Source organism: Pipistrellus hanaki (genome assembly GCF_964339955.1).
Source record: "Pipistrellus hanaki genome assembly, chromosome: 6".
Lineage (NCBI taxonomy): Eukaryota > Metazoa > Chordata > Mammalia > Chiroptera > Vespertilionidae > Pipistrellus > Pipistrellus hanaki.
Window position 1 is genome coordinate 4,121,435 of NC_140508.1, and position 71,317 is coordinate 4,192,751.

The 71,317-nt window shown below is 50.7% G+C and overlaps 1 protein-coding gene across 1 annotated transcript; it reads left to right on the forward strand.

Annotated features, from left to right (window-relative positions):
* Window positions 1-12,471: 12,471 nt before the first annotated feature.
* On the forward strand, window positions 12,472-47,763 carry CDH26 (cadherin 26; the record flags this gene model as incomplete). Its single annotated transcript, XM_084888978.1, has 16 exons — window positions 12,472-12,537; window positions 20,094-20,150; window positions 21,344-21,448; window positions 23,048-23,209; window positions 29,024-29,171; window positions 31,817-31,983; window positions 32,165-32,293; window positions 33,753-33,938; window positions 34,850-35,121; window positions 36,642-36,784; window positions 37,402-37,641; window positions 38,672-38,896; window positions 39,646-39,776; window positions 42,566-42,643; window positions 44,150-44,224; window positions 47,355-47,763. 16 exons carry the CDS (start codon window positions 12,472-12,474, stop codon window positions 47,577-47,579), a joined length of 2,409 nt encoding a protein of 802 aa, XP_084745104.1. The 3' UTR covers window positions 47,580-47,763.
* Window positions 47,764-71,317: the final 23,554 nt, after the last annotated feature.

Sequence of the window (71,317 nt, forward strand, 5' to 3'; positions counted from 1 at the left end):
GGTGCTCACTAGGCTGGCCAGGTATGGGACCCGTCAGTCAGCGCCACCTCCTCTGGTTGCTTTAGCATCACAAACTCATGTGCACAAAGCATTGCTCAGTGAAGTTACACACAACGCAAACCACCAGCCTCTAAAACTCCCGAGAGAGCCCCTGCTAAGAAATAACTGTGAGCACACGTGGATTTAAAAAGTGGGACAATAATGACTATAACTCTTCCCATTTGGGTGATATTCCAGAGAAACGGAGGCTGCATGTGTACCTTCAGCCTCTGCAGCTCAGTCTCATGCTGGGCCGCTGAGACTGCAAGTCCGCTCCGGCTCTGTCTCGGCTCCGCTAGGGGACGCAGTTCAGGACACCCTGGCCACGTCCATCTGCCAGGTGGGCGTAGTGACTTGCAGGTAAAGGCACCTGAAAAGCAGTAAATGCAAGAACCCCCTACCTTTCTCTCTTTCTGAGAAGCAGATGAGAACTCTATGTGGAAAGCTTCCCCTGTTCCAGAAAGAAAGCAGCCTCCGTATCAGCAGGGCTGAGGAGCTGGGACAGGAGGCTTCCACACAGATTTTATTTTAAAGAATTCTTATCTTTCTCTCACCTCACCACATGCCTTGTTTTTCCACAGCTGCCTCTGATCCAACGTCATAAAAGCAACAAGTCTCCCCGTTTCTCCAGGTGGAGCCGGGCCACTCCCAGCTCCTCAGGGCCCAGGTGTCTCCCAGGTGCACAGAGCACACACATGATTAGCTCCTGTTTGCTCTTCCCTGCTCACCTGCTTTTATGACAGGGTGCGGCTCTCAGCCAGCAACCAGAGGCAGAGGGAAAGCCACCTCCCCCCACAAGAAGGGGTGTCCATCCCTGCAGAATCTAAGTGCAATCTCACAGAGTCCTGGGCCAAAGGTCCAGAAACCTCTTCTCTGGCCCTTCAGTGCCTGCAAGTTTGGGCCCACTGCTCTGACAGCGTGTCACCCTCATCCGCCCCCACAGCCTTGCTTATCTGTGCTATTTTCTCCTGCCCGAGGCAGCCGCCGGCCCGGGCTCCGAACAGGGCGCTCTGACAAACTGCTGCAGTGAGTGCTATTGAGTGCAGTGCTCATGTCCACCATCTTCCTCAACATTCACACTTTTATTTTTAAAGACCAGATGTCCACTGGCCCGGGGGGTGGTGTCAGGGGCCCAGGTGGTGGTGCCAGAGGCCTGGATGGTGGTGTTAGGGGTGTTCCTCTCTGAGTCCTTCCGGGGGTTATCCATGGGGATTCCTATAGCTCCAGGCATCGCTGTGCCCTGGAAGCTTCAGAGGGTGCATCCAGGCCAGTTCAGGAAAAGGAAGTCTGTTCCCTATGCCGCAGCCATTGGGGCTGAACCAGACTGCCCGCTCCACCACGCGGGCTCTGCCTGCAGCCAGCCTGCGGCACCGACGCCACCTGCTCTCCCTCTGGCCTCACAGGCTCACACACAGGGATAAGTGGTCGCCCTGCTGACCGAGGGGCTCTAGCCACAGGAGGCGATGTTCTACTGCCACAGGATGGCTTAGATGTGGGAGCAGACACCGAAACAGCCTCAAATCTCTCTCTTTCTTTGTATCTTCCCTCTCCTTCCCTAAATGAGCGCAAAACCATTCAGATACATGAAAGACTGAGGAATGAGGTTGGTAATTGTATTATCAATATTATTAGCCTTATACCACACCTGCACAAAGTGACAGCACGCCAATCTGTCATATTTGGCAGCACACCCCCCCCCCCAATTGCTCACTTATAACAATTACTTGAATTAATAGGGGCAAGAGACTAAAGTCTTGCCCCAGCTGGTGTGGCTCAGTTGGTTGGGTGTCGCCCTTGCACTGAAGGGTTGCCAGTTCCATTCTCAGTCAGCGCTTGCCTGGGATGTGGCTTGATCCCTGGTGGGAGCACACAGAAGGCAGCCGAGCGATGTTACTGTTATGCTTTCACATCAGTGTTTTGATGTTTCTCTCTCTCTCTCTCTCTCTCTCTCTCTCTCTCTCTCTCTCTCTCCTTTCTCTAAAAATCAATAAAAAAATTTTTTTAAAAAAGATTAAAATCTCTTATAGAACAATTTCTGGCCAACTCTTGGTGGCTGACTCAAAATACTAAGCCATAGGAACCAACTATCTGATCAAACCATGGGCCACTGAAGCATCAGATGAGACAGAATGTCTGAGTCACTGAAAACAGGCCTGGAGATAAGAGGAGTCATTTTCTTGTCATCTGAGTCAATGGTCTTCAGTTCTGACATGTCAGAGAGCAGGCACCTCGGTCAGCAGTGACTTGCATTTTTGCTGCTGGTCCACTTTTCTCATTTCCCCAACATCCTATCTAATAAAAGAGAAACATGCAAATTGATTGTACCTCTGCTACACACAAAGCCAAGACCACCAGCCAATCAGAAGCGAGTATGCCAATTAACCCAACTAAGATGGCGGCGGCCACAGAGCTGGAGTGAGCAGGAGGCTCGGATTGCTCCTGGTGATGAAGGAAGCCAAGCTTCCTGCCCGCCCTGGCCAGCCCTGGCTTCTCTCAAGGCTACAAAGTTTCAATTATATAAGATAAATAAATCTCAGATACTTGCTTCCAGCCAGCCCTGGCCTCTGCTCAAAGAGGCGCTGAAAAAACAAAGAAAAAAAGCAGGGGCTGGGAGCTTGGGTCACCGGGGGGGGCTGTGGCTGGCGTGCAAACCACCACAGGCCCCTCACCCAAGCTGCCCCATTCCCCAAGGTAACCCCCAACCTGATCTGGGAATCCGTCAGGGCAAACCAGCCAGCTCCCACCCATGCACCAGGCCTCTATCTATATTAATAAATGGGTAATATACTACAGTAATTAGACTGGGAGACCTTCCAGATGTTCTTCTGGACAAAGCTGTGTGGTGGGGCTGAGGTAGAGGCAGTTAGAGGCCAAGGGAGGAGGGCAGTTGTGGGTGATCAGGCTGGTGGGGGGCAGGGCCATTGGGGGCAAGCAGGCCATCAATGGGGGTCATTTGAAGGTGATTAGGATGGGGGGGGCAGTATGGAGTGAGCAGGCCAACAGGGGTGCAGTTGGGGGTAAGCAGGCCAGTGGGAAGGGAAGGTGGGGGTAGACAGGCCAGCAGGGGGAGCAGTTAGGAGTGAGAAGGCTGGTGGAGGGGCATTTGGGAACAAGCAGGCTGGTGGCAGGGGACAGTTGGGGGTGAGCTGGCCAGCAGGCAGAGTGGTTAGGAGCAATCAGGCAGGAAGGCAGGCAGGCGAGTGGTTAGGAGCCAGCAGTCCCGGATTGGGAGAGGGATGTCTGACTGCTGGTTTAGGTCCGATCCCTGTAAACTGGCAGTAGGACATCCTTTGAAGGGCTCCAGATTGAAGAGGGTGCAGGCCAGGCTGACGAACATCCCTCCCCCAGGCATGAATTTCATGCACTGGGCCACTAGTTTGTTATAAAATGTCTCAAACATGCAGAGGAGTTGAAAGAATTGCATGGTGAGTATCCACCTGTTGGCTATCTCAGCCTGTCTGTCTGTCTGTCTGTCCACCTACCCACCTCTGGCCCCTCAGAGCCACCCCTGGCTGTGGCCCCACCTCCCCCCTCCAGCTGGCACAGCCCCCCCCCCCCCGGGTTTCTCTTCCTTTGCTTGTTTCTCACAATGACCCCTCACTTGCGGCTATGAAGACTGGGGCTGACTTCAGGGTTACCGGCAGTCCTTGGGTTATGTTGGACTCAACATATGTCATTTCATGGTTACATCTCCCATTTATAGTATTTATTTAAAAAATTCTGTCATTTTGACATTTGTACATATGTACTTTATGTTTTTTATTACTTATTTACCACAAGTAAAGGTCAGGCATTGTTATCTTTCTTTAAAAAATTTTTACTGTGTCACTTCACTGCTGTGTATGTGCTCCATGTGAGTGACAAAGGTCCTTATGGAGGTGGGTTCCAACTGACGGTGAAAATCGCGATACGTCATGCTGTGGGAACGCATCTCCAAGGTAACCCGAGATGAGTTTCCAGTAGACGTACATGGGAGGTCTCCATCCAGGGGAGGTCTGACCATGAGCCATTTAATTTCCCTAGCTTGGTTTTCCACCAGGCACTCCCACCCTCTGCCCCACCAGCCTTTCCTTCTGTCAGGGAAACCATACGGGTTAAACTGTCCTGTCAGCCCAATTTAAATCCCTCCCCTTCCTCCCAGGCCGCTGTCCCTGGTCCTAGGTCAGGGCAAGAGGGCCTGGCTGTGCCACCAGGACACCCCACTCCCTCCCTGGCTCCCTTCCTGCAGGGCCCAAAGGAAGGGAGGGAAGGAGGGAGGGAGGGAGGGAAGGAGAGAGGGAGGGAGGAAGGGAAGGAGGGAGGGAGGAAGGAAGGAAGGAAGGGAGGAAGGGAAGGAGGGAGGAAGGAAGGAAGGAAGGAAGGAAGGGAGGAAGGAAGGAAGGAAGGGAGGAAGGAAGGAGGGAGGAAGGGAAGGAGGGAGGGAGGGAGGAAGGAAGGAAGGGAGGAAGGAAGGGAGGGAGGAAGGGAGGGAAGAAGGAGGGAGGGAGGGAGGAAGGAAGGAAGGAAGGAAGGAAGGGAGGAAGGAAGGGAGGGAGGAAGGGAGGGAGGGAAGGGAGGGAAGGGAGGAAGGAAGGGAGGAAGGGAAGGAGGGAGGGAGGGAGGAAGGGAGGGAGGAAGGAAGGAAGGAAGGGAGGAAGGAAGGGAAGGAGGGAGGGAGGGAGGGAGGGAGGGAGGGAGGGAGAAAGGAAGGGAGGGAGGAAGGGAAGGAGGGAGGGAGGGAGGGAGGGAGGGAGGAAGGGAGGGAGGGAGGGAGGAAGGAAGGAAGGGAGGAAGGGAAGGAGGGAGGGAGGGAGGAAGGAAGGAAGGAAGGGAGGAAGGGAGGAAGGGAGGGAGGGAGGACGGGAAGGAAGGAGGGAGGGAGGAAGAAAGGAAGGGAGGAAGGGAAGGAGGGAGGGAGGGAGGAAGGAAGGAAGGAAGGGAGGAAGGGAGGGAGGGAGGGAGGACGGGAAGGAAGGAGGGAGGGAGGAAGGAAGGAAGGAAGGAAGGAAGGAAGAAAGGAAGGAAGGGAGGAAGGGAGGGAGGAAGGGAAGGAGGGAGGGAGGGAGGAAGGAAGGAAGGAAGGAAGGGAGGAAGGAAGGGAGGGAGGGAGGAAGGGAAGGAGGGAGGGAGGGAGGGAGGAAGGAAGGAAGAAAGGAAGGGAGGAAGGAAGGGAGGGAGGAAGGGAGGGAGGGAGGGAAGGAGGGAGGGAGGGAGGAAGGAAGGGAGGAAGGGAAGGAGGGAGGGAGGGAGGAAGGAAGGAAGGAAGGAAGGAAGGGAGGAAGGAAGGGAGGGAGGAAAGGAAGGAGGGAGGGAGGGAGGAAGGAAGGAAGGAAGGAAGGAAGGAAGGGAGGGAGGGAGGGAGGGAGGGAGGAAGGGAAGGAGGGAAGGGAGGGAAGGGAGAAAGGAAGGGAGGGAGGAAGGGAGGGAGGGAGGGAGGGAGGAAGGGAGGGAGGGAGGGAGGGAGGAAGGGAGGGAGGAAGGGAGGGAGGGAGGAAGGGAAGGAGGGAGGGAGGAAGGAAGGAAGGAAGGAAGGGAGGAAGGAAGGGAGGGAAGGGAAAGTAGGGGATGGTAGGGGAGGGTAGAAAAGATAGGGGAGTGGGAGGGAAAATAGGGGAGGGAAAGCGAACAGAAGGGAAGAAAGGAAGTCAGGAAGGGAAGACAAGGGATGGGAAGGGAAAGGAAGGGAAGGGAAGGGCGGGGAGGGAAAATAAGGTAGGGGAAGGGGAGGAGAGGGAAGGGAGAGGGGAGGAGAGGGTTAGAAGGGAAGGGAAGAGAAGGAAAAAAGGAAGAAAAAGGAAAGAAAGGGAAGGAAGGAAGGAAGAAGAAAGAAGAAAGGGAAGTCCTTGTCCTTGTAACAGGCCACTCTGAGGAGGCCACTGTGGCAATCCCGTGGGACACAGGCGCCCAGATTTGGACTTGGACTTCCCACCCCCGTGGGCCCCCCTCAATCTCCCCCCAGCACCCATGCCCTCTGACACCCCCGTAGCACCCTGCGCCCTCCAAGGCAGAGAAGGCGCCAGCCAGGATGTTCTTTGCTGTGTAGCCGAGACCCATGAGAATGGTGTCTCCTCACCAGGCCAGGAGGGCGCGAGGCCTCTTCCCTGTCATCCTGCCTGGGGTCCCGCTGCCCTTCTCCCTCCCCTTCTCTCCACGCCCCCCCCCCCCCCAGCTGGGCGGGGCCCAGGCAGCCAGGAGGCAGGTCCAGGTCCGCCCTGTTCTTACCAGGACTTCCCTGTAGGTTCCTGTCCAGTCCCTGTCCAGTTGCAGGAAAGGAAGGTGCCATGCGTCCCCAGATCGGGGGTGGGTGGGAGATGGGGTAGGGGGTGGGGGAGGGGGGTAGCCCTTGCTGCCAGGAGGCAGCGCCCCTGCCCTCCAGGCCCTCCCCAGGTGGCGGTGGGAGAAGGGAGGCAGGTTTGGGATACAGGATCCTGCTGCCATATTTTGGGGAGTCCTGAAGAGTCTGGCGTGTTTCTTTTTAGGATGTCTTTAATGCTTCTTCATTCTAAGCCTTCCAGGAAACATGTTTCCCCCTTAAAAGATGGCAAATGAACCTGTGCCCGTTATGTGACTAACAGCCCTGGAAAACAGCCAGCGAGTCCCTGCTGTTTGGGAGAACCTTGGTCAACATGGATACATCAGGACAAAACTCACCCTTTCTCAGCCCGACAGGCTACCTTCATAAAAACACACAGAGAACTTGCGGTGGGCAGGGCACCCCTCGCCACCCAAGCCTGGAAGGGGAGTCTGGAGTCTGTCCACCAGCAGCCCTGCTCCACCAGCAGCTCACCGAGCCGGGCGCCGCCACCTGGTGGCCGCCGTGCACTACTGCACCTCTGGGGACCGAACAGGAGGCAGCTTCATTGGAACGGCAGGTGCTGAGGACAGAAAGGGAACCTTGACCTCCTCCAGCCCCCTCTCACCTGAGAAGTGGGGCGGGGGAAGCCCAGAGTCACAGCGGAGGGTCACAGCCTAACTGAGAAGAGATGCTTATGGGAAACTGCTTCTTGCTCAGTTATTTTTAGCTGTTTGAGGATGTTGAAAATTTGGTGGGGCTTTTTGTTTGCTATTTTTGTTGTTAATCCTCACCCGAGAATCTTTTCCCATTGATCTTTAGAGAGAGTGGAAGAGAGAGGGAGAGACAGAGAGAGAGAAACATCGATGTGAGAGGGACACATTGATTAGCTGCCTCCTGCACATGCCCTACCTGGGTTGGGGATTGAGCCTGCAAACAAGGTAATTGCCCTTGACCAGAATCAAACCTGGGACCCTTCAGTCTGTGGGCAGATGTGCTAACCACTGAGACAAATTTGGGCCATTTGGTGGTTTTTAAAAATAATTATTTTAAAATTTTTTCATTGCTTTCAGAGAGGAAGGAAGAGAGAAAGAGATAGTAACATCAATGATATGAGAGAATTATTGATTTGCTGCCTCCTTCATGCCCCACAATGGGGATTGAACCTGCACCAGGCATGTGCTTTGACTGGGAATTGAACCCTGACCTCCTGGTTCATAGATTGATGCTCAAGCACTGAGCCACACTGGCAGGTCTTGGTTGTTTTTAATATACCAATTTCCTTCAACTTCTCCTAGCATTCCTAAGTGCCCCATCTCTGGAGTTAACACACAGTCTCTCTTGCTCAGTATTACCATCCTCATCATCGTTCCAATCTGTGTGTGTATTCCCCCACACACATTCAACATGGCTTAGCTTGCCTGATCTATACATTCTGAATTGGTGATTCTCAATCAAATTTTCTAATAAACTATCATGGAATAAAATATCCACTTTAAAAATAAGCAGAAGGTCATAAATTCAGTAATTATTAGTCTGTTTCTCTTTATGCATAGGGAATATTCACAGGCCTTAAAATTGCATTGACTATTATTTTCAGTAATAAGCTATTAATTGGGCATAGTGGCTTGGGTCAATTTCTGGGTTCTCTAATCTATTCCACTGATCTATATGTCTGTTCTTGTGCCAGTACCAGGCCATTTTGAGAACAGTGGCTTTGTAATACAGCTTGATATCTGGTATTGAGATCCTGCCTACTTTGTTCTTCTTCAGGATTGCTGTGGCTATTCGGGGTCTTTTTTTTTTTTTTTTTTTTTAATATTTTAATGACTTTTCACAGAGAGGAAAGGAGAGGGATAGAGAGTTAGAAACATCGATGAGAGAGAAACACCAATCTGCTGCCTCTTGCACACCCCTACTGGGAATGGCCTGCAACCAAGGTACATGCCCTTCACCAGAATCAAACCTGGGACTCTTTAGTCCACAGGCTGATGCCCTATCCACTGAGCCAAACTGGTTAGGGCTCAGGGTCTTTTTTTTTTATTCCAGATGAATTTTTGGAAAGTCCATTCTAGGTCTGTGAAATGTGCCATTGGTATTTAATGGGGAGTGCATTGAATTTCTAGATTGCTTTGAGTAGTATGAAAATTTTGATGATGTTGTTTCTACCAGTCCATGAACACAGTATATTCTTCCATCTGTTTATGTCTTTTTAAAAATATATATATTTTATTGATTTTTTTACAGAGAGAAAGGGAGAGGGAGAGAGAATTAGGAACATTGATGAGAGAGAAAAACCCATCAGCTACCTCCTGTACACCTCCTACTGAGGATGCACCTGCAACCAAGGTACATGCCCTTGACTGGAATCGAACCCGGGACCCTTCAGTCTGCAGGCCGAAGCTCTATCCACTGAGCCAAAAACGATCAGGGCTGTTTATGTCTTTCTTTACCTCTTTTTTCAGTGTTTTGTAGTTTTCCACATATAGGTCTTTTACCTCCTTAGTTAAGTTTATTCCTAGGTATCTTATTATTATTATTATTATTATTATTATTATTATTTTCTTTTGGTGCGATGGTAAGTGGTATTGCTTTTTTAGTCTCTCTTTCTGTAAGTTCATTATTCAATTAATATTTGACAAAGGAGGCATGAACATACAATAAAGTCAAGACAGTCTCTTCAATAAATGGTGTTGGGAGAATTGGACAGATACAAGCAAAAAATGAAACTAGATAACTAACTTACACCATACAGAAAAATAAACCCAAAATGGATAAAGGACTTAAACATAAGATGGGAAACCATAAAAATACTAGAGGAATCCACAGGCAGAAAAATCTCAGACATATGCTGAAGCAATTTCTTCACTGATACTGCTCCTAGGGCAATAGAAACTAAAGAGAAAATAAACAAATGGGATTACATCAAAATAAAAAGCTTTTTCACAGCAAAAGAAACCATCAACAAAACAACTAGAAATCCCACTACATGGGAGAACATATTTGCCAATGTTATCACCGATAAGGGTTTAATCTCCAACATTTACAGGGAATTCTTACAACTTAACAAAAGGAAGATAAACAATCCAATCAAAAAGTGGGCAATGGACCTACATAGATACTTTTTGAAAGAAGACAGAAGGAAGACCAAGAGATATTGAAAACATGCTCAAAACAGCAGCTGGGCCCGGAGCAGCCGGGCTTGGAGCAGCAGCAGCCAGGCCCAGAGCAGCTGGGCGAGGAGCAGTGGCAGTTGAGCCCAGAGCAGCCAGACCCAGAGCAGCAGGGCCCAGAGCAGGTCAGGAGCAGCCAGGCCTGGAGCAGCAGCACCCAGGCCCCCGGAGCAGCTGGGCGTGGAGCGGCCTGGAGCAACAGAGGCCAGGCCCGGAGCAACAGCGACCAGGCTCTGAGCAGCTGGCCCGGAACAGCTCCTCGCCTGCCCATGCCCCAGGGCTGCTTCTCAGACATCCCTGGAAACTTTTGGGGGAACTTGAGGGTCTGCTGAATCAAGTGATGAAGGCTTAGATTTGGATGTATTGAGTGAGTTGTTGTAGCGCTGGGGTGTTGATCTGTGAGTGCCTTGTGTGGGGTCTGGATGAGGTTGGTTGATCTATTTGGATGTGTCTTTTGTTTGAAATGTATACTTGGGAATGTGGAGGTATTATTGATTTGAGAAAATCCTAAGTAATTGATTTGTTACCTGAAAAATTTAAAGTTCTGAAAGTTTAAGGTCTCTTGCCAAAAAGAGGTTTTAAAGCTAACACCTTAATTTTAATGGAGAAAGGGGAGGACAAGCCTTTCCCACCCAGAACAGGTACCAGCAGCTATCTTTAAACAATGTGTTCATTTACATTTGAATGGCTATGCCTTTTGATAGCCTTTGCTTCTCAGTTCCCAGGGCAGAAAAAACAAGGTTTAAAATTATTAGATTTTAAAATTTATTCTTAAAAATATAAAAGTTTATTAATTAAAAAAAACAACACAAAAAACCAAGGAAATTAAAAAACCTGATGAACAATATTAACTGTTGATTATAATAGAATCAGAGATACGGGAGGGGAGTGGACTGACAATTCTCAGGGGAAAAGGGGAGTAGTGGATGCAGCAAGAGACTGAACATAAACTGTGCACCTATGGATGAGGACAATGGGAGTGGGGAAAGGGCAGAGGGTGGGGTGGGAACCTGGTGGAGGGGGGGGAAATGAGGAACTTTTATAATAATATAAACAATAAAGATTGATTAAAAAAATGAAAAGAAAACATGCTCAAAACAAATCAAATGAAAGATGCAAATCAAAATGACAATGCGGTACCATCTCACACCTGTCAGAATGGCTATCATCAACAAATCAACCAATGACAAGTGTTGGAGAAGATGAGGAGAAAAAGGAACCCTCCTGCACTACTGGTGGGAATGCAGACTGGTGCAGCCACTGTGGAGAACAGTATGGAGTTTTTTAAAAAAACTAAATATGGAATTCCCACTTGACCCAGTGATCCCACTTCTAGGAATATATCCCAAGAAACTAGAAAAACCAATTAAGAAGGATATATGCACCTCTATGTTCATAGCAGCACAATTCACCATAGCTAAAATTTGGAAACAGCCCAAATGCCCATCAGCAGATGAGCGGATTAGAAAACAGTGGTACATCTACACAATGGAATACTATGCTGTTATAAAAAAGAAGTTCTTATCTTTCGCAACAGCATGGATGGAACTGGAGAGCATTATGCTAAATTAAATAAGCAAGTCAGAGAAGGATAAATATCACACGATCTCACTCATTTGTGGAATATAAATTCCACAAATTTATATTTTTTAATATAAACATATATTTATATTATGTTTATATTTTTTAATATAAACATAATATAAATATAAACACAACATAAACTGATGAAGAAAAACAGATCCAGAGAGAGAGAAGCATCGATCAGACTATCAAACCTCAGAGGGAAGGTAGGGAAGGGTGGGGGTAAGGGAGAGAGATCAACCAAAGGACTTGTATGCATGGATATAAGCCCAACCAATGGACACAGACACCGGGTGGTGGTGGTAGTGAGGGCATGAGTTGGGGGGGGGGGGTGGGGTTAATGGGAGGATAAGGACACATATATAATACCTTAATCAATAAAGAAATTTAAAAACATAATAAGCTATTGATTTGGACTAAGATAATAACCTATTCAAATTGCAGCATTTGGCAGCATCTCACAGAGGTAAGGATGTATAGTAGGAGAATTTACCTCCTGCTTCACCTGCTAACGAACTGTTTGCTATTTTAAATGAGACAATGTGATAACAGGGTAGTATGCTAATATAATCAGGATGAATGGATCTCAGGTTTTGTTTCAAGCTTGGCCCCTGCAAACTTAAGTAGCGATGCAGTAGATGCCCAACTCTCCTGTTTTCCAGAATTCCAATGCAAGACGCAGAGCTCCGGTTGGTGCAGAGGCCCTCCCACAGGGAGTCTCTTTCCCATCTCTCCTACCTTTCTCTCTAATCCAAACTCCGAAAGGCAGATCCCTCTGAGCTTAAAAAAGATTTTGGTAGAAAATGCGTGTAAACCCCAGAGCCCTGAGACATGGTTAGGATGAAGCTGGTCAGTGCTTCAGGAAAGAAAAATACTTTGTCTCTCCTCTTGTCCTTTCTGTTTTTTTCTTCTCTAAATAAAGTTATTCTTTCTTGAAGTTCTTTTGGCTTGGGAGTTAGTCTTTAAAATATCCTGCTACAGGAAAGAGGTCAATTGCGGGGCATTGGACTTGGAAACTTGACACTAACAAAGAAACAAAGCCCTGCTCCCCGAGATGCTGGTTTCAGTTTCTCTGACCGAGTCCTCATCCCGGGCAGGTCCATTGATCGGTGTTGGCCTGTGACTATGGCAATTTCATTCTCCTCCACACCCTTCCTAGGAAGTTTGCTCATTGCTTATGAGGTCAAGGCTCAGCCAGCCCCACCTTGATACAACAAGAGTGGCCAGGGACCATGAGGGCAGGGCTGAGATGACTGGGATGAGAGAGTGGCTGGGACCCAGTGATCCAGTAACCAGGGAGAAGGCTCTGCTGAGAGGACCGGACCTGGCTGGTGAGACCACAGCCCGGGAGGACTTGCTACCACCAGAGGCTCAGGATCAGGCGTCTCGGCATCCCCTGCTGCCATGAGCTCCAGGGCCCCCACCTCCCTGCTGCTCCTCAAGCTGCTGCTGTCGCTGCTGCTGCTGCAGGTGAGCTGGCGGGGCCCCAGGCCCCTGCGATGATCTTGGTGCTGGGTCAGGGACCAGCCTGGGTGTGAGCTGGCCAGGCGGCAGGAATGGGCTGCAGAGATCTAGCCAGGCTCAGGTCACGATCTGTTTGAAGGGTGGTGGGCCGGGCTAAGGGGACGCCATTCAAAACTGGGTTATCCTGTACACACCACTTCATTTACATTTATATCAACACAAGCGTTTCCAACGATGCTTCTGTTCATGCTTTCCTTGAGACAGAGACAATCTCAACTGTGCAGGTTGTTAAAGAACACAAGCCAAATAGGCACATTTTAAAGATCTTGCCGGCAGCACCCATCTCGCAGACAGGAGCTCCAGGGAGTGAACTGTACAGGCAGAGGAGCAGCAGGGGACTTATGCTGGCAAAGGGCTGACTGAGGCAAGGCACCTTCCCCTAGGGCCAGGGGTCTGCCAGGCAGCTTGGCTCAGGGTGCTGACCAGCATGCAGGGTCCACTCCTGGGAGAGGACTGTCAGTCAGTATTACGGGTGTTACGGTATTGAGCCTTCATTTGGTGATGTAGGACTGAGCACAAGTGACTCCATTTTGGGCTTGTTGTCTCTTGTTTGAGTGTGACAATTTGAGCAAACGGACTGGATTGGAGGTCAAATCACCACCCCCTCCCATTTCCACTGCTCAAATGAAAATAAACACAAATGGTGGAATATAAATGTGGAATGAACTCGGCTAGCATGGCTGTTCTGTTTGTACCAGTGGGTGGGTTGGCACTGCACAGGCCTGCCGGGGTGGCTTGCTCACTCTGCTCTCTGTAGAGGGAGAAGAGGTACGAGGCTACTGCTGCTGAGTTCTCCCTTAAAACCCCACCGAGGGCAGCAGCCAGCTGTCATCGGGGGCAAAGATTGTGGGGCTGGACTGGGTTGCTCCCCGTCCTCATCTGGCTTATCAAGGTCTGGCTGCAGAACTGGGTTAATGACTTGACCTTGGTCCTCACCTTCGCCTAGATTGGACTCATCAGGGAGCTGTAAAACTCCCAATGCCAGGCCCATGATGAACTGTATGGAGTCTGACCCAGGCATCGGGGAGGGTTTGAATGTAAGCCTGTCAGCCTCATCTTCTTCCCCTCGAAAAGATGTTATCAGAATTTGCCCCACCTGAGGTTGTGGGAGGGGACGAGGAAACGCCCAGAAGGGCCAGCCTGTACGTCTCCATCTCTGTTTTCCTAGCCACTAGCACGGCTGGCGACATTGGTTCCTTATCCATGGTGCCATCGCTGATTGGATGCTCGCTCTGGGAGCCCTGGGACGTAGCGTAAACAAAACGGGAAACCCCTGTGGCTTCCTCACCCTGGCTGGCAATGTGGACACGAGGCCCTCGCCCTCCAGGGGAGCTGGACTGAAAAGGCTGCCTTGTTTGGCACAGTGCATGGCATTGGGAGCGTTCTCTTGGTCGCTTTCTGCCACAGCGAGTTGTGAGTGCCCTTGCCGAAACAGTGCTAGGTCACCATGGCTTCCCACTGTCCCCTCTGATCTCCAAGTCTGGAGCTGGGCCCACTCTGCAGAGAGCTGCCATGTTCCCTGGAAGCCCATTTCCCCCCGAAGCCCCACAGCCTGGTCCTGTGGCTCCGCAGGAAGCGAGGGCCGCAGCTGTGGCTCTCGCTCAGGTCTGCGTTGCACTCGGGATGCTCCTGAGAACAAAACCGAGGGCTTCTGCCTGTGTGGCCAGTACTCACCGGGGAACTGTAAACACACTCTCAGTTTATTAAAAAGAAGAAGAAGAAGAATGAGGAGGAGGAGGAGAAGGTAAACCATTACACATCAATATAAATCACATATGTTATGAAAAATAATGTCATTTTAAAAATTCCATTTAGTTAGAGGAGTGGCACTGTTTCATATTTTGCCAATCTCTTGGATGTCTGCTTAGGAGTGGATGTCGGGGCTCTCCTGACTTTGCGTTTGGCCTTGGGAAATGTGCTTGGTGAGAGCACGTGAAGAATCCTGGCTCACTCAGATATGTACCTACAAAGGGAAGAATGTTTAATAGCCTTGAACTTGACAAGTTTTATGTGTTTTTTTTTAAATTGATCTTTAAAGAGAGAAAAACAGAGAGAGAGAGAGAGAGAGAGAGAGAGAGAGAGAGAGAGAGAGAGAGAAACATTGATGAGAGAGAAACATCAATCTGCTGTTACCTGCACAACACCCCTGCCTGGAGATAGAGCCTGCAACCCAACCCTAGGCAGGTGCCCTGATCGTGATTCAAACTGTGACCTCTAGGTGCACAGGATGATGCCCAACTCACTGAGCCGCATGGGCCAGTGGCAGTGGCTTCTTTACCCTTGCTCAAAATGTGGACATGAAGGCATCTGAATAGACTGACTGTGACAGGGACACCAGTGGCCTCTTAGCTCTGGGTGACTGCCCTGGCAGGGTTTTGGAACATGATGTGTCAACCGATAGGAAACTCTTGGCTACTGAACCAGGCAGATCTCCCAAAGGTGGACATATTGCATTCCACAAGGTTAAAAAATCACCCAGGTAGCTCAGTTGCTTAGAATGTTATCCTATCCTGATATGCCAATGGTGGGTTCAGTCCCTGGTCAGGGCACATACAAGATGCAGCCAGTGAATGCATAAATAAGTGGAACAACAAAGCTATGTTTTTCTCTCTCTGCCTCAAATCAATTAAAAATCACACTTATTAATGTCTTAACGGATCTATCAGAAACACTGCCAAGTATCAGGCAAGCTGTCAAGTTCATAGTAGTAGACATCTGTTTTCCAAAACCTTATTTTTTTCTTTGAAAGCTTGCATTTTATTATCAGCAACGTGACACTGCCCATTGTTATTCTTTAGTGACAGGCTCGGTCTGCTCCCTGCCTACCAGACACCCCCTGAACAGCCACAGCCCCCATTCTGTCAAGTGAGCTGCTGTTCCACAGACACAGTGGCCTGGTCAGCCACACTAACCATCACCCTGCTTTCCCCAACGCAGCCCACTTAGTCCTGCTTTGTGCAAACTTCTCATTGGCCACGGGGTGCTGATAAGACGCCCACTCCAGAGCTGCAATGCAATGAGTTATCATTTCCCAGCTCAGTTGTTTCTCTAGGGATTTCAATAATTCTGTGAATGCACCAATACTTTATTCTTCAACGACACTGGAATTTTTTTCTATCGGTCTGTCTCCTTCCTGCCCGGCATGAGGTGAAGAGTTCACGACAGCTAGTGGAGCCTGGGCCTTTGCTTCCCCTGGGGCTGCGGCTCTAGAGGTTTCCAGGTGCGCCCTGGTGCCCTCAGTGCCAACATCACGCAGTATAGTACGCAAGTACCCAGTAGCTTCTGAGTGGTTGGCCTGAGGACTCTGAGAAGAGCCGGTGGGTGATTCTTGGGAAACGGCTGCTCCAGAGGATGTGGATGTTTATCGCCATGGCTGTTTTTTGGTAACAACAACTGGAAATAACCTAAATGTCCAAGAGAACAGATAAATAACTCTCCCATGCTCTTTAGGGAACTGCTATACACAGTGAAAACGGGTGATCGGAACTAGAGGTGTCAGCACACACATGCACAGACATACACATATAAACACATGCATGCACACATATATTTATACATGCACACACCTGCACACACACTCACACATGCACACCCCCCACATGCATACACACTCACACATGGATGCACACATACATTTAATGTTGGTTTTGACAGACACAACAGAGATGTCTTTCATTTTTTAAAATTTAATAAATCTTTATTATTTATATTATTACAATTGGTCCTCCTTTTTCCCCCCATAGTTCCCCTCCACCTGGTTCCCACTCCACCCCATGCACTTACCTCCCCCATCCCCATCCTCATCCATAGGTGTATGCTTTTTGTCCAGTCTCTTCCTGTACCTCCCACATCTCTTTTCACCTGAGAATTGTCAGTCCACTCCCTTCCTATGCCCTTGATTCTATTATATTCACCAGTTTATTTTGTTCATCAGATTTTTAATTCACTTGATTTTTAGATTCACTTGTTGATAGATATGTATTTGTTGTTCATATTTTTTATCTTTACCTTTTTCTTCTTCCTCTTCTTAATGAATACCTTTCAGCATTTCATAGAATACTAGTTTGGCGGTGATGAACTCCTTTAGCCTTTTCTTATCAGTGAAACTCTTTATCTGACCTTCAATTCTGAATGATAGTTTTGCTGGGTAGAGTAATCTTGGTTGTAGGTTCTTGCTATTCATCACTTTGAATATTTCTTTCCATTCCCATCTGGCCTGCATAGTTTCTGTTGAGATATCAGCTGACAATCGTATAGATACTCCCTTGTAGGTAACTAACTGTTTTTCTCTTGCTGTTTTTAATATTCTCTCTTTGTCTTTTGCTCTTGGCATTTTAATTATGATGTGTCTTGGAGTGGTCCTCTTTAGATTCCTTTTGTTTGGGGTTCTGTGTGCTTCTTAGACTTGTAATTCTATTTCTTTCATCAGATGGGGGAAGTTTTCAGTCATTATTTTTTCAAATAGGTTTTCAGTATCTTGCTCTCTCTCTTCTTCTGGCATACCCATTATTCTGATGTTGGTATGCTTGAAGTTGTCCCAGAGGCTCCTTACACTATCTTCATATTTTTGGATTTTTTTTCTTTTTTCTTTTCCAGTTAAGCGTTTTTTGCTTTTTTGTATTTCAAATCTTTGACTTGATTCTTATGATCCTCTAGTCTGCTGTTGGATCTCTGTATATTATTTTTTATTTCAGTCAGTGTATGTTTTAACTTCTAGTTGGTCATTTTCCATACCCTTGAGGGCCTCTCTCATATCCTCACTAAATTCATCAGCCTTTTCTAGGAAATTCTTGAAAAACCTTATAACTGTGGTTTTGAATTCTATATCCAGTTGTTTGTTTTCTTCCATTTCTTTCATTTGTGATCTGTTTCTTTGTCTCCAAATTTCCGCTGCTTCCCTGAGTTGGTAGGGTAGCTTTGTGTGGCTCGGCCTCCCCAGTTACCTGAAGTGGACACTCTTGGTGCACCCCTTTGTGGACTGTGTGTACAGTCTTGTTATAGCTAAGTCTTGATTGTTGTTGGTATCAAGGGAAGAATTGACCTCCAGGCCAATTGGCTGTGAGAATCATCTATGTCTATGTCGGGAGAACTTCTGTGCTGACAGTCCTCTCTTCAGGCACTTGTGTGTACATCTCCAGACCTCTGCCTTCTGCAACTCCCCTAAGTTTCTGCCTGACAGTCCATATTCCCCCTATATGGGGTTCAGTGCAGTTCGAACTTGGGTTCAGCACAGTCGGGAACTTTTGTCTCCTTCTTGAAAGAGAAAGCCAGTCAAGCACTCAGCCACCCATGTGCATGTCTCCATACTTCAGCCCTTTGCAGCTCCTCTGAGTTTCCTCTTTCCTTCTAGTGTGAGCTTTCCTCTTTCCTTCTAGTTGTAGAATTTCCACTCAGTCTGCTTTCCTGGATTTTTGGATGATGTTCATTTTGTCTTTTAGTTGTAGTTTTGAAATTGTTGTGCGAGGCAGCAATTTAGGTGTTGACCTATGCCGCCATCTTGGTTTCTCCTACTCAATTTCAATAGTTTTACTGTATACATGTATTTTTCTTGAGGGGATGGATAATACATAATCCTCAATGTAAATCATTATCCTATCTAATAAAGAGGGAATATGATAATTGACCCTCATGCTGTCGCAAAAGTTGGTGGCACCTACAGCCAATAGGGAGGTAATATGCTATTTGGCTGCCCCACCCTCAAAGTTGGTGGCACCCACAGCCAATAAGGTGGCAATATGCTATTTGACTGCCTTGCCCTCAAAGATGGTGGCATCCAGAGCCACAAGGTGGTGGAGCCCAGTTCCCTCAGCCCCCCAGCTGCCCAGGGCCAGCCCAAGGTGCAGGCAAGCCTTGGATGGTGGCTACTTAGCTGCCCAGTGGCGCCCAAGGCTCAGGTCACCAGGGCCAACCAAGGCTTGTGCTGTCGGCAGTGGCAGTGGCAGAGGTGTGATGGGGCGTTGCTTTCCCCTGATTGGTTGCCTCTCAACCCTGAGGGCTCCTGGACTGTGAGAGGGAGCAGGCTCGGCTGAGGGAATCCCATCCAGAGCATGAGTTTTCATGCACCTGGCCTCTATTGTAAACATTAAGTACCAAGTTCTATTATTTTATTGATTACTAGAGGCCCAATGCATGAAATTTGTGCAAGAGCAGTCTTTCTTTCCATCAGACTGTTGGCACCAGCTTCCCTCTGGTACCTGGGACCTGGGTTTCCTTTGCAGCCAGTCTACTTAGCATATTACACTTTTATTATTATAGACTAGAGACCCGGTGAACAAAATTTGTGCACTTGGTGGGGGGGCGGGGGAAGATCACCCATCCTGGCCTGCACCTTCTCACAGTCCAAGAGTCTTTGGGGGGATGTCCAACTGATGGCTTAGGCCCACTGTTCCTGGGGAGTGGGCCTGAGTACTGTCATGGAGGTGGGAGAGGCTCCCACCACTGCTGCTGCACTGGCCAGACATGACCCTGGCTTCTTGCTGAGCGGCGCTCCCCTTATGGAAGCACACTGACCACCAGGGGGCAGTTTCTGCATTGAGAATCTGCCCTCTGGTGGTTAGTGCACATCATAGTGACCGGTCATTCTGCTGTTCAGTTGATTTGCATATTAGCCTTTTATAATATAGGACTAGAGGCCCAGTGCACAAAATTCATCCAAGGGAGCGGGGGGGGGGGGGGGAGGGGGGCGGTGTCACTCAGCCCTGCCTTCACCCTCTCTAATCCATCCCTCTTGCAATCTGGGACTTCTGGCTCCTAACTACTCACCTGTTTGCCTGCCTTATTGCCCCTAACTGCCTCTGCCTGTCATCCTGATCTCCGCTTAACTGCTTCCTTGCTGGTCTAATTGCCTGTAACTGTCCCCTCCCTTGCCAGCCTGATTGCCACCTAACTGCGCCCCCCCCCCCCCTTTGCTGGCCTGATAATCCCCTAACTGCCCTTCCCACTGGCCTGATTGCCCCCTAACTGCTGCCCCTGCTGAATTGATCATCCCCTAACTGCTCTCCTCTGCAGGCCTGATCATCTCTAACCACCTCTGCCTCAGCCCCTGCCACTGTGGCTTTGTCTGGAAGATGTCCAGTCTAATTAGCATATTACCCTTTTATTAGTATAGATTGTAAGAAAAAGTCCAAAATTAAAAGGAAAAAAGAGAGAGAAAACAAAATAAAACAGAAAGAAGCCCCCGGGAATCCCACCACCCATTAGCACTTGGTGTATTGCCCCAATGCACATGTCAGTGCATCTCAGCAGACAGTGTGACCCCCTTTGTTCATTTCATGGCTTACATGTCACCAGCATTGGTGACAGGAGGGCAGAAGTCTTTGGGCAGTTCTCTGTAATTACATAAGGAAAGTGGTAATTATAAATTGAGATGCCATGAACAAGAAATTATATTTATCAACTAAAATCAGTTCTTTCCCCCCCTAATTCTTCATGATTTGTCTTTATACCTGACCTGATTCTGGTAAGCATGTTCCCTACTAATCAATATCATTTTCATTTCTAAGGTCAGCCTCATCAACAGCCTCCGACAAGAAACCGAGGACCTGGCTAAGCAAATGCAGGTGGGCCTGGAAGTCAGCGCCGTTACCGACCCCACCGGCTCCCCTGGCCTGGGAGGCAGCGTGGTTTGTGCTGCTCATACCCAAGGGCTGTTTGGTTGGCAGAAATGAGATCGGAACTCAATGTGGGCTTTCAGAATCAGAGGGACCTCCAAAGGGTTGCAGATGGGGCCTTGATGTCTAATTAGAATAGGAGCAAGCAGTGAGCATTGGAGGTCAGCCCAGGCGATCCATACCATCTTCTCTGTGGCATTTACGCAGGGGGGACTAATATTCCCAGTGTGCTGTGGCACACAGGGCTGCAGGCAGGCACTCACCCTGATCCCAGGCCACCTCAGAGTCATGTTCTCCTCTTGTTCTTGTGATCAACTCACTTTCTAATGAGTTTGTTTTTTTTAAAATGCCTTTTTCTGGCCCTGGACAATTGTGCACAGTGGTTAGTGTTTTGGCTCAGATTCAATTCCTGGTCAAGGGCATGCACGTACCTCAGTTGCAAGCTGGATCCCTGGCCTGGTAGAGGCACATTGGGAGGCCACCAGTCTATGTGTCTCCCACATCAATGTTTCTCTCTCCCCCTTTCACTCTCCCTCTCCTTCCACTCTAAAAGCAATGGGAAAATATCCTTGAGGGAGGATTTTAAAAAAGTATATTTTTCTGCATAAAGATTAATGTGGCAATAAACTAGGTTCACTTGCCATAAGTAGGCAGTAACTGTAAAATATATAGGTAACACAAACAAGACCGCGGTGTTAAACTCTACCTGTATTCTCTTGCCTGACAAGTCCCTGACTCTAATGCTGCGCCTACGTCTTGCTCTCTCAGTCTGGGTCAGCAGGGGGATCAGCAGAGAGAGAGGTGGTCAAGACCCGTCAGCCCTGGATGGAGGCTTCCGCCTCAGTGATTTCAGACAGAGCAGAGCACCGTTCTCGCTCCTTCTGTTCGGTCTGCCACAGGCCAGGGCTGGGCACACGACAGGCAGTGGTCTCCCAGGCTCTGTCTCCGTGACCCCTAAAATGACCGCATGGACCCTGGGGCACTGATGGCCCTGCCTCGCAGTTTAGGAAGGCCCTGAGGTTGGTAAGAGAACAGGCGAGTCTCATTTCTAAGCATCAGAGGCTGTTGTGAGGATGAGAAAGGATGCGTGGGGGGACCGCCAGTCACCGCCTTGCTCCTGAGCACTGTCACTGCATCTCCAGGGGGAGATCCACCGGCCTCTGCGACGAAGCAAGAGGAGATGGGTTGTCACCACCTTGGAGCTGCAGGAGGAAGATCCCGGACCCTTTCCCAAACTGGTTGGAGAGGTAAGGCAGCGGCTCCTCCTGGAGAAAAGCCCCCTCGGCGCGGATGAGGCAGGGCCTGGGCAGGCAGATGAAGTGGTGGTGGCCACGTGGCCGTGAGGTCTGGGGTGGTGCTCAGAGAGACCTGGGCAGTGCTCCCCATGCCTGCCTCTGCCTGAGGGGTGACTTCTCCACGGAGGGTTGCTGAGAAAGTTGGGGTCACATATGTCAATGGGCTGGTTAATTAACCCATGTGGAGTCCTTTTAAAAAATTCATTATTTAAAATATGGAGATTGTGGTCACCAGAAGCTGGGGGTTGGGGATAAAAGTGAGATTAAAATAAAAAAGGGAAGTAGAACTGTGGGTGCCAGGGATGTGGGAGGGCATCTCAGGAGAGTGTTTAATCGGGACAGTGTCACTTTTGCAAGATGAAAATGTTCTGGAGATGATGGTGCTGAGTCGGCAGAGTGACATGAATGCATTTATCATTGAACTGTGCACTGAAAAGCAATTAAAATAGTAAGTTTTATGTTGTTACTTCAGCACAATATAAATATTAGGAAAAATAGGGAGACTGTATTAAAAGCTCTGTCTTCTAGAGGCTTTTTAAAAACTGTAAAACCTGACCACATGGAGCCCATTTTCACATGGCAACAATCAGATGGGGTTTGAGGTATCCAGAATGCCACAGTCCCCACTACTCCCTCTTGTCTCCCTCACTTTGAAGTTGAGGGTCAACTAAGGCACCGAAGAAGACATACAGTACTGTCAGAATGCCAGAATTCCTGCACATGGCCCAGGCGTGTATTCCACCGCCTTCCTGGCCGTGATGGGCTTCTGAGTTACACGGGTGCTTGAGTCCCCTCTGCCCGATTCCTAGAAAAAAGAAAATTAAGAATAACTCATTTCCACAATGTTTATAAAAACAGCATATGCCTACTATAATAAACCTATAGGAAGTTCTTAGGGCCTACAGGGAGTTTTCAAGGCCCAGTGGTTAAAAGGGCAAACTCCCAGCAGTTGGAGCGCATGTTCCAGACGTACCACGTGCTCCCTCTGCTAGAGACCCTAGTGGCTTCCTCAGCGGTACACCAGGGCCAATGACGTGCCTCCGTTAAGGGCTGTTCTGAGATGAAGTAGGTCAGGAAGAGTGAGGCACACAGGGCACGGCTCACGCTGCACTCTCTCCTAAATGTCAGCCGTATGGCTCTTACTTGTCTTCCCCTGGCCGGACAACCAGAATCCACGAACGGGTATGCATGTTTTTAGACACTTCTCTGCAGTTTCACCTGGGAATCCATGTTAGCAGAATGGGCCACACTCTGCCCACTGTTCTGCAGCAACTTCTGCTTCATGCTCATCCAGGTCATGTGATTATCTCCATGTGGTTGCACATTGATGTTGCTTGTGACTTCTCACTATCAACAGTCACCTTGTTCCTTGTTCCTGCACTTTTGCAGGTGCGCTTATTTCTTTAGGACAAGCCCTCCCATGCTTGTCCTAAAGAAATAAGGACTTGCTGTGTGTGGCTCTTCACCGATGCCTCTGAGTCTCAGTCTTGGTAATTGACATGCAAAGTGGTTTATGCTCATTCTGTTTTTCTTAATTTTTCCTCCTTCCAGCTGTTAAATAATATGTCAGATAACATGGCACTGATGTATTTAATCAGTGGACCTGGTGTGGATCAATATCCGGAGATTGGTTTGTTTTCTATAGAAGATCACAAGAATGGAAAAATCTATGTTCACCGCTCTGTCGACCGAGAGACGACACCATCTTTTACGGTACCTGAAATTGATTCTGTAAATCTCTGGCTGGGATCATATATGTGTAGCATTATCTGAGCTGTGTGTCAGGTTCTGGGTGTTGGATGTGTTATTCTACACCTTGGAGAGCTTTAGCAGTGTGCACGGGACCCAGAGGTGAATGTTGTCATCTTTAGTCTGGGCGTTGGCTTTTAACGATTTCTGTGTCTATGTGAACTGCTACCCTCCTGCCTTCTACTGACTAGTATCCCAACAGATTAGAATTTCACAGCATTAAATGAGTGAATTTACCCTCTGAGGAGTCACAGTTGAAATCTATGGAGAGAGGCACAGAGAGACCCCAGGGTTGCCTAGTAACTGATGAGTGAGCAACTCCACACCTGGTGACAGTTTCTTAGTGTGAATCCAGGTGTTCTTTATGCTCTTACCACCCCAACACCATGGTCTACTGTGACCTTGAAATTCAGGTTCTAAACCAGGAGAGGCAATGGGAAAGGGAAATGCCTGAAGCACATGGAGGTGGATCACGTTGCTGCTTAACCTTCTAGGAGAATCATAGCAAGCTGGCTTTTTCTGCTTTGCCTTCTGCTAGAAACTGGGCGTGGTCCTCCGTCTGCCTGGCTACCCTTTAACTCCTTCGGAGTGGGAAGGTGTTAACATCAGAGAGAAGCGATATAAATAGCTTTTCTTCAGTGACCTCAACATATTTATATACATAAGAAAATACATTCCCTTAACTCACTGGCAGATTCTGCATCTCTAACTTATAAACAGGCAGAAAGTATCCCCAAATTCTGAAAGACATGCAAAGACAACTCCACACAAACCCTTGTCCCATCCACAGAATCTGCAGAGTCTGGTAAGAGAAGGAAAACAGAGGTCACGGGGGACCTGGGACAGTGAGTCTTCGTCTCCAATGAGTGAAGATCACCCAGAGGGCTGGTTAAATGCAGACGCTGGGCCAGTAGGTGGGGCAGGGCCTGAGACTGCATCTCTGACAAGCTCCATCCAGTAGATGTGTCTAGACACTGAGAACAGAGGACTAGAATGTGGCAATCATAGTGACCTGTGTAAGGGCAGAGCACACATTTAGTGCCCGTGGCTTTTCTTTTCTGGGTGTTGTTTGCTTTGAACAGCTTTAGGGTTGTTTTCTGAAACTTGAGGTTCAGATGGAAAAGCTTGGCATGTCGCAGATGGGTCCCAGGCACCATTTAGATCAGAAAGAGAAAATGTGGGGACACGAAAGACATCCCCATGGTCCTTCCTGTGGAGATTTCCAGGCCCTGAGATTTCCTCCCTGGCTTCATCAATCCCATTTACTCATCTGCTCACAGGTGTCCTTTCACACGGATTTTTGCACCAGTTGGCTAGTTGGTCCTCTTATTTAACTGAAAACCTGCAGGAAGGAAGATACAGGTGGGAACTCTGAGGCGTGTCTCTCCCTCCTACCCCCATGGCTCTCTGTCCCATTACTCTGGTTTTTCTCTCAAATTCTCTGCATTCCATGAAATGTGTACTTCTGTGTTTGAATGCCTTTTGAAGGTCAATCTCCATTAGAATGTAGGTCCTAAGAGCATTGAGATCCTGTCTTATTCATTGCTCTGACCCCTATACATAGTAGGTCCTCAGTTAATCATGTTGGATGAATAAATGCACACAGAAAAATGCGGGCTCTGCCTTCCATGGTATTGTAGGTTGAACTGTATCTTCCAAAAACATGGGTTCAGGTCCTGACCCTGGTACTGCAAATGTGAGCTTACTTGGATATAGAGTCTTCATAGATGTAAAAAAATTAAGACAAGATCATTCTGGGTTACTGGTGTGTGTGGGTCCTAACCCAATGACTGGCATCCTCATGAGAGGAGGGAGATTTGGACTCAGAGAAAGACACGGGGAAAGGCCATGTAAAGCTCAGCACAGAGACTGCAGTGGTGCATTTGTAGATCAGGGAGCACCAAGGACTGTTGGCAACCACCACAAACTGGAGACAGATTCTCCCTCAAAGTCTCCAGCAGGCACCAGCCCTGCCCACACCTCAATTCTGGTTCTGTGAAAGATTGAGTTTTTGTTTTAAGCCACACAGTTTGTAGTCCATTGCTCCAGCGGTCATAGGAAATGAACACACAGGGGTTAGAAGATGTGGTGGTAACAAGGAAGATGCCAACCTTCAGAAGTGTGACAGCTGAGGGACTTCCCATCAAGATGGCAGTGTACATAAACGCATCAAAATTACAACTAAAGCACAGAACAACAGTCATTCAGAACCACCTGAAATTTGGCTGAACAGAAATCCTACAACTAGAGAATTAACCCATAATGAGACTGGTAGGAGGGACAGAGGCATGGAACAGGTTGGTCCAACACCCACCTATGGTGTTTTCTTAATTGGGGAGGGGTATCTTGTCTGCAAAGGTTTACATGAGGAGCAAGGAGTCCCAGCTCCATACTAGGCCCCTCAGCCCAGGGATCAAGTGCCTGTAACTTCATGTGGGAATTGTGGCTGAATAACACAGAGACTACTGGAGTCCCAGTTGTTCCTCTTAAAGGGCCAGCACACAGACTTACTCAGACTCACTCCCTCTGAGCTTTAGCAGCTTGAAAGGAACCAGGGACATATGGGGAGGAACTAAATTGTCTGGGATAAGAGCAAAGAACTAAGAGGAAGCTTTCTCCTAGACAAAAGTGCTGGCAGAGGTCACTATTCCTATGCTGAGACCTCCCACCACAGTGCTGACTGGCAGGCACCATCTCTGAGTTTCCATCAACATGGCCCACACTGTGCGCCCCATCCTGGTAACTCCCTGAGACTCTGCCCCACCCAACTTGAAGCCCCACTCAAGCTGTTTGCAGTGGTCTTTCCATGTGAATATCCTGTCCTGGGTCAGGTTTCAGACTTTTCTAAAATCTCTCAAACAAGCAGCAACTAGCTTCAGAATGCAACATACCTCTCAAGAGAAGGCCCAAGGCCCAGCACTAGCAGCAGCCTGCCTTGGTTCACAGCTTGGCCTCTCCTGGGCACTGCCAAGCCCAACACAAATAGCAGCCATCTGAAGCTCACTCTGTAGCTTGTGCTGGGTGGCCCCAGGCAGGGCACAGGAAGTAGCTGACTTTGCAACTCCTAGGAGGCCTCAGAGCCAGGGGACCTGATTATCAGCTTCAGACCATGCCAGATTACAACCCTACCACATCTAGGAGTGACACACTCAAGGAGCAGACTCGGTGAGTATCAAAGCCCACTGAAGCAAGTCCTGCTCCACAGGAGCATCTCCTGCACAAGTTGTCCACACAGCTGATTGACCTGGGAGTCAATCCTTCCCAGTGATACCAACAGCAAGCAAGGCTCAACTATAACATGCCACAAAGGGGTGCACTTAGAGTACCCAGCTCAGGTGTCTGGGGAGGTTGAGCCATTGAGCCCTATAGGACACCTACTACATACTTTATCAATTTGAGGAAATATAGCAGCTCTACCCAATACTAAAAACAAACACAGTGAAATGGCCAAAATGCAGAGAAAAAGAAACTTCACAATTGAAAGAACAGAAGAAATCAGCAGGAAAAAAAATAAATGAAACGAAAGCAAACAAACTACCAACATTGAGTCCAAAACAATGGTTATAAGGATGATCAAGGAACTTAGTGACTACTGCAAGGAACTTAGAGAAATATCAGTGACATAAAGAAGAACCAGTCAGACATGAATCATACACTAACTGAAATGAAGAATAATTTACAGGGAATCAATAATAGAGGACAGGATGCCGAGAATCATATCAGTGATTTGGAATATAGGAAGCAAAAAACACTGAATCAGAACAGCAAAAATAAAGAAGAATAAAAAAAAAAGAAAATGAAGACAGTGGGGGACTTCAAGAGTACCAATATTCCCATCACAGAGGTATTGGAAGGAGAAGAGAGGGAACAAGAAGCTCAAAACCTATTTGAAAAAATAGTGACAGAAAGCTTCCCTTACCTGGTGAAAGAAATAGACATACAAGTCCAGAAAGTCCCAAAGAAGAAGAACCCAAAGAGGTCCACACCAAGACAAATCATAAGTAAAATGACAAAGGTTAAGACAAATGGAGAATCTTAAAGTAGCAAGAGAAAAACAATACCAAAGCCCACTGAAGCAAGTCCTGCCCAGGTTGTCCACATGGGTGCTCCCTTAAAGAATGCCCTTTAACATTCTTATAATACTGGTAATACTGGTTGGTGGTGATGAACTCCTTTATTTTATTATTTATTTTATTTTATTTTATTTTTTTTGTCTGTGAAGATCTTTATCTGACCTGACCCTTAATTCCCTTAAAGTCACATGGGTGCTCCCTTAAAGAATGTCTTTTAACATTTCTATAAGGGAGCACCCATATGACTGTCAGTTGATTTATCAACATAAACTTTTCAGGTCAGAAGGGAGTAGCAAGAAATAGTAAAAGTATGAGAAAATCAAGGACCTACAACCAATATTAGTCTATCCAGCAAAGCTACCATTTAGAATCGAAGGTCAGATAAAAAGCTTCACAGACAAAAAAAAAAAAAAAAAGCTAAAGGAGTTCATCACCAAGAACCAGTATTATAAGAAATGTTAAAGGGAATTCTTTAAGCAGAAGAAGAAGAAGAAGAAGAAGAAGAAGAAGAAGAAGAAGAAGAAGAAGAAGAAGAAGAAGAAGAGAAGAAAAAGAAAATGGCAATAAATATGTGTCAACAATTGAATCTCAAAATTAAAATAAATGAACAAGGAATCTAATGAACAAAATAAACTGATGAATAAAATAGAACCAAACCAAAAGTATGGAAACATGGAACAGACTGAAGAATCTCAGAGGGAAGTGGGGAGAGGCGGTGGGAAAAGATCCACCAATTAACTCATGCATAAAAGCATAATCTATGGACATAGATAATAGGGAGGTGAAAGCTGTGGATGGGGCAGGATCAAGGTGATGGGGCAATGAGGGGAAGAAAGCAAGGGGACATCTATAATACTCTCAACAATAAAGATGTAAAAAAAAAAAAGTGGGACAGTCAAGTGTCATGGTAGCACTATACAAAATGAGTATTTGGGCTTAACCACTGGCCTTGGTGTAAAAATGCTGGTCATTGTCCACAAAGACAGGTGCCGTTAAACATTAAGTGAGCTCACTGCAGTGGCAAATAGACCTTTTTTGTGGCACTGGACAATGACGGAGTCACCAGAACCAGCCTCAACACTTCAAAGTCGTGTTTGGGAAGTGGCGGGATCTGGGTGTGGGATGTGGGGAGGTAACTTCTTGTTAATTCTATGAACCTATGAGAAGCAGTGACACCAGATTAGAACTGCTGTAAGATTAAGATAAAGTTGAAAAGGGAAAAGGCCCCCCCCCCCTTTTTTTCCCCCTGTGCAGGAATCCTATCTATTCATATCAAAACATGCTCAATTTCATAGGATGCAAAAAAAAAACTAAAAAAAAATTTTTTTAAATCCATTCTTTTATATTCCTCAAAATAGCTTTTTGTTGATCTTCATCCCAACAGTTATTTTGACCTACTCACAATCTGTGCATCAAAGTGATAGTGTATGTGTTTGGCACATAGAATGATTCTTCTTGCTCATTTGAGTCTAAGAGCATAGACCTTGCATGTGTAATTTTAAACAGCCAGATGCCAATCCACCATGTCAATGCACCATGTTTCTCCGAGGATGGCAGTCTTCCAGCTATAACACAAGGCTAAAGCCCTTTCCATATGCAGGAATTATCCCTGATGTCTCCTTTCTCCATTGTGATTCTGGTGGTTATTTGATTAGCATCAACAAGCCAGGTCTCTTCCACATTAACACAGTTCTCTGCTTCCCAGATTTACTTCGATGTTGTGAGTCGTTTGACAGGAAAGCACGTGGACAACTCCTTGATCTTCATCATCAAGATCAGTGATGTGAATGACCATGCACCCCTGTTCCCCAAGAATGAGTTCAATGTCAGTGTGAGAGAGAGCCACGCAGCAGGTGTGTGCGCTGGGCTGTGGGCTGCCCGTCCTGTCCCCTGAAGGTTCTTCTGCCAATACTTGGGGCACTTGCTCCCAGTTCTCTGCAGAGAGGCAGTTCACTGGCCACATCCGGAGGGCCTAGGCTCTGGATCAGAGTGAATCCTTGAGATCTGCAGCCATTGTTGGCAATATAATGCTGAGTTCTCTGGAAGAGCCAATATGTAAATACCAATATCCTATACACTGAGTGGCCAGATTATTGTGATCTCTGAACTCATAATAATCTGGCCACTCAGTGTATATCCTATATAATAAAAGGCTAATATGCAAATTGTCCCCTCAACCAGGAGTTCGACCAGCAGGCAGGCGGGTCAACCACCCATGTCCCCTCCCCCTGGCCAGGCTGGCTGGATCCCACCCATGCATGAATTCATGCACTGGGCCTCTAAAATGTATATTTGGATGGGAGGAGCTAAAGGAGGGTGGGGAAATAAGTAGAGAGTTACTGGAGGGTGGCAACAAGCTACTGGCACATGAATTGGTACACAGGGCTACTAGTCCTATATAATAAAAGCCTAATATGCAAATTTCCCCTTGGGCAGTCTTTTGACAGGAGACTAGGAATTTGACTGTTTGCTATAACAAGCGTTGGCCACCAAAGGGTGGCCCAGAACATGGCAGGTGTTAGCAATGTGGCACTAGCAGTGAGCGAGCAGTAGTGGAGGCGCTACCAGCACTGATAGGCCCCAATGAGAGCTGAACCATGGTGGGATGGTGGAGCAGGTGAGCAGGCAGTGCCAGGCCAAGGTAGGTGTGAGCAAGGGCCCAACTTCTCTGCTAATCACCCTGCACATGGTGACCAGCAGCAGTGGTGGGGCCACCATCCAGCTCTCAGGAACTGAGGGAGATTATTATGATCTCTGAACACATAATAATCTGGCCACTCAATATATATAAAATTAGAGGCCCAGTGCATGGGTGGGATCCTGGCCCCAATAGATTGCCCTGCAGGTGGGATGATGGTAGAGCAGATGAGGGGCATCACCAGGCCAAGGCAGGGTGCCAGGTGGGGTTGTGGGGCTGCGAGGGTGGGGGTGTGAGCTGGGGCTGAAAAGAAGTAAGAAATGGTGGACCTTAAAAATGACTTCAGGTTTTCTCACTACACAGTTAAACACTGATACAGTTAAATATTTTATCCTTTGTTCTCCCTGGGTGATATCTATATATATAAAAGCCTAAGCAACTGTTATGACAAGATAACTGGCCAGTAGCTATGAAGTACACTGACCCCCAGAGGGAAGATGCTCATTGAAGAAGCTGCTCCCTGGTGTTCAGTGTATTCCCACAGCCAGTTTTTTTTTGGCTGGACAACCTCCTGTGGTTCCTCTCCCAGGCCAGATGGCCCCAATCAGGACTGGTCAAGATGGCACTGATAGGCCCCAAATGCCAGCCAGCCAAGGGACCCCACCCATGCACGAATTCATGCACCGGGCCTCTAGTATAATAATAATCTGCTTCATGTTGATATTTACTGCTGTGTTGTTGACAATTACCTGAAAGAGAAGTTGGGGTGCTTCACTGAGTTGGAAAAAGTTTAGCTAAGTCAGAAAGCAAGTCTAATTAAGCAAGTTTATTCTATATCTATAAAAGGCTAAATTTACTCACATGTACGATACATATAAAGCTCTTGTTGGTGCCAATTGCACGCATGTGTTTTGACCTGTCATTGTTGATCATGAATTTGGTTGACACTTCTATTATAAAGGGCGAATAGCAATGTTAACATATTTCTTCTAATTAACTTCCTTTAAATGTGCACAAATCTATGCACCAGGGCACTAGTCTAAAATAAAGCCAAATGAGGGAGAAAGACAGAGCTGGGTAGTGAGTTCCTGAACATCACTGTGATTTCTCATGTGGTGGGAAGTGCACCCACAGGCTGTGTTCCAATTTACTTCTCCACCAGCACCTATGGGAGTGGATGGTTCACCTTAGATGATTAGGTGCTTGCATGCTTTGTAAGCTTCTTGGCTGTTTCCATTTTTTCTTCCCCTTGCTTGTTTTTTTCTTTGTCCATTTCCATTAGTATGTTTCTCATTTTTCTTCTCGATTTTAACCACCTCACTCTGTTTTAAGAATGTCTATATCACCCAGCTTGCATGGTTCAGTGGTTGAGAATTGATCTATGAACCAGGAGGTCAGAGTTTGATTGAGACTGGGTTATGGGCTCAATCCCTAGTGTGGGGCATACAGGAAGCAGCTGATGAATAATTTTCTCTCATATTTGATGTTTCTTTCTCTCTCTTCCTCTCTGGAATCAATTAAAAATTAAAAAAAAAAGAATGTCTATGTCTGCCATGAATATTTTAAATATGTCCTTCTGGTTTATCATTTCCTTTTTAATTTTGTCTGTAGTTTTTGTTAGCCATGCTGTTAAAAGCCTACCTATCAATTCTGCCCTTAAGTCTTCTGCATTAGCAATCATGGTCATATGATGATATGAATATCCCTTTTTGTTTTGTCTGCTCCACCTACAGTTTGATTTTATATGCAAATATTCAGCTACTCTAGTGTACGTCCCAATGCTGGTCAGCAAAGTGTCCCCTTCCCATGGGTCCGATAGGCTGCCTTTGGCCATTAGTAACAATTTAAAAATTCTTCCAGGTCAGCCTGTTCTTCAGATGTTAACGGTTGATTTGGATGAAGAAAACACTCCAAATTCTCAAGTCCTTTACTCCCTCATTTCACAAACGCCATTACTGAAGGAAAGTGGCTTTGAGATCGACCGTGAGAGTGGAGAAATCCGACTCTTGGGATGCTTGGATTATGAGGTTATGTGGATTTTATTTCAAAACAGCGAAATGGTTATGTCTCTGACCCTGGGCACGGGATTGATGTGGCGCCTGGAAGCCCTCTGGCTGGCTTGCTTCTGAGATTCTAAACGGCATGTTCCTTTATTGACGTCTGTCCCCTTTCCTGCACCAGAGCTTGACTTCCCTTTCCTCCCCACAGACTGCTTCTCAGTACACACTACTGATCAGAGCAAGGGACTGCGGGGAACCACCGCTGTCAGCCACGGCCACGGTTCACATCAGCGTGCAGGACGGCAACAACCACAGGCCCACGTTCACCCAGGAGAACGTAAGACCTGGCTGCCCCTGACCCCAGTCCCACTGTGATGGCCCAAGTCTTAGGCTCAGTCCCCAAGGGAGTCCCATAATGGAAACTAAGAGTCAAGAAGTGACCATGTGGTTAGAGATGCGTTTAATGAGCTGGCATGCTTTAGTACTTTGGGCCAGAAACTGTGCTCAGAACTTTTTCGTGCATAATTTCATTCTTAATTGCTGGAACCCCTCTTGATCTCTGTTCCTCACATGCAGACATTGAGCCTCCAGGGAGGTCAGAGACGCCACACTCCCTGTTCCACAGGGGTTCTCAAGGTCACACTATTGACATTTGGGTGGGAAGTTTTCACTGAGGAGGAGACTGGCCAGTGTATTGTAGGGCAGTACTAGCTGCCAGCAGTTCCCCCCCAAGCCATGGAAACCAAAAGTGTCTGCAGATATGTCACACGTCCCCTGGAGGGGAGAGCTGCCCCAGTGAGAAGCCTAACCCTGGTCTATCCCCACGTTCAGGGCTGTAGAAGGCAAGAGGAGCAGGGTGCTGAGTCTGGCCTCCGTCACATTCAGTGATGCTCCAGGCAGAATGTCACGTGCTCCACGGTTCTCAGGCTGGACGTGTGGGCCTGCCTGGCCCCTGGGGAGATGCCACACCACTGCGGGCCTGCAGGACTGCCGGGGAGGGGTGGGCAGTGAGAGCTGCCCAGCATTGTTCTCCTTTTAGCCCCATTTTTTACTTTTCCATATGAATTTATAAAAGAAAATACCCACCACCACCAATCATCCATTCCCTGGGGATGGGGTTTTTGTTCGTCTCCTCATGGCACCTAAAACAGAATCTGGAACAGAAAAAGGCTACAAATAACTTCTTAAAACACGCCACTTAAAACATTTTAAAAATTGTATGAACTACAACTGACATTTTATAAGGAAAGCACATCACCAAATGGTACAGAAAAACTGAAGAGTCATATTGGTCACGCGTGAACCTTGTTTCTAGGCTCTTCTCTGGCTCGGTGCAAGCTGTGCTTTCAAAAGCCAGGCTGCAGAGCCGAGCCCTGCCTGGGGATGGGCTTGCCTGTGCAGCGTCTTGTCCCTGGAGTGTTAAATAGTGATCTCCACCAAAGGGCTGCATTAGAAAGGACCTAAAGGACCAAGGAGGGCCAGGATTCGGGGCAGCATAAATGCGGATGTGTTGTCATTTTAAAAATTCTCGGACAAGTGGTGTCTGCGCCGGGGTGAAGAGCGGGCACTTGCAAAGCCCCTCTGCTGCATGGAAAGGAGGCCCCGGCCCAGGAGGAGGGCGAGCTGCTTGTTATCCATGCTCTTCACGGCATCAGGCAGTTTCAAACCCCGTGAGGTTAAATTCACCAGCAACAGAAATATCCAGGTTGCAGCGTGGGGGCTGACATGTCTTCCCCCTCTCCTTTCCCATTTCATTTCTTCGCCTCCATGACATGGACATGTGGCTCCTTTCTCAGTACCAGATCCAGGTTCCCGAAGGCCGAGTCAGCCCAGGCGTGCTGCGTCTCCCGGTCCAGGACCGTGACTTGCCATTCACATCAGCTTGGAGAACCAAGTTCAACATCTCCGATGGCAACGAAGAGGGACATTTTGAAATCTCGACTGACCCTGAGACCAACGAAGGAATACTAAACGTTATCAAGGTAAAGCAGCACAGAGCACACACGGGCGGTGGCCGAGGATGCTGAGGCGGAGCCAGTCTCCAGACCTTGCAGTGTTTGGTGCACTGGAGGCCCCAGCGAGGGGCCAGGCTGGCCCAGGACTTCTGAAGAGGGCCCTTGGCCCTTTGCCTTCCTTGCTCCTCCTACCAAATCAATATCAATATAAAAAATAACAGTTATTTTTGATAAGACTTTAAGTACTTTGACATTTAATATTTTAAAACAAAATTTAATAGACTTACATAGGCCTTAAATATTTTCTTTCTGATAAAAGTATCTGAACCATTTTATCTCACCCTGAGTTCATCCGTTTCCTTCTGAGTCTAAACAAATAAGAACATTTCCACAAGCCCCGAGAGCATCGAAGGTGCTGCCACTCAGCCTGCTGTGCCTACGGAGCTGGCCCTGAGTGACGTATCATTGTCTCTATTGACAAGGACACCAGAGAGGTTGGGCCATTCTTGGGAAGTCACACAGTGGGAGGAGGGTGACAGGCTCCCAGGTGAGATACCACATGCTGCTGACCTGCCTGCTGACCCCAGCCCCTCAGTCCTTTAGGTCACTGGCCACTTTGGGCCCTGAGTAGCTATGTCGTTAATATGCGTATTTTCTCCAGGCCCTCTGACTGGTTTCAGCCAGGGCTGTCACATTAATGTTTCATTGGGCTACAGTTTTTGTTGCATTTTTCATGGCCCCTGACGAATGGTGGCCCTTTCCAACCAGCATGGGGGCGGGGGGGAGGGGGGAACTGCATAAGTGATTTGACAGTGGGCTGAGGACTGTGTCTTGATCATTATCAAAGACACCGTAAATAGCAAGTGGAGTGCAGAGCCAGAGGGGCCTGACTGCGCGAGGGGCAGCAGGTGCTAACGAAACCCTCTCCTCGGCCGCAGGCTCTGGATTACGAAACTCGTCCCGCGTGCAGCCTGGTCATCGCCGTGGAGAACGAGGAGCTGCTCGTCCCCTGCGAGGCCGGCATGCTGGGGACACCCGGGAGGAAGGCCGCAGCCAGCGCCACGGTGCTCGTGCAGGTGACAGACGCCAACGACCCGCCCGTCTTCCACCCCAGGAGCCTTGTGGTCCGCGAGGTCGCAGGCGCCAGGCCCGGGACGCACTTGGGAAGGTTTAATGCTACGGACCCAGAGGGAAGTGACGGCCAGATAAGGTGAGGAGAGGAAGGAGGAAGGGGGCTGTTGAAGCAGAACAGCCAAGCAGAACAGCCATGCAGCTGTCAGAAAACCGGTTTCTCTGGTGCAGTGCTGGGTGACTCTGTCTGTAATGAAAATTCCAGAAGGTGCCTGGCCCAGGACCCATGCCTTCTTCCTTCCGCAGCATGCTCTGACCACCAGGGGACTGACTGGCTCATTCCCTTTGCACCTAGAATACACTCTTTGTTGTTGTGTTGGTCCTCACCTGAGCATGTTTTTCCATTGATTTAGACTCTAAATTTTAGAGAGAGGGTGGGGAGAGATGGGGGCAGTGGGAAGGAGGGAGGGAGGGAAACATCAATGTCAGTCATAATTGCCTGGTTGCCTCCTGCACTTGCCCTGACGGGGGGCTAGGGTGAACCTGCAACGTGCCCTTGACCGGAACTCGAAAACAATGTTCAGGTGGATGCTCTACCACTGAGCCACGCTGGCCAGGGCTAGAATATACTCTTGTATAGTGCTTTTCTTGTCTTAGAATACTTTCTGTCTCCCTCTTTCCCAAAAGGTGTGAGTTGGCCAGCCTCTGGCTTCTGGACAACAGAGTGTTAAAAAACAAAACAAAACAAAAAAAAACTGCGGTAAAATGTGTATGATGTAAGGTTTACCATTTCAGCTGCTTACCAGTGCGCAGCTCAGTGGCATTGAGCACATTCAGTGTTGCATGACCATCACCACATCCATCCCAGAATTCCTCTCATCTTGTAAAACTGGAACACTGCCCCATTAAAAATAACCCCATTCTTCCCCCTAGCCCCTTAGCCCCAGGCCCCACCACTCCGCTCTGCTTCCATGAACCTGAGGACTCACCCAGCTTGCCCTCTTGGGACTGGCTTACACAATGGCACCTGAGCCCCTGAGGCCCGCCCATGAGGTAGCAGCCTCCCCTTCTTTTGAAGGCTGAACAAGACAGAGAGGGCAAAAGCAGGCTTACAGTTGTGGGTTCCTGAAACAGAGTTTATTCTTGCATGATTATTACTTATTACTTATTATTTCTCCTTCCTTATGAGCAATGGCAGCCCTGATTTGCCCCACCCTGTCCTCAGTGAGGATGTTTGCACAGAGAGACGTTTCACTGACCACTCACCTGGTGGCTGGTGGTCACTTAGGCTGCTTCCACGTTTTGTGAATAATTGACAATGGTGTAAGTGACATAGCCCGTCACAAAACGACAAGTACTGTGAGACTCCTCACCACAGCCCACGTCAGAGACAGAAAATCATAGAGAGAGAGCAGCTGGCGGCTGCCGGCTCCCAGGCTGGGGTGGGAGGAGCGGGTCCGAGCCACGCTCAGCCCACCGAGGCCCGCTCCTCCCACCGAGGACCCACACTCAGTCCGCAGTGAGTGTCCACCCAGCCCAGCGTCGCGGGCCTGGGCATCCCCAAGTGGCTTGTGACAGGACTGGTGTCTGTGAGAGGTGGTACGGGAGTTGACTTCCGAAGCAGCTGCAACTTTAAAGACTGCGGTCTCCTTCTTCGAGGTACGAGCTGGTTCACGATCCCGCGAACTGGGTCACGGTGGACGAGCGCTCGGGAGCAGTGGTCGCCAGGCAGCGGCTGGACCGAGAGTCCTCCCATGTGAACAACGGCGTGTATGTCATCATCGTGCACGCCGTGGATGAGGGTGAGTGCTCACCCCAGTCGGGGGAAGTGTGTCCTTGCTCCTGCGGGAAAACAGGGCCAGGGGCTCTCAGCCCCCGTGGGGAAAGGCCGGCCTTTCAGTGCTGTGCACGCACCAGTCATCACAGAGCTCTGGCCATGCACCGGGCCGCAGCGGGATGGGGAGGGGCTCAGAGGGCAGCCCAGCGCCTGCCATCTGCTCTTGAGGCCCAGGCCCCATGACTGGGCTGGTAAGAGCAGTGCCCAGGACAGGGCTGGCTGTGAGAGTGGTCTCCGCACTTCTCTCTGAGGCCCCCAGGCAGACGCTTTAAACCTGCCAGGACCTGAAGCTGAAGAAAAAGCAGCTTCCAAGAAACTTCAGGAATTGTGCTTAGGGCCCCTGAGAATTCACAACCCCAGTTGCGAGGATATGCAGCTGTGTGTCCTGTTCAGAATAACCGGCTGGCCGGTGCTGGTTGGGAAATAGTAAATCTGCCTCCCAGCAGTCTCAGCGAGGACAGGACACGGCTTCGGCAGCCCACGGGCGGCTCTTTCCCTCGGAGGCTGAGCTCTCCTTGGCCCGGGGCTGTGGGCACACAGCCGGCTCTATAACTGATAAGCAGCCCTTCCGGACCCCCCCAGGCCACCCGCCGCAGACGGGCACCGGGACGCTGACGCTGCTCCTGGCCGACATCGATGACGGCGCCCCGCGGCTGCACCCGCGCTCCCGGTACCTGGTGGTCTGCGAGTCCCCAGAGCCCGAGCCCCTCCTCATCGAGGCGGAGGACGGCGGCGGGGAGCCCTCCTCGGACCCGCTTACTTTTGAACTGGACACCAATCAGGCACATACAGGAGACACATGGAAACTGGGGGAAAATCGGGGTGAGTGCACAGGTTGGGGGGTAAAGGGCTGCAGTGACAGAAATGGGACTCAGAATTGGGCCCAAAGGGATTTCCTGGCGATGTCACTGAGGGGCAGGCCTCCTGCATCCCCCTGGGCCGTGTCCAGCCATCCTGGCGCTGCCCGGCCTCCCTCTGGACGGCTGCTCTCTGGGTCCCTTCACTTTCGGGAAGGTTCTCCTCTGGGGGCCGAAGGGTAGCCGCCAGGAGTCCTGGAGGCTCGTCCCAGCACCTGAGCGCGTACATACATCCCCGCATGGTGTGGGGCTTCTGCCCTGCCCATCACTGTGGGCGGCAGTGGGGAGGAGACACGCTTACTGGCTGGTACTGAGCCCACCGAGAGCGGGCTGGGAACTGGCCTTAGCCCCTCCTGACTCACACGGACTGGGCATTCAGGAATGTGGGCTTCTCCAGAGGAGAACCGGCATGCTCTTGGCAGGAGGAGCCACTGGCACCTGCATCAGCATCCCTCTCGGGCTGCAAGAATGGACTGTGGATGCAGCTTGTCTTTTTAGTTGCGTTCCCAGACCCAGTGTGTCTTTCACCACAAGAGGTCTGGCCTGGCCTTGGCTCCTGGGAGCTCATCCTTAAGCCCTGGGAGTGCCCTGCCCAATGAGAGGGCTTACCTAGGGGTTTGTGTCAGTCAACAGAACGCTGTGTCTTAGGTGGGGCTTTGTGTCACATGGACAGCCAACCAGGCTCATATGACGGCGGCCAATAGAGACTCAGGGTGGCAGAGACCCTGGTTGACAACGGTCCATGTGTATGGTCACTCATCGGTGTCCTGGCTCCATATCTCAGGCTCTGCCCTGCGTGCTTCTGCCCTCGGCTGATGGGCACGGGAGCCCTGACTTGGCACTGCTGTTGGAGTGAGGGTGGTGTTCAGCTGCCCCTCTAACCCTGCATCTGGCTAACGCTCCATAGAGCCCTGACACCTGCAGGCCTTTGTGAATATCTGTGCAGCAGCTGCAAACGTGCGAGTCCCTGCATTCATGATTCCCCTCCCTTGCAGGTCGGTCGGTTGAACTTCTAATGCTGAGAAGCCTGCCTCGTGGCGATTACTCAGTGCCGCTCTCCATCGGAGGCAGACAGGGACTCGCCCAGAAGCAGACTGTCCACGTGCGGGTCTGTTCCTGTCCTGGCGGAGCCACGTGTGCGGCGGAGCCATTAGCTGCAGAACCAGAACGCTCTGTGGGGGTCCTTGTTCCTCTCGTCCTGGTGTTCCTGGTGCTGGCAGGTGAGCGGGCCAGGCTGTAAGCCATGGAGCCCTCTGGTGTGGGGAGCAGGTGGCTGACAGCAGTGGGGGTGCCTCCAGAATGACCTGGAGGCTCATGGAGTCCCAGACTCAGATCAAAGGTGGCTGAGCAGGTGAGACAGGTCTGTCTGGCAAAAGCAGCTTCTATTCAGTGAGTAGCCATCTACAGTAAAGGAGCCATAGGGAGACCCGAGGCCTGTAAACAAGGCAGCGATACACAGATGTCTGTCTGGGCTCCTGGCCTTGGGGAAGGCAAATAAGAAAACTGGGTTTTCAAATAAATACCCTATTTCTAGTCACATGGCATTAGTCATCACGTCAACAAGTAGTTACCTAGCACCTGTGCCCCAGGCTGTGCAAAGCTCTGCAGCTACTAAGATGATAAAGGCACATCCCACCCTGTCATTCATGACCCTCTCATTCCTGACCCTGTTCCTGACCCTGCCATTCCTGACCCTGTTCCTGACCCTCTCATTCCTGACCCTGTTCCTGACCCTCTCATTCCTGACCCTGTTCCTGACCCTGCCATTCCTGACCCTGTTCCTGACCCTGCCATTCCTGACCCTGTTCCTGACCCTCTCATTCCTGACCCTGTTCCTGACCCTGTTCCTGACCCTGCCATTGCTGACCCTGTTTCTGACCCTGCCATTCATGACTGAGGTACAAGTTCACAGACAGGCCCCACTGAAGCCTCTGAGCTTGTCCACTCACTCCCCTTTGTCTCGTCGCAGTGGCTCTGCTTCTCCTGCTGCGATGCGATTATGTGAATGGAGCCAAGAGGCGCAGACACCCGGCCCTGCACGGAGAGGGCCAGCAGACCCTCATCAGGTACAACGACGAGAGTAGAGCCCTCTCAGGTGAGGTAAGGAAACCACTCTTTGTGTTTGGTGACAACAACGTTGATAATAAATCTACCTGTTTCCCACTCATTGTGCCCATCTCTCCTGTCTTCACTCTTATCTGAGGAGCAAAAGCAGAAACCTTCCCGAATGTTGTCCAACCTAACTAAGTGGATTTATTGTTTTGGGTCACTGTTTCTCGATGGGGGTGGTTTTGCCCCCAAGGGGACATTTGGAGACAATTTTGATGGTCATACTCGTCTGGGAGAATGAGGGGGGAAGGAGGGGTGGAGAGGATGCTTTTGGTATCTAGCAGGTGGATCCCAGGGATACTGCTAAACACCCTTCAGCGCCCACCATGTCCCTGCACAGAGGAGGATGTGGCCCAGTGTCTGCAGTGCCGGGACTGAGAAAGCTTGTCTAGGAGAAATGGTTTGACCAGGTAGTTTTCTCAGTGGACAATGTGCTGGGATTACTAATTCTTGGCTGCAGCCTGAAGGAAGGCAGAGCTGCCCCCGACCCCTTCCTCAAGGGCAGAGGCTGAGCACAGCTTGCTGGCCTTTAGGAGACAAGACCTGGGCTTTGCATCTTACTAATTTCGCTGTATTGAGCACATCACTTAACCCCACTTCCTCCACTGTGAATCAGGCATGGAAATCCACCCCACAGATTTCTTGAAGATCAGAGAAGACGATGCCCATGGAAGCACCCTGCCATAGCTCAGTTGTCCTCCCAGCCGCCCTGGGCTGAAGCTGGCCATGAGTTGAAAGCACAGTGAACTCCGCTGTCCGTTTTCATCAAGAACGAAGGTGGCTGACCTGAAAAATAAAAGCCAGATGTCAAAAGGCAGCACCTCCCACTCACCGAGGCCGCAGGCGGCCACCTTCCGTGGTCTTGGACCTCACCCACGGCGTTCTCCTGGGAGGAGACTGGGTGCAACACGACATGCTCCTGGGAAAAGATCGCTGATCAATGTTGGCTTCATGCTCAAGTATGAAGGTGGTTGAAGAAGCTGGTGGTCCGCCAAGACTCCTAGGATTCTTCCCACTCTCTCTTCCCTACTGGCATGCAGCCAGGGAGGAGTATCAGCCTTGGGTCATGCTGCGGATGTACATGCCTGCACCTCCACACAGGCCCACTGAGCCCTTCCTAGTACTGGGATGAGAAGCAGGAGGCATGGCCAGACATTCGGGGAGCTGGGTCCCCCCACCCCAACAATTAGGGCAGGAGTTACCCAGTTTGTGTCATTTGAAGGAGGAAACTGTCTTGACCACCAGCAGTGCTTTGTGTAATAGATAAACCACCCTGTCCCGGGCAGTTTCACTCTGCTCTGAAGCTCATCCTTCAGGACAACGGAAATGGCTCCCCACAAGGTCTGTGCGTAGTGTCCTGCTTGGTGGGGTGGAGTTGAGGCTGCTGAGCTTGGAGGAGTTGGGGGAACTGGAATCCCCTCGCACTGGCTGCCAGCACCGGTGAGGTGGAAGGGTAATGATGGTGCTTCGGGTGCTGTTCCTGTTGGCCAGTGGCTCGGGGTGCTCTCCTGCAAGGAGGAAGCAGCTACAGAAGCAGAGCGCCTGCAAGGGAAGCTTGTCATGGCAGTGCTGAGGCCTGGCAGGTGGAGGGAGTCTGGTGGCCAATGGCACTGGCCAAGCACTAGCTGTCAGAGGGAGGAGCGCATGCAGGACAAGGGTTCTCTGTCCTCGTCTAATCTCAGGACATCCTTCCCCTCACCTCCAACTCACAGCTCCGTATCCTCTGATTAGCGTTGGCTTTATGCCCCGTTTCTCCCTTAGGGCTCTGAGAACATGGGACACAGCAAACCTGGGTTTAGATCACAAAACTGTGGTTTAGATACGTAATCTAAGTGACCCCAACTTTCACATATAAAGTGAGATTAATAATGCTCTCTCTTAAATTTATTGGACGATTTAACCAAATAACAAAAGACAAAGGTGAAGTTTTTAGCACACACAATCAACAGTGACTACCAATATTAGAATTACTGACAGCTGTTACTAACTATGTATTTGTAACCACTGGTTAAGTAAGGCCATCTCCATGAGAGTATGCTTCTCCATTATCATCTCACTGAATGTACTGCCTGCACCTGTGCCCACTCACCTGGGGCCTTCCGTGCTCTTGGGAGGACTGGCCTCATCCTAGATGCCTCCCATTGATTTCACCCACTGTCAGCCGCAAACAAAAGCTGGTCACATATTCCATCAGGAAAAAGGAAAAAAAAAGGATTAGGACCTCATGGGTGGTCCTGGCAAGAAGGAAGAGGAAGTGGAAGCAAAGATGTGGGCAGTTCCTCACACAGGTTTTCCGCCAACACAGGCCCGCCCAATTCCCACCTGCTTAGGGTGTCCATTGGCCTCTGGACACAGATGAGAAAAGCCTGTAAGATTGCATAGATGCTTCCTGTCTCCTAGGAAGCGGTAGGCTCTCAGGAGAGAAATGCAGCCCCATCAACGACTGAGCCCCTCAGCAATAGCTGCTGGCTGAAGAATGAAGGAGATGGTGCCCACTGCCCGGCCAGAGCTATCGTCACAAGCCTCAGAGGACTGCCTTGGTGATGATGAGGCTTTGTTGAAATGAGGGTTTCTACCATTGCTTGACGTGACACACTGATCCAGAAACCCCCCTTCCCTGCCATCAGTTACAGAAGCCCCTTCCCGAAATAACTGCACTTCGTCTCAGGGCAGCTGTTGGGTGTTTTCTGGGGTGGCGTATGCTAGTGTTTGGGGAGATGCTATTGCTTGCTTTGTGCTTTTATGCTTACTATCACTCATTTCAGCCCTGTATCTCACAGGTTGGGTCAGAGGTCAGGAGTCAGATGCCAGCCCTGCCAACCCACACGGCGGAAGGAGGCGCCGAGCGGGGTGCTAAGGTAAGCATGGCTGCTGGGCTGCTGGGGTTTAAGCAGAGAGGTAGGTGGCTTCGCGGATGGTTTCAGCGGGCCGGAGCTGCTGACTGTCCCCCCCACCCCGATGCAGCCGCGCCCGCCTCGAGGCCCCTCCACACCTGTCCAGGGCCATCTTCGTGACTTTTGCCACGTGATCTGCTACTTGTACTTTCAAATGGTTTTCCTTAGATGGACTGGCGTCCAAATAAAGTACATTTACTGTAGATAGGAGCTGGTATGTTTCAATTGTCAATGAAAACCCAGTGTTTTTGTGGAGTGGAAAATAGATGCAATAGGAATAGCAGCCCATAATCCCAGGTGGAAAATGCTGCCTGCCAAAGGATCTCTTTCTCTCTCTCTCCCTGAAAAGGAGAGGAGCCTGGCTAAAGAAACCAAGTTCTCCTTTTCTCAGGACCTCTTGCTTTTTATTAACACAAATTGTCCTAAGGCAAGGTGGAGATATACACTTTAAAGGTTAGGGTTTTGCACAGAAGCATTGTCAGAATGGGGAATTGCCTTTGGCTGTTCAACTGTTTGGCCAGCAGGAGGTAATAAGATGTAGATTAAGATGTAGATTGATCTATCTTCAGCAAGCAATCTATTTAATGCATCCTTTTCAGGTTTGAGGAAATGCCTTTAGCCATTTCCAAAGGGTGATAACATATGTGACTCAGCCTTTGTTGAGTCCCCAAGTTCCATCAACCTTTTAATAAAATTCTTGCAATTATGACATGCTGGAACTGGATTCCAGCACTCTATAATTTCATTACCACTTCTCAGCCTATGTTTGAGCTAAGATAGAAATGTACTATTGTGTTTTGCACAGAGATGATGCTACTAACCCACCCTTCAAGGGTTGTGCATTGAGAGGTGTGTCCCTCTAGTCCTGGTGGGACCAGTGTTCTGGGCATGGAACCTGGTCAGTAGCACAGAAGGACCCTGTGTTTGGTTTAATGCTCTACTGTCACTATCTTGAACTTGTTACTATTGGGACAATGGGTCCCACATTCTCATTTTGTACTGGGTCCTGCAAATTATGTAGCTGATCTTGGGCCCTAGCGATGGATGTGCCTCATTCACAAATATTGAGGCCATGCCCATGGCACACACGAGTCTTACTAAGCTTTTGTGTACTCAAACAGGGCTTGCAAACCACATTCCCATGCTCCATCCCCATAAAGCAACTGTCAAGCTTGCCCATGGATCTTTGCTAAGACTACCTACACAGTCTTTATATCTTTTATATATTTTGTGCAAAAAGAAAAGGCAATATGATTGTAAGAATTTATAGTTATGTGCTTGCAGGGTCTTCTCCTCTCTCTTCCACCACATGTGGGTGACTTGTGACCAAGCTGCCCTTGATCCTACTCCCCCTCAAGGAGAGCTCTGACCACCTCCACCTGGATGGTGGTCCCCCATCTTCTTACCATTGATATGGAGTTCAAGGGGGGCTCCTCAGAGGTGTTAAGGCTCTTCCCCTTTGCTTTGCAGATTTACCTTGGCACTGGGATGCTCAGACAATCCCTGGATGCGAGACCAGGAGTGATGGCAGAGATCCTGAATCAGGTAGAGGCTTCCCTGTGTCGGCTTCCCCATCCGGGCCCAGCTGGGGATGGTTCCACCTAAACCACTGTCTCTGTCAGCTGAGACAAGGCTTAAGCACAGACCTGCTTCTCACAGTTCTGGGCCTGGGGTCTGAGATCAGGGGGCCAGCCTGGGTGGATGCTGTAAGAGTCTTCCTGCTCCACTGATGGTCACTTCCTTGCTGTGTCCTCACACGGCAGAGAGAAACCTGTCTCTTCTTAAAGGGACCCTAATCCTATCACAAGGACCCCACCCTCGTGACTTCATCTCCCAAAGGCCCCACCTCCAAATACCACCCCAGGGTGGGCAGTTTCAGGGTAGGACTTTGGGAGGCATGATTTGGCCCAGAGCAAGCACTTTCACAGGATCCTCATTCCAGGGGCTATTTCCGCAGAACACAACCCAAGACAAGAGTGAACGTTTCTTTCTGTGGAATTATGAGCCCCGTGGTTGGCGAGGCTTACGGCTTGTTGCGTGATAATAGTAGCTCTCTCCTGGAAGGCTCCTCAGCGCAGGCCTGTGTGCTCTTGAGGGGTTGGGCAAAGTTGTGGGTGATTCCGGCGGAAGGAGCCCCAGCAGAACCGTGTCACTGAGGTGAGCTCTGTGCGCTCCCCACTTGGAGATGCAGGTGCACACAGAAGCAGCAGATGCAACTTCTGACTCCCAGGGGCTCCATGTGTTATTGCAGGAAAGCTGGGGCTCAGCCCCGTGGAAGTGGAAGTGCCATCTGCCCAGACTGACTGCAAGCGCACCTCTAAGGGCCTGAAAGAGAGTAACTCATTCAGTCTTCCCATCAGTCTGCCTGAGCTGGAACTATCCTTTTTCTTACTATAAAAAGAGGAAACCAGGGACGGAGGAATTAGGTGACATGCCCAAGGTCACAGCCATAGAACGTGGTGGAAATGGAGTCAGATGCAGGGGGCTGGGCTCCAGGGTGTGGGCAGCTGGGGGGCTTGCTCAAGAGCGTTGCTCCCAGGGCCCAACTCTCCAGACCCTGCATTTGTGGGTCTGGGTGCTCAGCGGAGTGTCTGACCTGAGGTCCTGGGACCCTGTTTTGTGAAATCCAAGAACACTTCCCATGGCTGTCAGAGTGGGTGACTGACAGGTGGCAGGCGGTACAGCTTGAGGGAGTGAGATGAGATGGTGGCAGGGTAGAGAGCCACTACGTCACTCCTCCTGGGCCTGTCCCAGTTCCTGGGGTGGGGGGCTCTGTGCCTCAGTGAGGTAGATGTGCACTTGGTCCCTCATCACAAGGACCCCACCTTTGGCACCTGCTCCCAAGTCCTGCAGAGTGGACAGTGCTGAGTGGCTGCTCAAAAAACCCCTCTCCCCAAGTGCAGAGTCAACCCTGAGCCCAGAGAGCCCAGGCCTTGTGGACTCGCCCTGTGTCCTGATCGCTGGGGAGGCAGACACAGCCGCACAGAGGGGAGTGTCTGCCCTTCTCTCCTGGAGCAGACTGTCGCCTCCCGGAGGACAGGCCATGTCATTACTGGTGCCTGACATGGTGGCTGAAGACCGAATGAATGGACAAGCTGTGCTCTGGGCAGATGAGGCAGATGAGCAGAGGGGAGGCTCTCGAAGGCTGCCCAAAGTGGCGAGGCCACCAGGACGCAGAGCCAGGCTGCATTCGAGTCAGCCGGCTGCAGACCTGCCTGCCTGATCCCACTGCAGCATCAGGCTATCCTCTGTCCCCGGCTTCCAGTCTGTAAAGGAGGGAGAAAGCCCCCTGCATCAGGGGCAATTCTATGCGCTCGGGAGTGAGGTAGGCGCATAAGCACAGCACGATGTCATTGTGCCACAGCATCTGGCTTGCTCCTCCTCTACCTGTGCTCCCCGTGCAGCTGAGCCTGGGGGCCTGGTGGCTCAGGAGCAGCTGCCCAGGGAAGGAGAGGCTGCTGCAGGCGGGGCCGGCACTTGCTGGGCCTCAGAGCAGAGCAGAGGCCTGGGTCTCCCCTGGGGAGCTTTGGGCTTCGTTGGAAGTTTATGATGAATTATTGATCTTAGGGGGATTCTAAAAATGCTGACTCGGTGCAGAAACCAGCCCTGTCATCAGCCCAGGATGCTGAACTGGGATCTGCCCGGCACAGCCGAGGCGGTGTGTGTCTGGCTCTGTACCCCACCCTGACACTAACAATGCACCCCACTGCACCCGAGGATGAGCTGGGATGCGTGCACCCATTGGCCAACTGGCTGAGTTGCCTCTCCTGCCCCATCCCCCACCGGGTACATGCCACAGTGGCCTCAGTCCCCGAATGAGTGCACCCAGACAGCGGGCATAGGGGAGCTCCCATGTTCCCCTGTGGGCACCGGTAACCACAGGGCCATGGTATTTCCAGCTAAACAGAGAGCCTTGGAGGGTGGGACAGCCGGCAGCTGATGGAGGGAAGGGCACGGCTGAGAGCTCTGTGGGCTCCAGGGTTACTCGGCTTCCTCTTTCCAGGACTTGCCCCCACCGCCTGCCTCCTCCAGCTCTGAGATGTTCCATTCTGAGCGTCTTCAGGCCCTGGGTGAGCTCATCCCTCAGGGCCCCTGTTAGCTGGCGATGGTCAGAGGATCTTGCTGACCCATTGCCCCTGAGGTGTGGTAACTGGCTCTGTTTTGCACCGGTCCCGCCCAGAGGTGTCTGAAGGTGCCCAGGGGGATGCCCTTTACCTTGGCCGTCAGTCCATCCATTAAACAAACATTTATGGAGCCACTCAGACCAGAAAAATGCAGAAAAGTCTCCACAGAGAGGTGACGTGGGCCCTGAGGAGCTGAGTTTGCTGAGTGGAGGCTGGCAGATGGGGATGGCTGTTTGGGGAGGGGACAGCAGGGGTCAGGGCACAGGTGGTGGAGAGATGAGTCCCCAAAATAAATCCGTGAGAGGGCGCGGCGCTGTCAAGGGCCCTTATACTTCCTCCCAGGACTCAGCTGGAAAGTGTAAGGTGCTGTGTCCCGCAGTTGGCTGCCACCGGCAAGTCAACTGAGTCCTGAGTCCATAGCACCTGTTACAGCTGGGGACAGAAGGGCGGCCACCGTATCCTCGTGACCTGGCGTCCCTCATGGAGCTGTAGGAATGAGTCCTGTGGGGAAGAACCTGCCTTGACCCCCTCTTTCCCTGGCTTTTCTCCAGAAGCTCTGTGGGCTCCACCCGCTGGCCGCAGCCCCGAGGTCCCTGCCTCACATCTACATGGAGGAGGGGGAGCTGGAAGGGGCAGAAAGTCTGAGCTCACTTGCCTTCTCAGATCACATGTCACTGCCCAACCTGCTGGACTGGCTGGGGCCCAGCACAGAAGAAACGCATCCCAGGCCGTCTCCTACAAGTGCAAGGCGTATGGTCCATCGAACTAATCATTGAACTAACCATTGAACATCCCATCTCCCTCCCTCCTCCTTCAAAAAAACACAAAACAAATCTTTCTCTTCTCTTCTCTTCTCTTCTCTTCTCTTCTCTTCTCTTCTCTTCTCTTCTCTTCTCTTCTCTTCTCTTCTCTTCTCTTCTCTCCTCTCCTCTCCTCTCCTCTCCTCTCCTCTCCTCTCCTCTCCTCTCCTCTTCTCTCTCTCTCTCTCTGTCTCTGTCTCTCTCTCTCTCTCTCTCTCTCTCTCTCTCTCTCTCTCTCTCTCTTCCTTTCTCTCTCTCTTTTTCTCTTTCTTTCTTCCTTCCCTCCTAGTCGTAAACTCAGGATAAGCTCTGAGTTCAGATGAGATGTTTTGATATTCTCAGGCCACGTATCTTGAACAAAATAGCAGGTTATGCTTTTTAAAAAATTTGATTCATCAGATAGGTTTTCTAGAGAAACTTTTAAATTAAACTTGAATGTAATTTCTTGCTCTCAATAGCAGCCCAGCTCAGAGGGAAGTGAAATATAATCTATAGGTTAACCAGCAATTTGTTAATAGCAGGGAATATTGGGGATGAAATGAAAATACATTTTAGTCATTATACATATTTCTGTAATTATGATTCAGAAATATGTATAAGTGGAAAAATAGGTAAATAGGAAAATGTTTTCTAGATTAGTGCTCAGTATTTTTAGTGATTAAAAAAATAAATAGTAATCCTTTCCAGTTTTTTAGTACACATAATTAAAATATTATGAAAGAAATGATTATTCTTACAACTTTAGAAGCAGTGCATGCTTTAAAAATGAACAGAGATATTTTAACTTGCATGGATTATGTACACAAAATAATTTAGTAGCCTTTAATGAAAGGCTAGGTTGTATATTTTTAAAAATCATTTTTTATGTTTCAATTACAGTGGACATACAATACTATGTTTGTTTCAGGTGCACACCCCAGCTATCGGACATTATGTAACTCACTAAATTAGGGGTGTCGAACTCAATCAGAGAAGGGGCCAAAATCTAAAATCCAGCCTAAATCGCGGGCCGAATGGTTTACTAAACAGTCATAAACTGACAATGTCATAAACTGACAGTGGAGTGCAGTGATGACAGCGCGGTGCGGGCCACATTGCAAGGCCTGGCGGGCTGGATTTGGCCCGCGGGCCTTGTGTTTGACACATGTGCACTAAATGATCATCCCCCAACTCTCATGCCCATCTGACACCATACCTAGGGGTTAGAATGTCACCGTCTCTATTCCCGCTGCTGTACTCACACCCCATGGCTATACAATAGCTTCTTATTTGTACTTCTAAATCCCTTCACCTTTTCCACCCATCCCCCAGCCCTTCCCACCTGGCAACTGTCAAAACATTCTCTGTATCTAGGAGTCTCTTCCTGTTCTGCTTGTTCATTTATTTTGATTTCTAGATTCAATTGTTGATAGATATGTATTTATTGCCATTTTATTGTTTATATATTTTATCTTTTTTTCTTCTTTTTCTTAAAGAAGACATTTCATGTTACTCCAATTACATTGTATCTTTAAACAAAATCACAGGCTTTGATTCATTTTTTACTCGTCCACTTACGGTTAGGATAAGTGTGGGGGGGAGGATGGTTTCTTTTAAAAAGATAAAAAATTTTAACAGTAGGACGTGTGCTCTATAAAGTGAGTTTCCTGGCCTGAGCAACAGATGAGAATCTGGCTCAGCAAAACACTAAATGCCATTAGGATACTCATATGCACATAATGTAGACCTAAAAGGCTAAAGGGAATTGGAAAACCTTACATGATGGATGAGCATGGTCTGTGAGGGCCCTCCTGCGCCCTGGGATGAATGAGTGAAGTCTACTGAATGTCGTTTTAGTGGTCTCGGGGTTAAAACCTCCTCTTTCTTATGAAGAAGGGGCAGAAACATTTACTGCAAAGCCTCAGTGTTAGTACACAGTTTGCTCACTCCTCACCTGGGGCTTTGAGCGGTTGCAAGAGAAGAGCCATCTCCAAAGGACAGTAGAGCAGCTGTGTGAATACTGGGGCTCCAAGGAGAATCAAGGACATATCTAATCCTTCCTAATAAAAGAGTAATATGCAAATTGATGATACCTACACCACACCCACAAGCCATGCCCATCAGCCAATCAGGAGCAAGTATGCAAATTAACCCAACTAAGATGGCTGTGGCCACAGAGAGAGGAGGAGGCTTGAATTGCACCTGGAAATGGAGGAAGCCCAATTTTCTGCCTGCCCTGGCGGGTCTACGCCTCTGCTCAAGGCTACAAATTTTCAATTATAGAGGATAAATAAATCCCAGACACCAGGGCCTCCACTTGGTTCACAAGAGGGGTGTGGCCAGCCTGAAAACCACCACAGGACCCTTGTCCAGGCTGCCCCACACCCCAAGGGAACCCCCACTCTAATCTGGGACATCCTTCAGGGCAAACCAGCTGGCCCCAACCCATGCACCAGGCCCTATTCTATCTAATAAAAGAGTATTATGCAAATTGACCATCACTCCAACATACAAGGTGGCTTGCTCTCATGTGGTCAAAGATAGCTGCTCCCGTGTAGATATAAGATGGTCACTACAAGATGGCCACCACAAGATGACCAGCAGGAGAGGGCAGTTAGGAGGGACCAGGCCTACAGGGGAGAGCAATTGTGGGGGGTAGGAGAAAACCAGACCTGCAGGAAAGGCAGTTAGGGGTGGCCAGGCCTGCAGGGGAGGGCAGTTAGGGGCAAACAGGCTGGCAGGGGAGAAGTTAGGCATCAATCAGGCTGACAGGGGAATGGTTAGGGGATGATTAGGCTGGCAAGCAGAAGGGGTTAGGGGCAATCAGGAAGGAAGGCAGGTGAGTAGTTGGGAGCCAGCAGTCCTGGATTGTAAGAGGGATGTCCGACTGCCCATTTCAGGATCGGGCCTAAACGACAGTCACACATCCCTTGAGGGGTCCCCGATTGAAGAGGGTGCAGGTTGGGCTGAGGGGACACACATCCCTATGCACAAATTTTGTGCACTGGGCCTCTAGTTCATGATAAAAGCGCTTTTTTAAAAAGTGCAGTTTTTGAGTGTGAAGTGTTGGCAGGGATCAAATAGGTGGTTTTAGGCCTTCCTGGATATGAGGCAAGGGACAGAAAACGATCTGCTGCCCCTGTTTTGTGAATAAAGTTTTATTGGCACCCAGCCATGCTCGTGTATCATTAATGTGCCACCTATGACTGCTCTGTGCTGTCATAGCAGGGCTGTGTAGTCACGACAGAGACCCTCTGTTCCCACAAAGCCAGACCTGTTTCCTTTCCGCTCTTCACAGAAAAAAGAGTGCTGACCCTGTTGAAGCCATGCTTTTTGGAAACCTCATATGGAATCAACAGGTGCAGATGGATCCACAGCCCTGGTTACAAACAGACCCACGGCCAGGTGATGGGAGGCTAGAAGGAAGTTGGCTTTGGCCGTGAGCAGCTGGTGGGGTGAATCCTGCCCTAGGACACTCTCCAACCGATTTTCAAAAGTCAGAGAAGACTCAGGGAAAAGTCATGGATGCCCAAGTTATTTCACAAGGAGCACAGTTATATTTTGTGGACACTGAGTTAAACATAGATTAATTTTTGTTTTTTGCAGCCTTTGTGTGTTTTGGAGCCAATAAGTAAGCATAGTTCAGTCCCTGGCTAAGTTCACGGCTCAGAGGGATGGTCGTGTCCAGGGGGGTAGAGAGCCCAGCGGGCATGTTTCTGAAGCTCACCTGGCAGAGGAGGCGTCAGGCGTTCCTGAAGATGCCAGTCTGTGAGGCAGCGTCACCTTCCCCAGCTGATGTCTGCATTGAACCTTCCTGCATGTGGCTGCGTCTCCCTACTAGTTCATTCCCACGTCTGTCCACACGCTTAGAAGGTTTCCGTGGGAAACCGCTGGTGAAAGACTAGGCCTCCAGTGGGGTTTACCTGTGAACGACTCCGAGTCTATTATGCAATGTAACCGAAGAGTAAGGGTTTGTGTTAAGGAGTCTCCAAATTACTTAGCAGCCCACGGACAGCTGCAGCCTCCGAAGTAAAGTATTGATTTGGTGTTTCATCAGTTGTGGTTTTCTGTTCACTTTAACATTCTCGTTTGCTGCATGAAGCTTTTCATCAGAGGTGTCTGTCCTGCTTACTCCTGTGATTTGTGAACACAGAGCTGTGAACACAGAGAGCACCAAAGGAACGCACACCGGAAAACCTCACCCTGCCCCTCAGAGCAGGTGTGGTCACAGGCCCCTCACACACGTGGGCCACAGACCTTGTATGGACAGTGTCGCCTCTGAAGTGTGTGTCAAACAAATCTGCCATGAGGAGAAGGAGGATAAGGACTTCTGAGGCAACAGGAGAGGCACTTCCCTAATTTCCCCAGAACGGACTCTGACCCTGGAACCTGACATGAACATGAGGCGGCAGTGACTGAGAGTCGTCACCAAACAGACCCCTGTCAGCCACCAAGAACTCGCATGACACATCCCATCCTCCGCTGCAGGCAGGTATGGCCAAGTGACCGAGTCCTGGCCAACGGAAGATGCCTTCCAGGGAGTGTCCCTGAGGGGGGAGCTGTGTCTCTCTTCCGTGTCTCCTGGCAGCTGGAGTGAAGGTGTGACGGCTGGTGCTGTGGCAGCCATTCTGGACATTGGTGCATCAGCAGGACAGAAAGGGGTAGGTCTCTGACACCAAGGAGCACCACGGGCTTCTTCCTGGCCCTCCTAACTCCAGTCTCGGAATGAAGGAGAATTAAAAACGTCTGTTTAAGTCACTGCTATTTGAATGAAGGAGAATTAAAAACGTCTATTTAAGTCACCGCTATTTTGGATTTTCTGTCTCTTGTGGCGAAATCTAATCTTAACTGAGACAAAATACAGGAACAAGAGGAACAAGCCTCCAGTAGTAGAATGTGGCGTGGGCTCAATGCGTGGGGTCCCACATCACGGCCAGAGGACTGGTGGCCTCACCACGCAGACGAAGCCTTTGTGCTTTCTGACAGGCAGTGCATGCTCTGAGCAAGGACGGGGAAGAATGGGTAATGGAGAAATGCATTCTGGGAGGGCAATGGGCTCAGGCCACTGCACACACATAGATCAAAAGTCTACATTTTGGGCTGAAACCGGTTTGCCTCAGTGGATAGAGCATCGGTCTGCAGACTGAAAGGTCCCAGGTTTGATTCCAGTCAAGGGCATGCACCTTGGTTGCGGGCACATCCCCAGTGGGGGCTGTTCAAGAGGCAGCTGATCGAAGATTCTCTCTCATAGATGTTTCCAACTCTCTATCCCTCTCTCTTCCTCTCTGTAAAAAGTCAATAAAATATCTATTTTTTTAAAAAAGTCTACGTTTTGGAAAAATCTGCTCTTCCAAATGAAACCACCACCTGGTCTGAGAAAGCCCGTGGTTGCCCAGCCCCAGAGCCGTCTCTGGAACCTCCAACCTGGGGAACGGAGTGAAGCCTGCAAGGTGTCCGCTGGGTGCGGGGAGGGCAGGGTGCAGGCAGGGCGTGAGGGTCACCTTGGACTTCTCTGGTCTCCCCCCTTCTCCCCCCCCCCCCCCCGTTTGCTCACGTGGCAAGTGCGGACTGTGGTGATGAGTTGATGGGAACAGGTGTGTTCGTAGCAGGTGTGCTGCTCCCACAACCTGCCCTGTGGCGGGTGTAGGGCGGGAGCTTGTTATCCAGTTTCAGGATGTCGGACCCCAAGCAGAGCCAGGTTAGAGTGTGTCGGAGTGACTGGTCTCGGGACATCGTTAGGGTCCTGCCTCCACAGGAAACAGTAAACCCGGGCAGTCAGAGCTCCGGCAGGTGGTGAGGAGGCAGTTCCTCTCTGGGCTCTGCCAACGCTGGGTCCGGAGACTACCTGCTCCCCACAGCGCGTGGCACTCAGGGCACTGTGCTGGGTCCTCTCTGCTCCGTCCACTTCGATGAGAGCAAGCAACTCCTCTGTAGTCATCCTCATTCTGTCCTCAGCCCCTGCCGGGCTCAGCAGCGCTCCAGGCGAAGGGCAGCATCACCGGAGTCGGTGGTGGGCAGGCCGGGCACGCGGGAGAGCAGGGCCCTGGCCGCCAGAGGCACAGGCCACCCCGCTGCTTGGGACCGCCGCCCTCGCCCAGCTGAGGGCAGGTCTTTAAACAGGCTGGGAGCCTCTTGGCCTCTGAGCAGGTTTCCGAGTGGGGGAGTGGGTCTATGGGGCCTCCCCTCAGCACTAGGACCCTCTGGGCTGAGTCACTCGTGGTGGAGACCCTCCTGTGCCCTGTGGGTGCCATCCCTGGCCTCCACCCACTCATGCCAGGGCACCCTCCCCCAGCTGAAACACCCACAAACGTCTCCACACACATTGCTGGGTGTCCCTGGGGCCAAGTCGCTCTGGTTGAAAGACTGGCAAATGGAGTGAGCCTTTAAAATGCAGCCCCTGCCGGCCAGTGTGGCTCAGTGGTTGAGGATCGACCTAAGAACCAGGAGGTCATGGTTAGATTCCTGGTCAGGGCACATGCCCTGGTTTCAGGCTTGATCCCCAGTGTGGGGTGTGTAGGAGGCAGCCGATCAATGATTCTCTCTCACCATTGTTTCTATCCCTCCCTCCTCTCTTCTCTCTGAAATCAATAAAAATATATATTTAAAATACAGCCTCCTGGAGTGTCAGCTACTGACTTCAAATTCATGAAACCGCGCTGGTGAGAAGAGCTCTGGGCACTGGAGAAACAGTCTGGGCACTGGAAGTCGGGAAGTTCCTCGTTAGCTGAGGACACTGTGCGACCCATGGAGGGACATTCTCTGGGGCTGCTGCTGTGACGTCCCTCCCTGCTCAGAGCTGCAGAGCCGGGGCCACCTCTGGGCGTGGCCACCTCGGAGAGGCTCGCAATGCCATGGGCGTGGGCCCGGCTCCCACGGAGGAAGCCGCTTTGCAGAGGCCGCCCGAGGATTGCCGACGGGCACATGGGCGCCAGCCCAGCCGCAGGCTGTGAAGGTCAGCCAGCCTGGCGCAGCGGTCAATGCGGCACTGGACCCGGAGAGCTGAAGGAGCGAAAGGCTCCTTTCACCTTCTCTGCTTATGAGGTTTCCAGAGCAGCCAAGGCCTCTGTCCCCTGTCCTGACAGCAGGTCTGTGCTGGCCAGGTAGCCGCTGACCACAGGCGTGGAGGACAGGGCTCAGACCCAGGGGCCTCAGTCATGCCCCTCCGCGAGGTCGGGGCCAGCTACACCTAACTCTCTGCGTCCCAGAAGAACTCATGCTTCATGGCCCTGCTTCTCAGGAAGGGCAGATGCAAGCAGGACATCATTTTTTTCTTAAAAATAAAATATTTATTGATTTTAGAGAGGAAGGGAGAGTGAGAAACATCAATGATGAGAGTGATGAGAGACAATCATTGATCAGCTGCCTCAGCAGAACTGGCCCAGCAGGCCTTTCTATTGTCTCCTGGGACACTACTCTTCCTGAGCTCGCACCAGCTGGGCACTGCGCACGGAGCCCCTGCCCTCCTGTCCGATGCCCACGGCAGGAGCAGCGGCCTCTGCTCTCTGACCAGGGCCCTGACGCTCGGGGCAGAGGAGCTGCTGAGGCGCACACAGCGGGTCAGGGGAGTGAGGACTGGCCCCGCTGACCTGCTGGGGTGGAGGCTCCCGGACTGGCAGGAGGCGGCCCTGGGCACTGGGCTAGTGATCTCATGGCACCTGCTCTCTGGGCCCCCATTCAAAGGCAAGGTCGTGACCTGGGATTGGTTATTTTCAGGGTAGGATTTGGCCAGGGCCCTGCGGCTGAAATAGAAGCTGCACCTGTGATCCTCGTGGGGCCGCAGCCAGGGCTCCTGGTGCCCTTTGCCCCAGATCAGAAACTCTGACTCACCACCCGAGTAGTGGTCCTCCCAGCGGGTGCAGTGGTCCTCCCAGCGGTGCTGAGGTCCTCCCAGCGGGTGCTGAGGTCCTCCCAGTGGTGCTGATTTCTCCCAGTGGGTGCTGAGGTCCTCCCAGCGGGTGCTGTGGTGGTCCTCAGCGTCAGCGGCCCAGGGACTTGCTACAGTGCACATTCTCAGGCCCCACCCCAGACACAATGCAGGGGGTCCTCTGTGGATGAGCTGCAGGGGAAACACCTTTTCTTTTTAAAAAAATATATTTTATTGAGTTTTCACAGAGAGGAGGAGAGAGGGATAGAGAGCTAGAAACATTGATGAGAGAGAAACATCGATCAGCTGCCTCCTGCGCACCTCCTACAGGGGATGAGCCCGCAACCAAGGTACATGTACAATTGAACCTGGGACCTTTCAGTCTGCAGGCCGATACTTTATTCACTGAGCCAAATCCGTTAGGGCGGAAACACCTTTTCTGAAGGCTCATTGGCTAAGCTCCCTGTAAGCTGCCTCTCACAGTGTTCTTGGTAACTTGAGTAATAAGAATCCAAGAAAGTGATCTAGGGTTTTTCTACCGCACTCCTGGAGTCTGCTGCTGAAGGGGCTAAGAAATGTCATATCCTGCCCTAGCCAGTTTGGCTCAGTGGATAGAGCCTCGGCCTGCCAATCTCAGGGTCTGGTTTCGATTCTGATCAAGGGCATGTACCTAGGTTGCAGGCTCCTCCCTGGCCAGGGCCCAGGTCAGGGCTCATGCAGGAGGCAACCAATCGAAGTGTCCCTCTCACGTTGATGTTTCTCTCTGTCTTTCCATCTCTCTTCCAAGCTCTCTAAAAATCCTCAGGTGCGGATAAAAAAGAAAGAAAGAAATGTCATATTTTATGAAAGACACATCTTGAAAATGCCTAAAGAAAGTTGTCATTTTTTCATGGGGAAGGGACTGGAGTCCGTGTTAATGAGAAAGAACACCTTGACGGCTGTGACAGTGGCAGCAGCAGCGGGGTGATGGGGCTGGTGCCTTCCCCTGATCAGCCCAGTCACCTCCCACAGAGGAAGGCCAGACTGCAGCTTAGGCCCGATCTCTGTCAGAAGGACATTTCCTGAGGGCTCTCAGTCTGTGAGAGGGGGCAGGCTTGGCTGAGGGACCCCCTACACATACACACCAGTGTACAAATTTTATGCACTGGGCTCTAATATATATATATATTAGGCATTTCCTTTATGGTTTTAAGAGGACTTGATGCTATGGCCAGTGGTGCTCAGTGGTTAAAGTGCCACCCCCCCACACAGAGGGGTCTCCCGTTTGATTCTTGGTCAAGGGCATGGACCTGGGTTGCAGGCTCAAGCCCTAGCCTTGGTTGAGATGCATGAGGGAGGCAACCAATTGATGTGTCTCTCACACTGATGTCTCTCTCTCTCTCTCTCTCTCTCTCTCTCTCTCTCTCTCTCTCCCTCTCTCTCTCTCTCTCTCTCCTTCCCTCCCTTCCACTCTCTGTAAAAATCAATGGAAAATATATCCTCACCTGAGGATTAACAAAAAACAAACAGAAAAAAGAGGACATTGAATTGTGAGTGAGGGGGAAAGGAGGTGCTGACAGGAAAGGGGATGACCTTATTTGGGTCGGGGCAGCCCGTGAGTGATGTCGGACTGAGTGTGAGGGAGGGAGGCGGCACCCCAGGCAGGGAGCCCAGCAGGGCAGGAGTGAGCTCAGGGCCTCCCATGGGCCCAAGAGGCCAGGGTGCGGGCTGACCACGTCCACATGCTGCTTCCCCTTGGCCTTGCCCTTCAGAGCATTTGAGGCTGAACCTGGGAAGCGGGAGGGGAAGAAGTGGGGCAAGTCAGTCACGAAACCAGCACATTCTGTTTCTTTGGAACCAATACAATTTGCTCTCAAGCAAATGATCTGAGAGGGTGGCAGCGGGCCCGGGCCAGTGAGTGGCGTTGGCCGTCCGGTGTTTCAGGGTAGGCCCCTTGTGAAGGCTGCTGCAAGCTCGCTTCCTTCTCACAGGGATCAGGAACCCGAGCTCCAAGGGGGTGAGGCCTGCTGCGGGGGAGCTCTCTGGGGTGCAGGCGAACCTACAAACAGAGGCACTCCCATGCCCCGGCTTCTGTCTCCTTACCACGGCAAACGCACAGAGATCTGACATCAAGGCTAAATGTTAGCGGCTGCTGTGGATTTAGCTTCCACTGTGAAGACAGAGTCGAAATGATGTGCCTTTCAGCTTAGGGTGAAGCTCCCAGCAGTTCAGGATCTGCTCTCCTTTGCAGCGTCTGCTGGCCCAATAAATCATTCCTTTGCAGAGATGCCATTCGCTAATAATTCAAATCCTCTAATCTTCAATCAACCATGATTAAAGAACTGCTGGGGTATGCCATGTTTCCCCAAAAGCCAGCAGTGAAGTCTCCTTACCCCATCCATCTTCACTTTTAACTAATAATTCCAGATGGAAGGATTTTAAATCAAGCATGAGCTTGGCAGGATCAGGGCAAACTCTCAGTAAGTGTAAAGACTATTTTATTGCTGACTGTCTTCAGATGGATATTCATCCAGGTTCTACAGATTGGGTGATATTCCAGCACTTCCCAGGGCAGCTGGCGCCTTACTCACAGGAGGAGCCCAGGTGCTCAGCAGGGAGGCCCAGCTTTGCGTGTTCTCAGGTGGAAGACCAGGTTCCGGGCATGCCCTCCAGCCTGTGTCTCCCAGTCAAGCTGAGCTTTCTCGGGCTCCCTTTTCCGCCACCTGCAGGTGCAGCTGGGGTGGCCTCAGCCAGAATCCATGCCTAGATCAGCTTCTCCTCTGACCCCCAGAGCTCCTCCTGTGCCCCCTTGCATGGTGCTGGGCAAGTGTACCCCCTCCTGGCCTTTGCCTTCCTTCCAGCTATCGGGGAGCCCTTTGGGGGCAAGTTTTCTTAGCCTTTTCTGTGGCCTTGCACTTACACAGTACCTGGCATGAGGTAGACACTTCAGCAGTGCGTTAAAGTGACAGACCAGGGAGCACAGCCCCTCGTTGGTCCTCAGGAGGCTGGTCCTCCATCCAGGGGTCACGCCTGGTGGCAGCAGGGCCTGACTTCAGTCCCCTGAGTGCACACAGAATGGGACTCCGTGGGGAGCGGGGAATGTGGCCTCCATTCTGGGCACCCGTGCTCCTCCTGTTCAATGTGGCCAGCTGGCTGTGTTCCATCGCACTGTGTCATTGTCTCACAACTTTCTCTTCCTGTGATGGTGATCTGGTTAACTTCGAGGTTATGCCATGTGTTAGGACAAGGACCACAGCTCACCCAGACACCCAGCCACATCACTCTGGGTCAAAAGCATAACACATATAAGAGTTTTTTTCTCTACTTCGGGGACAGATTCCCAAATCTTATTTGAATGTCAGGAGAAATAGGAAACAAACTGCCTCACCTGCTGTTTTCTGATGCTTCCCAGCACACCCACAGCACACTGGACACCAAAGGGAACGTGGCTTTAAAATTCAGCACATCCTAACAAATAAAAGAGTAATATCCAAATTAACCATTACTCTGCTACACACAAGCCATGCCCCACAAAGTCACACCCACCAGCCAATCAGGAGCAAGTATGCAAATTAACTCCAACCAAGGTGGCTGCGGCCATGGAGGGAGCAGGAAGGAGATTTGGGTTTCCCTGGTGATGGAGGAAGCCAAGCTTTCCACACACCCTGACAGGCCCAGGCCTCCAGTCAAGGCTACAAAGTTTCAATTATAGAAGATAAATAAATCCGGGCAGCCATGGAAGTGGAGAGAGCACAAGGCCAGGGTTTCCCCTGGCAATGGAGGAAGCCAAGATTCTGCAGCCCTGGCCTGTCTTAGCTTCTACTCCAGACTACAAAGTTTCGGTTGTAGAAGATAAATAAATTCCAGATACCAGGACCTCCACTTGGGTCACCAGAGACCATGGCCTGCCTGCAAACCACCACAGGCCCCTGGCCCAGACCTCCCCATACCCCAAGGGAACCCCCACCCTGATCCTGGACACCCTTCAGAGCAAACCAGCTGGCCCCCATGCATGCACCAAGCCTCTAGCCTATCTAATAAAAGAGTAATATGCAGATTGACCATCACTCCAACACACAAAATGGCTGCCCCACGTGGTCAAAGATAGCTGCCTGGAGTACCCACTTTCTCATTCCCAGCCTGAACCCCAGTTTTGTCTTTATTTTATTTTTTTTGATCTTTATTTTTGTCTATATTTCTGTCCTTTCACTGCTTCAATGGCATCCTCCTATAACTGAGATACTGAATCCTGGACCATTTAAAAATCATAATGAAAAGACCCTTTCAAGAGTCCCCGCATACAGCCCTCTGGGTCACAGCAGGAGTAGCAGTGACATTACCTCTTCCTCTGGGGTAAACGTCCCTCAGCCCAGACCAAGCACGCCTCACCTTGCTGCTTTCTCCTCACTAGTTCTTATTGCTGCTTAGATAGTGCCATTTTGCTTTCCAGTGTCATGAGAACCAGCCTTGCTGATGCCCTGCCCAGCTGTGCTTTGGACATCGTGTCTAGCTCCTGCCTGGGCTGAGTTGGCTGAGGCTGCAGGGCTTACCTGGCTGGCACTGAGCCCTGGAGATGGGGCTGAACCTGAGCTCAGCCTGCACCCCGCCCCCCCCGCCCCCCTCAGGCTCCTCACCAAGGTTTCCACTCAACAATCACAGGCAAAAGATGCCATTTGCCTCCTGGGCGATCATGAGCAGTGGGTGGTCTCACCTGCCAGGGGAGTCTGTGGCTGTTGATAGGATTGAAACACTCTATTCGGGGGAGCTGGATGGATTAGGCCACTAATTCGCCTCAGTCTGAATCCCAAGCGGCATCATTTGAGCCACAAGGGGCACTTTTTGTGGCTGGAAGGAAGCCCCGCTTGAGGGGTTTGATTACGACCCTCAGCAGGGGTGGTTTGGAAGCTTCTGGAGAGCAGGTGATTAGTCGCCAGGTAGAGCAGCACGGGTCCGAGTAATTATCCCCACTGACACACTGCGTCAGAGCCGCTCTCTCCATCTCTTTTCTGAGGGGTGCCCGCTGGAGGTCAGGGGTGCCCACTGAAGGGCAGTTAGCCTAAAGGGCCCTGCCCTCACACTGGGAGGCTAACGGGCTACTGAGAATAATGGCAGGACGGATTAACAGGCCCTCACCATGCCTCTCCCTCATGACAACGATTGTCTCTGTTTCCCCAGCTGCTGTCATGCAAACCACTTTTAAGATCTTTGCCATGTCTGTGGAATGCTGGTCCCCTTAATTACTTCATTAAAGCAAACCAACTTATTTATCTTCTTCTTTTTTTTTTTTTTTTTTAAATATATTTTATTGATTTTATACAGAGAGGAAGGGAGAGAGATAGAGAGTTAGAAACATCGATGAGAGAGAGTCATCGATCAGCTGCCTCTTGCACACCCCCTACTGGGGATATGCCCGCAACCAAGGTACATGCCCTTGACCAGAATCGAACCCGGGACCCTTCAGTCCCCAAGCCGACGCTCTATCCATTGAGCCAAACCGGTCCCGGCAACTTATTTATCTTCTTAAAGTCAGTGTATTTAAAAGTAGACCACCCAATACTCTTGTAAATGGAAACCTAGTAACACATGCTACGAATGGGCGTAAACCTCAAAGAATATAGCCAAAGACTTGTGGTTGCTGGTCAGGCAGACAAGAAGCCACTCTCTCTCAGACCCACCAGTGAAGTGAGGTCGCAGGGCAAACCACGGCTCCCAGTTAGAGAGCCCAACACACATGTGCCGAGAGTCACAGCCTACGAAGCAGAAATTTCCATGGGAACCAGTGCCTGTGCAGAGAACACAACCATACCCCAGGCCGGCTGGAGGCTCAGCGGGGACGAGCCCAAGAAACAAGAGCTCCAGGAGGACCCAGTCACCAGGCCCTGGCACTGCTGTGCATCTCACCACGGGAGCATGGGCAGGTTTGCCCAGCGAGTATTCTGAACTGCCCCGAGCACTTTGCTCTTCAGCGTGCCCTCAGTGGGCTAGTGAGCCTGAGCCTGACCTGGGGTTATCCGAGCCTCACTGGGAAGGGAAACACCCCACTCCGGCCCCTCTACCTGTCTGGTCCCATCTGAGCAGGGAGGAAAGGCCTGAGGAACAGCAGTGACGTCATAGCCGGCAGGCACAGGCTCACTGAACCCTCTGTCTGCAGAGATCCTGGGCCCACCCAACACCAGCATACCTGCACACCTGTATGCCTGCACACCTGCACACATGTATACCTGCACACATGTATACCTGCATGCCTGCACATCTGCATGCCTTAATCCCACTTAAGCCCACTGCAGCCTCAAACTGCCATCCTCCATAGCTCCTTGTCTTCTCAGAGCCTCCGCTAACTAGCACCCCCACTTCTAGGAAGGCCAACCCCTGATTCAAGCCACACTGTGACTGCACCTTACTCTCCTAATTTCTGAACTTGATGATCTTGCTGTATTTTCTCCAATAACAGGTTTCACTAAATTACAGGCACTTTACCCCTGGAAATAGCAGGTGTAGGAACGTGCTGCTGACATTTCTTCAGAAGTCAGCATGCTGACATTTGAGGATTAACTGGTGTCCAGGCTATGGAGTTAGGCTGCCAGGTCTAAATCCAGGCCCTGCCGCTGACGGCTCTGCCCCCGATGGCTGTGTGACCTTGAGCAGCGTGTATCACCTCTCTGGTCTCAGCTTTCCTGTCTGGGTAAGATGGACAATAACAATTCCCACCTGGAGGGCGTGTCCCGAGGATTAACTAAATTCACATCAGGTCCCACCAAGTTAGCTGAGATGCACCCGCACAGACTCGGGGGAATAGGGAGGGCAGGGAAATATAGCTGGGAAGCTCACTGCCACTCCAGAGGACATCAGCCATGTCCCTTGTCTCTAAGGATAAGAGTGAAAAGAGAAAAAAAAAATTCTCAAGGAAAACCAGTCACTTCTTTAAGACTGTGAGCAGGAATAGGGTGCCCTGGCCATCCTCCCCTCTCTTCACTTTGTGTTGTCACCAAATAGAGGTGCTGCCTCCTTTTCACTCTATCTCTTAATGAGCCAACTCTGTGATCCTGAAGGCAAACACATAGGGCGCCAGCACAAACAAGCCCTGGTTTTCTGCACGTTCTGCTTCTAAAATAGCTGGTGAGTGACAGGGACACTGGCTGACACACAGGAGGCAGCTGCAGGGTTGGCCCTGGGAGCTTAGCCCCTTTGCTCCTTCTTTGTCAGACTGTTCATTCATTCATTCATTCATTCACTCACTCACTTAAACACTTGTCTTCCTATCTCATTGGTGCCTTTCCCAGATTTTGGCCCCTTGTAAAAGCTCAGGTTTTGGGTCCCAGAGCTTCAATGCCCTGAAAAGGAATGGCTCCCTGCAGTGACCTCCAGGGCCTGGCAGCCTTGACCCTTCTTCGCGTGCCCTCCTCACAGCGGCCCACTGGTGCAGACTCACTTCCCCCTCTGGACTCTGCGTGCTGTCAGGGAAGCCGGTCACCGAGGTTCTCCATCAGTTTCTGGGGTGTTGACCCAGCAGGAAAGCCTGGCTTCCTGTTCACTTCCTGCGGGGCATCGGCCGGCTGAGTCTCTAAGCCAGGGGCTTGTGAAATCCCTCGAATGGCAACACACAGCAGCGCTTGCCCAGTTCTCAATGAGCAAATCGCCTGTGCTGGGAACGGAACATGGAGAGCATTGCCCAGGTGCTGCCACGGCCCAGGGCCTGGAGACCATGCCTGTTTTGCAACCACTGGGCTGATGTAAACGTTCACAACAGTGTGAAGCCATTTAGCAGCTTTAAAAAAAAGGAAATGGGGTTTTCATGTTGGTGCTGGTGAAAATTGAGAATAATGACGAAATTATTAGAACAGTCTTCCTGATCTCAGACTTCATTGCCTCTGGCCTGTAGAGCTGACAAATTAGCACAGAATTCGAATGTGACATTTAATCCTGGGAGCCAGGAGAGCTGCTTTTTAGCCCAGCTAGCATGGCTCAATGGTTGAGCATTGACCTATGAACCAGTAGGTCACAGTTCAATTCCAGTCAATGGCACATGCCTGGGTTGTGGGCTCCATCCCCAGTTGGGGGTGTGCAAGAGGCAGCTAACTAATGACTCTCTCTCATCACTGATGTTTCTATCTCTCTCTGAAATCAATAAAAGATATTTTTGAAAAAAGAGCTGCTTTTTGGGTAGAGAGAGGTTGTGGAGGCAAGAGCAGAGAGCTGAGAGCTGTTGGCCAGGCCTCTCGGGTTCGCACCCTCACTCTGCCTCGGTGGGCCCTGAGGCTCTTACCCCTCTGAGGAAGCAGTTTAGATTGAGGAGGGCCAGTGGGTGCTGTGACAGCCAGGTTGGAGAAAGAATGAGCCAAAGTAGCAGTTCTTTCCTGCAGGGCTTCTCAGGGCCGTTAGTGTAGCTATAATGACAGCTGACATTTATTAAGCACTTAATCTGAGCTGCCACAGTGCCAAAAGCTTTGATTGGACCCAGTCTCCCAATATCTCTCTTGGGTGCTCTGGTGGGGCCCCTTGAGGCTGGGGGGGGGGTGATGCACCCCAAGCAGAGTTGAGGGGGCACCTGGGCGATTTTGCACAGCTGTTGGTAGAACATGCCCTCAGGTGCCTTCCTGCTTGGGTTCAAATTGTGGCTCTACCACCTGTGCTGTGCAACTTTGAACAACTTACTTAACCTCTCTGTGTCTTAATGTCTTCATCTGTAAATAGTGATGAAAATTGTCCCTTACATGTTTCATATCAAGAGTTAGTAGAGTTAATTTATATGAAATGCAGGAAACGCATAAGATAAGACCAGGTGACCTTCCCTAACCTACTTGGGGTCTAGAGTCCACCCTACTTAAGGGCTGGGTCAGCCAGGCAGCTCTTGCCAAGAGATCAGTAAAGGTGGCAACGAGTCCTCAGAAGGGGACAAAAGCATGTGTTAGACTGGAAAAATAACTCTTCTCGGGTGCATTTTAATGAGTGGCCAGCAGATGGCAGACGTAAGCCAGGAACTGGAGCCTGGACCACACCTGGGAGTGGTGCCAGAGCCTTTGTGTTGATGGTTGTACAGTGGTGCCTCACACAACGAACTTAATTCGTTCCAGGAGCAAGCTTGTTATGCGAAAAGTTCATTATGTGAAACGCGTTTTCCCATAACAATACATGTTAAAAAAAATAATTCGTTCTGTAGCATAAAATATGCTAAGATGACATAAAAAAATATGCTAAGATGACATATTTTTATTTAGATACATCTAAAAACATAATTTTTTTAAAAAAAAACACACATTTTTTTAATTTTAAGACAGACTAAGTAGAGTCTACCGAATCTTGTACATCTTCATCCATTTTCTGCTTTTTGGCCGATGGTTTCATGAAAAACCTGTCCAAAGTTCGCTGTGCGAGGCGTTCGTTATGCGAGGCACCACTGTATCAGATCAGCAGCTTAAGAGCCAACCTTCCTTCCAGGTAGGGCACTCAATAAACCCAGCATTGGCGCTGTGGCTGGCATGGGCGGCCAGGGGCTCCCACTGGCGCCCAGTGGGCCCTGATGCCCACCTGTCCCCACAACTTGGTGGCTTGTAGGGAGGCTGCGGCTTCTCTCTGCTCCAGGGCTGCTCAAGGCCCGGGATGGATATGGCGACAGGCATCCCTGTCACTGAGTAAGGGATTCCTGACAAGGCCAGTCCCGGGGGTGGGAGCACTTAGGGAGCTGCGGCCATCGGCCCGGGGTCTTCCTGACTGAGGGCGCAGCAGGAATGGCACGCACTATAGCCACCAGGGAGAAGGACAATGTCTGGGAAGGAGTGAAATTAGAGGAGGACGGTGCCAGGTGCAGGAAAGAAACCAGGGAGGGGCAGGGGCAGAGGGTGACATGGGGGCTCGAGGGGCACCTCAGGGAAGCCTCGGACCAGCATGAGCAGAAGGAGCGAGCTGCGAGGCCTGGGGAGGGGCAAGGGCATCATGCAGAGGGATGGAGGGCTGCCAGCACTGAAGGACTGAAGGACGAAAAAGGAGGCCCTGTGGCCGAGCAGAATACAGGAGGGCGGGCGGGTGCCAGGGCCGGCTCTGTGAGCAGGGCCAAGAGTTGGGGTTCCATGTGGTAGAGAACTTAAATTACCCCAGTGGAAGCATCCAGGGCACACGGTTCAACCTGACCATGGACGGGTGTCCCTGAGGCGTGGGTCATAAGCTTCACAAACACCGCGGCCCCCTCCCCGCCCCCCAACACCAGGTCGCCCACGGCAGCTGGCAACCTCTTCAAGCCCACTCCCAGCTGCACCACCCACGTCATGCCCTCAGCGGGCTCTGCCTCCTGTGCGCGCCCGGCTCAGGAGGCCCGCCCCAGCCGGGGGAGGCCGCATTGGCGCTGGGGCCTCTCAGACACCGAGGCCCCGGGCCAGGACCGGAGGCTCCACCTCCCATGTCCTGCTTGTCGCAGCTTCTCCGGGTGCTTGGAGCCAACACGGGCTCTTCACATTGGAGAAAGTTAAACTGGCAGTTCCCCGCAGACACAAGTTCAAATCCCCATCAGGCTGTTAAGTGAGGGGATTTCATTTCCTTCCAGCGCCTTGTCCCTGCCACTGAGCGGCTGGGAGGCAGCTTCTGTCCCCAGGCCGGCCTCGGGGTTGCTCCTCCTGCCCTCCTGTGGCCCTGATGTGGCACGGGAAGCACGGAAGGTCCTGGCAGCCTCTGAGATAATGGGAACCCATTTATACATATATATATATAAACACATAGGTACGTAGGTACACACACACGTACACACATAGAGATATAGACATGCACACATAGAAACCTACACATATGCACACACATATAATTATACACATACACATGCCCATATATAAATGCTGGTAAACATTTTATCCATATTTGCTCATAGGATAAAAATGTCCCGTAACGTATCCATGTGGAGGTCCCAGAGAAGACACATGGGCCCGGGGGGCAGTGAGGCTGGGCGCTCGCTGTGGAGACCTGCTGCTCTCCTGCCATTGGGGCCACGCGTCCGGGCTGTTCAGTGGCCTCAGCACCCTCCCTGTGGGGTCAGCCCTCCTCAGCACCCTGCCCCCCCGCCGGGCGCCGGCCACATCCCCGCCTGGATCTAACCCGCCTCTCCATCACATCCTCACATCACATTCTGAGAATGTGCTCTCCAAGCCTTTCCAGGGGTGGACAGCATGCGGATACCGGGGTGTCTGCCTACCACGTGATACCATAGCTGGTGGCGGGTCAGCGTCAAGCAGGCTGGGAGCAGGGAGAGGCCCGGCTGGCAGGAGTCCACCTCCCCTTGTCATTAACCAGGCAAAGCTGCCTGAGGAGTGGCTGGGGAAGCCTCTCTTAGGGTCACCCTGACAGCTGGCTGGTGGCAGCCCCATGGCGAGGCCTCGCCTACCAGCACGTGGTCTACCTCTCAGGGGCCTGTGGCGGGGGTGAGCAGAGTGTGTCACCAGCTAGAGCGGCCGCTGCTTGCTGCTTGCTGTTCTCAGGACTGGTGTTCAAGCTGGGCGCCGGGGCTGGTGGGTCTGTCCTGCCAAAGTGCCACTGGCTTACCTGGGAGCCTCTGTGGCCAGAATTTCGCCGCAGCCTCTCCCGCAGCAAACGGAACAGCCTCGGCCCTGCTGGTGGTGCTTTGGGCGTGGACCAGTTTCCGCCAGAATCTCTCGGCTGAAAGCTCCTGCAGTCATTTTGTCTGAGATCCCTGGCCTCCCCCCCGCCCGCAGGGAGAGGCTCCGTGGTGCTGTTAATTGAGCCATGGCACCCGGGGACAGGAAACACAGAAATCTTATTGTGGAGGTGCTATGGGGCGGCCCGGCCAGGGAAAGCTGAAGGCTAACTGAACTCCGTGGGCTTATGTAACCACTGAGCGCAGTGCCTGGAGGCCGAGTGGGAGAGGGGCTGGCCTTGGCCATGGACCAGGCGTCCACCCCGGGCCTGAGACTGAGCAGGAGGAGACAGCCAGACTTTTCGGAAGAACCGGGACCGGGAACTGCTGAGCAGCTGCTCGGGGACGTGCTGAGCAGGCAGCTGTGTGCAGCCTGTTGGCCTCTGGAACAGCCACCCACAGCGGCAGCGCCTGCCAACCGGGATTCACCGGGAAGCCGTGGCAGTGTCGGGGGACTGGCTGTATGTGGAGTCCATCAGTCACATGGAGGAGTCCCAGGCCCAAGTCCCTGCTCTGAAGGCTGAGGGCTTTTTGGAGCTGGCACCATCGCAGGTCGGCCGAGCTGGCTGCTTCGAGAAGACAAGTTGGAGTGATTTGAAAAGGCCCCGAATTGGGGGGCTGTGACCCAGAGCACAGAAAGCAGGTGAGTGGTGCAGCCCGGGGCCTGTGTGGTGGAGGGAGCCTGCTCCGGGGGAGGGAGCCTGCTCCAGGGAGGCGACTCCTCAGGCTCCTGAGCTCACGTGTGGAATTACCCTTCCTCCGGGTCCTCCTTCCTCATCTTAGTCTACGAAACACCAAATTTCCTCCTCTCTCCTTCATTTACCCATTTAAAGCTTGAAGCTGGGACTGGGGTGCAGTGAGGGTAGTTGCTATGGAAACACCTCCTGGACATGGGACTCACAGGCTTGTGTGTAGACGGCGCTGCCTTAAGAATCGATGGCCTTGCTCAGGAAGGTTTGCTCTGCCCACGTGGCCCACTCGGTGAGGATGGCAGGCACCTGCGCTGCCCACACTCCAGTCGAAGGGGGTCCTGCTGCCTCGTCACCTCCCGTCTGGACTGTGTGGAGGGCAGGGTTTGCCGAAGGGGAGTCAAGAGAAAAATGAGGCCTCTGCCTTTTAACAGCTGGAAGCCACACACCGCGTCTGTCCATGGCCCGTTGGCCCCAAACATATGGCTTCGGCTTCCACAGAGGAGCCTGGGGACAGAGGGGTGGGCGGGATGCTGGCTGAGCACCGGGGGAGGGTGAGGAGGGAAGGTCAGAGCAGCTGGAAGTCCACGGTGGGGGCTGCGGGGCGATCACACCCCGGAGCCAGCCTGGCAGCTCCCTTTATATTTTCCCCGCGTTCTCACTTCTGGGAACTAATGTTCTCGGAGCAGCAGCGAGGACTCAGGATAAACGGTGCCTTCTGCGGCTGCGGAGTGCTGTTAGCGGGGCCACAGGCCTCCCGCCACTGACGCTGGCTGCCCAGTGCTCCGCGAGGCACCGTGGAGAACAGGTTGCCGTGGGAAATAAACCACCAGGTGGGCCCAGGCAGCCTCTGGCTTGCTTCGGGGCACCCCTGTTCCCCTGTGGCCTCCCTTGCATGAGCTCCTGAGGAATGGGGGCAGAACCAGCCCAGGGCCTCACCTGCCTTCCCAGGACCCCCTGCCAGTCCTGGGCGTCTCATGCCTAGTTAGGAGGCTGTGGATGGCGGGGTTTCATCACAGGGCCAAGGCTGTGCTACCCAGAGTCAGTTCACATGAAATGCCACTTTCCTCAGGAAAGAAATTATGTTTTTTCTGATCTCTCAAAGAACGCCAGTGGAGCGTGCAGAGCCACACTGGAGGGGTTTAAAGTAATGAGTCCCAATAATAAAGGAAAACCTTCCTGCAGGGAGAAGGGGAGGATCCACTCCTGGCAGGTGGCATTTTCCATGAACCGTGCCCTGCAGTGGGCTGGCACGGGGCCTGGCGGCATGCGGTGCGGGGAGCTGTCTGGGGCAGGTGTGTCTGGGGCAGAGCCACTGGCTCTGGGTGCAAAGCCAAGCGCAGGTCATGGCTGGGTTCTAATTGCAGAGCGCAAGGTGTTTCTTGGTGAGACTTCCTGGCTAGAAGCACACATGCACATTGCACGGGCGAGGTGGGGAGCCCAGCACACGGTGGTCTGTGAACGTGAACCTGGACTCAGGTGACCGACAGCCCAGCGACCAGCTTTTCACACAGGCTCTGAGTGGGACATGCACTCAGAGCCTGTGTGAAGGGCTCTGAGTGTGTGTCCCAGGCCATGTCACCTTCACAGCAGTCCTGTTTTCTCTTAGCATTTTGGGCTTCTTTTATGATTTTCTTTTAATGCAAACCCTTTTTCCTTTTAAGAATTCACTTTTGGTAAGGAATACCTGAGGCCCAGTTTTACACTTTCCACGTGGCCATTCAGCTGCTGCAGGTCGACCTCTCACTTCTGGAAGTGGCCACTCGGCCAGTACGGGGGCCGCTCCTCCAGCTCCCCTTTCATCTCAAGGACAGAGGACACTGCCGCTCACTGGCCACCATTCGCCACATTTGTCCTGTCCGCAGGACAGGTTCTCAGTAACACTCTTCCAGAGGATTTTGCTGGTTGTTGTATCTTACCAAACGTTTTGTAATTCTTCCAGATAAACTTTATAATTCGTGTGGTTTTTTTTCCAAGTTAAAATATATCCCACATTGTGTTCATATTGAACTTAAAGACTCATTTAGAAAAATTATATTTTTATTATGAGTCTTCTTATCCAATAAAAAAACATGTGAATTTCCACATATTAAATTTTTTTTAATGGTTTTCATTAGAAAATTTGTGTGTGTGTTTGTGTCGTAGCTGTCTTGTTTATTTCTAAGGTGTTTTAGGGCTTGGGTTCTATTGCAAATGAATTTCTAACTTCTTATAATTTATAGATGAGACTGTAAATTATGTTGATTGTTCTATATTATAACTGATTCCACTACTGTTTTTATTTTTTTTAATACTTTTTCTGTTATTTTGACTTTTTCCAGGAGTACAGCTTGATCGGTATATATTGATTGCTTTGCCCTTTCTCAGCATGCAACTGCTTTTCTATTCCTATCTCACTGCTCTGTCTGCACCTGCCAGGGCTCCAGTGGAATTCTCCTAGGAATTCTACAATTAATGATGATTGTAATTTTTGGATTGAAATGCATATTGTTAAAAATCTTTATAAGGAGGCATTCACCATTTCCATTTCAAGTATCAGAAGTGGAGATTAAATTTTATGACATCCTATATAATAAAAGAAAAACATGCAAATTGATCATACCTCTGCTATGCCCACAAGCCATGCCCACCAGCCAATCAGGACAGAGTATGCAAATTAACCAAAAAATATGGTGACAGCCACAGAGCTGGAGAGAGCAGGAGGCTTGGGTTGCCCCTGGCGATGGAGGAAGCCAAGCTTTCTTCCTTCCCTGGCCTGCCCTGGCCTCCACTCAAGGCTACAAAGTTTCAATTATAGAAGATAAATAAATCCCAGATACCAGGGCCTCCACTTGGGTTGCCACAGTGGTGTGGCTAGCCTGCAAACCACCATAGGCCTATTGCCCAGGCCACCCCACACTTTAAGGGAATCCCCACCCTGATCTGGGACACCCTTCAAGCCAACTGGCTCCCACTCATGCACCACGCCTCTATCCTATCTAATAAAAGAGTAATATGCAGATTGACCATCACTCCAACACACAAGATGGCTGCTTCCATTGGTCAAAGATGGCTGCCCAATGTAGACACAAAATGGCCACCACAAGATGGTCAGCAGGGGAGGGCAGTTGGGGGACCCAGGCCTGCAGGGTAGAGCAGTTGGGGGGGACCAGGCCTGCAGGGGAGAGCAGTTAGGGGTGACCACATCAGCAGAGGAGGTAAGTTGGGGGCAAATAGGCTGGCAGGGGAGCAGTTAGGCATCAATCAGGCTGGCAGGGGAGTGGTTAGGGGTGATCAGGATGGTAGGCAGAAGGGGTTAGGGGCAATCAGGAAGGCAGGCAGGTGAGCAGTTAGGAGCCAGCAGTCCTGGATTGTGAGAGGGATGGGCCTAAATGGGCAGTCAGACATCCCTCGAGGGGTACCATATTGGAGAGGATGCAGGCTGGGCTGAGGGACACCCCCCTCCGCCCCTGTGCACAAATTTTGTGCACTGGACCGCTAGTATTTTATAAGCAAATAGATTATATGCTTCTTTTTAATTGTCCTGTTAATATAATAAAGGAAGTTTTAAAAGTTTCCCAAACTGAACAGT